General features: G+C 38.7%; 2 protein-coding genes across 2 annotated transcripts in view; one reads left to right on the forward strand and one right to left on the reverse strand.

Annotated features, from left to right (window-relative positions):
* The window catches only part of RECK (reversion inducing cysteine rich protein with kazal motifs), a 94,029-nt gene extending 82,285 nt beyond the window's left edge, over positions 1–11,744 (reverse strand). Inside the window, 6 exon segments of the mRNA XM_032235893.1 lie at positions 511–596; positions 2,499–2,535; positions 5,093–5,167; positions 5,503–5,561; positions 11,592–11,706; positions 11,709–11,744. Of these exon segments, the coding sequence (XP_032091784.1) occupies positions 511–596; positions 2,499–2,535; positions 5,093–5,167; positions 5,503–5,561; positions 11,592–11,706; positions 11,709–11,744 (408 nt within the window).
* An 18,139-nt stretch (positions 11,745–29,883) lies between these two features.
* TGFBR1 (transforming growth factor beta receptor 1) lies at positions 29,884–57,245 on the forward strand. Its single transcript, XM_032236720.1, has 9 exons — positions 29,884–30,163; positions 39,319–39,570; positions 39,737–39,979; positions 43,169–43,399; positions 45,612–45,779; positions 49,418–49,574; positions 52,889–53,013; positions 53,097–53,227; positions 53,462–57,245. The coding sequence occupies exons 1-9, from the start codon at positions 30,034–30,036 to the stop codon at positions 53,585–53,587; spliced, it is 1,563 nt and encodes a 520-aa protein (XP_032092611.1). The 5' UTR covers positions 29,884–30,033; the 3' UTR covers positions 53,588–57,245.
* The last annotated feature ends 3,703 nt before the right edge of the window (positions 57,246–60,948 follow it).

Here is a 60,948-nt window from a genome sequence, read left to right on the forward strand (position 1 = left end):
GGCCTCTGGAGGGCGTCCGGGGGGAGAGGGGGCAGGGAAGGCTGTTTTAGCCCTCCCCAGGCCCCTAGAAAACCTCTGGAGCCTGGGGAAGGTGAAAAAACCATAGCAAAGCGGAGAGGGTCGTTGATCGTATGCATTTGCGTGCGCTGGGGGGGTATCACATGCGTAGCATTATGGACGTGGCACGCCGGCACATGTCCCCTCGCTTTTGACACGGTGGCCAAAAAAGGTTTGCCATCACTGTATTATACAGTAAGAAGGTGGGACACACCTTCCTCTTAACCCCTTTTGATAGATTACTGCTTTTGTAAGAACATGTCCACTGAAAAGAGCCTTATTGTGAAAGACATTTACATATTCCAATGCTCCTTGCTCAAAACAATGTGTAGCAGAAAATATAGAGGAAAGACTTCAGAAAACAGGTCTGTACTGTTAAATTTTACTATTTCTTTCCCTTATATTAGCATTACATATACATCCCCAAAAAGAGAGAATCCAACAAACACTTACCTGTTTACATGCTTGTCGACATTCTACAGCAATGGCTAATTCACAGCACCCTAAGCCAACCCAGCCATCAGATTTTTTCAAAACACCTTTGAAGAAGAAAAAAATACATTATGAAATCATTCATATACTGTATATTTTGAAAGTATATCCTATATTTATCAAACAACTCCAAGGCAACACTTTGCAAAACATTGCACTACAAATCTAATATATTGCTGCCAAAACAAACCACGTTAAATTCAGGAGGTATATAATTTTGTCACCCTAACCTTATCATGACATATACAACATGCAGCAACACACATTTTATACAGTATTGTAGAGCTAATCCTGTTTTACATGGCTGGATTAGAATACTGTAATTTCCAATTATTCAGTTTGATTTTTAGATTTAAATGTTTTTAGGCATTTTTTAATCCTGCCATTATTTTCATAAATAACTCAAGACAGTGGTCATACTCCTTCCTACTCCTATTTTCCCAACAACAACTCTGTTGAGCTGAGAAAGAATGACTGATCCACAGTTACCTAGACAGCTTTCATGCCAAAGGAAGAATATAACAGTATATAGTTTATTTACTAATATATTTTAAGACAAAATTGATTACGTATCGTGAGACTGGAAGAATACCACCACCACCCCTAACCTTTAAAAAAGGGAAGGAGGAGGAATCTGGAAAATACAGATCTGTAAGTTTAATATTTAAGCTAATAACTGGCTGTATGACCAACCCACAAAATATCATAAATAGCTCTAGGTCAGATTGGAGAGTACTCAAACACCCAGACACAGCAGCTCTGTTCTGAGCTCTCCACATATTTTTAATGAGCCAAAAGAAGGCACTGAGAAGATGATCATCAAATTTGAAACTGAAATAAAATTATGAGTTGCTGACATTTTAGAAGTGAAAGAAAAAATTCAAAAGATCTATACAAACTTCAAAATGAAATAGAGAAAAACATTAATTCCTATACTTGGAAAGAAAATTGGCAATCTGTTGCCAATTGAGCAAAAATTCATTCCCTATGGCTTCTCATTTAGATATCTATGCCAACTAGTATATGGTTGTAAGAAACTAATGGAGATACCTTGTTCTCCCCAAAATAAGACCTAGCATGTTTTAAGCATGCACCTAATGAAGGAAGAAATCAGCACGGAAATATGAAAGAAAGAAGAAAGCAGATTGTTTCCATTCATTTTCTGAGCAGCGCATCCCATTCCTTCTCTAATATGGACACTCACTTCTAACTTTCAGAAATCCTCTGGTCTTCTCCAGGTCGCATGGAACAGGTATCCTATTTGCAAATGGCAGAAGCCTTGTTCTCATAATGTCTAATTCTTTAAAGTTACCATTCTTTCTCCAAATAGCAAGTTATTATCATTTAAACTAATTTCTTCTTAGAGAAAGAATACAGGTTGCAAAAGGAATACAATCCATAAAATAGAAAAGAAATGAGACATGTGACTTGGAGGAAGAATGAAGACTATAGCTTTGAGAATGGTGTGAAGAAACAAAGGTCCATGAAATGTGGCAGAGTCTAAGGGGGAGCAATTGGAGTTTTGCACAATGGTGCCGACATGACTGGTTGTGGTATAGGCTTGAGAGGGCGTTTCTTTGTGGCAGCAGCAGTACTGAAACTTAAGTAGTGACTTGGGGACCTTCCGCCCAAGACCTCTATATCAGCCCCATCCCTAGTACTGTCACCAGTTGTACAAGGCAGCCAAAAGAGCATAGAATGGGAGTTAGAGATAGCAGTCCCCTGCAGTTGTAAATGTGGGTGGGTTGTCAAAATACTGTCAATCATCTAACAATGGTGGTGCTACAATGGCTGTAACTTTGGGTATGGATCATGTCCACTTTTTTAGCACTGTCATAACTTTAAACAGTCACTGAATGAATGTTCATAAATCAAGAACTATTTATACCTTTTTCATGGAACAGAAAGGAAATATATCCTATTAAGTTTATACATAAAAATAATCTTACCTGGCAAAGAGGAATTTATACAGCCCCAAACCTCTCTCTGTAAAGAACAATTTTATCATTACTAAGTAATAAAGCAGAAATTTAAAGAAATATTTAATCAAGATAAATATTTGCATTGGAAACATTAGCATATTTAAAAGTATATGAATTAGTAGTGATTAAAGAATCAGGCTAGAAACTTGGAAACCGTGAATTTTAGTCCCACAAATTTATACTTGGTTTGGGAAAAGCTGTACAATTTTTTTCCATATACGGCATGTCAGAAATTTAGAGTATCAATTGATTATAACCTCCCTGAGACCTAATTAAGAAAGTTGTAAATACATAAAATAATAGAACACAGAATGCCAGAATTGGAAGCGACTTTGGAAGTGCAACCCACTGTCGAGCAGAATACCTTATACTACACCAGGTAAATGATTGCCCAACCTTTTCTTGAAAATGTCCAGTGAAGGAGCACCCAAATTTCTAGATTCCATTGGTTAACTGTTCTCTCTGTCAAGAAATTTCTTCTTAATTCTAGTTTGGATCTCTTTTTAATAAAATTCCACTCATTACTCGTATTGCCCTCAGGTGTTTTGGAGAGCAGCCAACCCCACTTTCCTCTATGACAGCCCCCCAAGTACTGGAATACCTGAGCTATATGACAGCTATAATATCACTCCTAAATTTCTTTTTTTCGTTAGACTAGAAATACCTAGTTTCTGCAACAATTCATCACACAGTTTAGCCTCCAGATCCCTTATCATCTTTCTTGCTCTGCTGTAGATCAATACTTCCCAAATTATCTCAATTGATAGCACCCTTAATGTTTCTATAATTTTTTCACTATACCCCTATGCTGAAAAAAAGTACCTAACACTTGTATTTCGTTTGGAAATTTAAAATATCCCTAGAGCACCTGTGATTTCACTGGGATGCCGCTGAACACAAGTTGGGAACCACAGGTCACAATAATTTGGATGGAAGGTTGAATAGGGGAGAGACTACCTACTCCTCTCCAGAATAGAGATCAGAATGTGGACAGCTACACTGAGGTTTTGTCCTAACTTGTGTTTCTTTTCTCTGCTATAAGACATTGAGTAGGAATATATGCATGGGATGGAAGCAACTGGACTGGTTCTATCTATCATCTGTCTGTCTGCCTGCCTGTCTATCCTGTCTTGTCCGTCTATCATCTGAATAGCTAATTTATATAGTTCAGCTGTACTTAAGGTACTTAATACTGAGCAGAACTATCAGGAGATTCAAACCTATTAGTTATTTGGAGGACTGAGTTATTGGATTACATAAATAGTATTCTTTAACCTGGAGAAGGAAAGACATGTGCTGGGGGTTTGCAATATTCTGGTGGGGGAAAGAGAAGGCAATAAATCAGGGTAATGATAGACACAAGATCACATGAGAAGAGACAAGAGGTCAACCAGTCTTCCAGAAGCTGACCTTACTGTTTGTTGCCAATCCTGCATTCCATTCCCTGTACTCAATCAAGGTCTGATCTTCATAATATCAGTGTCCCCTCCCCCATTTGCAGTAGTTGCTGCTAGATACAAGGTCAATCTATAATAAAATATGCCTTAACCTCAGATCACATTAGATATGATAAGTGAAAATTAAATTTATCTATATGAACCAAGGCCATAACTGTGACAAGTGCAGGGTAGCTATGGAGACCACAAAGCAAAAGCATCCACAAAGTGCAACAAACTGTTCCCCTAGGCCAGCGATGGTAAACTTTTTTTGGCTTGCGTGCCATTAGGGGGAGTGCAGGGGGGTCATGCGCAAGTGTGCCACATCCATATGCAATATGCGACACTCCCCCAGTGCGCATGCGTGCATGAGAGGCACTCCCTCCCCAGTTTCTGCATGCTTTTTTCACCATCCCCAGGATCCAAAAGCTTTATAGGAGCCTGGGGAGGACGAAAACAGCCTAACCCACCCGCTCAGAAGCCCTCCGGAGGCTTCAGGGTCCTTCAGGATGCTTCCCTGAAGCCTCCGGAGGGCAAAAAACAACCCTACGAGCAAACCAGAAATCTGTTCCTGAACTTCCGGTTTGCCCATAAGGCTGTTTTTTTGCCCTCCTGAAGCCTCCGGAGGGCCTCCGGGGTGGGGGGAGGCTCTTTTTGCCTTTCCAGGCTCCTATAAAGCCTCTGCATCCTGGGGAGGGTGAAAAATGGCTTTTAAAAAGGTTGAACGCCTCGAGTGCCCTGACAAATGGCTCTGCGTGCTCCAGGAGCTAAACTAGCAGATTTCAAGAAAGGGCTACATCCCATTAATTCCCAATCAGGCTTCAGTAATACACATCAATTTTGTATATTCATCCTTTACTAGGTTTTAAACACAAGTGGTTTTATTTCACACCAGCTGCATTTGTTGACTATGCAACACTGGAACCTAGTAACCAAAGGCACCCAATAGTTCAGTCATCTGAGCCAAGAGCTGAGGCAACCACAAGCTCTACCTGATATTAAAGCAGCAATGATACTAACAATGACTCTTCTTATCTTCTATGTCAACATTACTTCAATTCCTTGAATGTTCTACAGTATAATATAGAAGTTCATTATATACTAACCAAGAATAATTATACCTACCATTGATTCTGGACAATATTCAGGAGCACGTTGCAACAAGTGTTTCAAATGAGAATCGCTCTTAGATGCCAAAATCTATTAAAAGAATAGTTAAGAAAATATTGTATGGTAAAAATAGCATAGCATAGAATTTTAGGCTTATATACAACTTCACAATGCTTTACAGCACTCTTTGGGTGATTTACAATGTAGAAGCACTATTTGCATATTGCCTCCAGTAATCTGGATCCTCATTTTACCGATTGATGGCTGAGTCAGGTTTAAAATTTCACCATTAAAAGTGATAAACACATAGCAATATTGCTGGCCCTATCCAGGGGACTCATATTATGGTAGTATTTGAACTGGCATTCTAACATTAGAATGCCAGTTCAAATGTAAAGTTCAGCATAAATTGAGAACCAACTTACCAGTTCACAAACATCATGACACATTAAGTTATTCTTCGCAAGGTAACAGCATGATGCACCTGTAGGAAAACATACTTTTCAACCTCAATAAAACTTTGTAATGCTAATGGAACTTTTTTTGTTTTTATGCTTGCTGTTTTTCTAAAGTTCTACTTTAAAACTGAACACTGAAATGACAATCATTGCCAAGCTTTTACAACAGCACATGATCAAAGCAGTAAAAATTATATTTTTATAATTATATGTTTAATACAAAGATTAGGAGTAAAAGATAAAATATTGGATCCTACAACAGACCTCCATCCACCATTTATTATTGAATTCATTAAGGTAGAAATTCTTCCAACATTTTAATTTCCCCCCAAGCTTTTGGCAGCCAGGCTGACTTGTCTCTTATGAGGTAAACTACTAATGAACTCTCTTATCTATTGGTTGTTTATACATAGTAGAATCTTCCTAGTATTTTTCAATCTCACTACAATCTGTTGCAATAGTGTCACTGTCGGGAAGTTTCTCTTTAGGTCTAGGTTGCTTCTTATTAAATACTCTCCAGTGGCGAATAATGACTGAGGCAAATTCTGCAATGAACGGATTTGTTTAAACAGTAACAACTTCAGAACAACAGAATGGAACATCCCCAGTTTGACAGCTATTTATATGGTAGCTGTCAAACAGGCAACCAATTAGAACCTTGCTTTTCTCCCGCCGGATACGCCTGCGCGTCTTAGCCAATGGCGGGCAACTCTGGTCCTGATTGACACCTCGCAGTTGCCATGGCGCAGACACACTTCCTTCCCCCAAGATCGCGCAGGTGTAGTCAGAGAGGTAGGCGGGTCGGTGTCTGTTCCTCTCCAAGCATTGCAGTTCTTGAGCTGGCGCCGACGAAGGCACCATACCCTCCTCGGCTACTGGAGAATGACGTCCATCAGAACGCCTCGGAGACTCCGCATTGGACGGTGGCCATGGTTCTGCAGGTGGGTCAGCCAGCGAGGGGTTATGGGCGAGGGTTATGTGTTGGAAGATGATTTGGCCGGCAGGCAGCATGAGGCCTTTTGTTTCAGGCTGGAACTCATCAGTGTTCAGATCAATTGGTGACTTGTGGTGGCGAAGATGATCAATGTGTCACCGCCACTGCTAACTATCATTCAGTAGGACCCTGTAAGAACAGGGTCCTGTTATTTCAGTTATTTTACCCAGTACCCACTTGGGAGGCCCTGCGAAATTTGGGGCAAAACCTTCGTCACCTTTTGAGAAAAACTCTAGTATGGTAAGTCCCTGGTGTTAGGGAGATAGCATAGTGTGGGTGGAGCCTGTCCAGCATGGTTTGGAGCTTCCTGCCCATCAGGAGCTCGGCAGGGCTCCTGTTAGTTAACAGGCAAGAGGTTGAATGTTGGAATAGCAAATATCTTGTTATTTTGTCATGCAAGTTCCCTGAGTTCATCCTCCCCAAAGCCTTTTTTGCCAAGCAGACTGCCCTTTCCACTCGGCCATTGCTGGCTGGGTAAAAGGGGGCTGTCAGGGCCTGCCGGACGCCAATAGTAGTGAGGAATGCCTGAAAAACAGCGATGGTCCACTGTGGACCATTGTTAGAGACCACCACATGTGGCAACCCATGGCATGTGAATAATCACTGCAGAACCCTAATAGAGGCTTCTGTGGTGGTGGACACCATGGGCACGATTTCAACTCATTTAAAAAAGGCAACCACCACTACCATAATATGAGTCCCCTGGATATAACCAGCAAAATCGAGATGTAAACTCGACCACTGGCCCGGTGGTTTCTCCCATTCCCTGGGCACTGCTATGGGCAGGGCCGCTCATGAGGCTTGAAATGCCTTACACTATCCCACTCATCCTTTGATGGCTTCATCCATCCCAGGCACCACACACAGTTGCGGCCAAGGGCCTTCATGTGGATGATGCCCGGATGGCCCTCGTGCAGGCACTGTAGTACCTAGGAACTGAGCGTCATAGAGATAACGACTCGGCTGCCCCATAGTAAACACCCTTGAAGTGCTGATAACTCTAAGCGCCACCTACCATATGGCACGAACTCCTCAGTTAGGGACCTGGCAGGCCACCCCCTGCACACCCAATCCAAAACTAGATAAAGGACCTTGTCTTGATGCGTACACGCCACAATATTCGTAGCAGTGAGCAGTAAGTCAAGGTCCTCCACCACCATAACATGGGAAGTCGGAGCTGGGTCCTGGACATGCAGAGGCAAGGGCAGCAACTCAAAGCATCTATGTGCTCCACCTTTCCCCGGCCGATGCTCTAGATGGTACGAATAAGTTGCCAAAAATTCAGACCACCTAAGCATCCAGGGAGATAGTATAGGCGGAGTCTGGCGATCACCTGCCGGGACCCCCAAAGGGGTTTATGATCGGTTTAATCAGTAATAACTTCAGAACAACAGAATGGAACATCCCCGGTTTGACAGCTATTTATATGGTAGCTGTCAAACCGGAAACCAATTAGACTGGTGCCTTTCAGCCAATCTTTCTGCTGCCTTGGATGCCTTCTTGGGCTTGGGCTGCTTCCCTTTAGATGGGCACCCAGTCCCCACCCTTAGCAGCAGGGTTTAGTCTGCTGTGCTTACTGGTGGTGGGTCCTGCCTGGTTCATCTCTTCAGTCTCGCTGGTATAGGCCATGGTGAAATCTTGGCACAAAGACAGCTTAGGGTGTTGGAGAATGAGTCTCTAAATGAAGCAAAAGGGAGCTGATGGCCCTGAGAGGGCAAGCAATGTCCCAATAGGTGCGATGAAGGCAGGAGAAGTTTTGACGCCAAAATGGAAGTCGGGGCACCAGCAAATCCGCTCTAATTAAATACCAGGGAATGGCCTAGGCAATAGCCAAACTCCCTGCAGCCACCTTGATGGAAGTCCTGGGGAGAGGGAGGCCTGTCTGGAGACCTGGAGCAAGGCCAAGAGTTAAGGACCCCTCCCAGCAGCAATCTGTGGTGGAACAGGCAAGGCAAGACTTCAAATGGCTCAGAAATAAAGCCAATTTTTCTCCTTTCAAAATGACTGCCACAAGCCTGGAGCAGCACCAGGAAACTGTCGGCAAATCGGATAGCTCAGGAGAGCCTCCGGGCTATTCAAAGTCCTCCGACAGCTGTAAAAGGGGTCCTGACTGCCTACCTGCCCCAAAGGGCTCGCCAGCAGCCGCTAGTGAACCTCCCATGATGGTGCCTCAACCGCAGCAGTACGGAAGGCAGCTCGCTCCAGGCAGCCTGTTCCGTGCGTCAAGAGTCAAAGAAGACAATTTCCAACTGTTCTCAATGGAAGAGAAAACAAGAAAGGAGCTAAGGGATCTAAACTAAGACTCACAAAAATAATAAAGCCTACACTACAGTAAGAATGGAGAGCCCAGCTTGCTGCACAAGGACTGGAACTCCCCAAATGTGTCCTTTTAGGGAGACTGAGTTTTTTAAATTGGGCCTCTGAGGGAGCAAGAGGCGTGGCTACACGAACTTCGAACTCAGTCCTTGGGCAGCAAGCTGAAGTTAACCCATGCTTGGACACTCCAAGTAGTACCTAGAAGAGGGACGAAGGGATAAGAGTCTAAAACATAAAGAATGGTAGCCAGAATTTATTATGTCTAGTTTAATGAAGGACTAGGGGTGACATAGCAATGTTCCAATATTTCAGGATTGCCACAACGAAGAAAGAGTCACGCTATTCTCCAAAGCACCTGAGGGCAGAACAAGAAGCAATGGATGGAAACTAATCAAGGAGAGAAGCAATCTAGAACTAAGGAGAAATGTCCTGAGTTAGAACAATTAATCAGTGGAACAATGTTCCTCCAGAAGTTGTTAATGCTCCAACACAGGAAGTTTTTAAGAACAGATTGGATTACCATTTGTCTGAAATGATGTAGGGCAGAGATCGGCAACCTTAAACACTCAAAGAGCCATTTGGACCTGTTTCCCACAGAAAAGAAAACACCGGGAGCCACAAAATCCTTTTGACATCTAAAATGAAGATAACACTGCATATATCGGTTTTAATCTTTATGTTATGTATAAAAAACTATAGTGTGAAATCAATGAATTGCTACAGAGAACACACATTTTTATTTCTGCATGCAAAAAAACAAACATTTGGAACGCCCCAAAAAAAGATGGGTCGAAAAGCTTAATAAAGCTTGCGTGCTGACGGTTGTCGCACACTGGTGGTTGTGATGCATATTTTGAGCCAGAGTAGAAAGATGAAAGAGCCACATGTGGCTCCAGAACTGCAGGTTGCAGACCCTTGATGTAGGGTTTCCTTCCTGAGCAGTTGGACTAGAAGACTTGCAAGGTTCCTTCCAACTCTGTTATCCTGTTAACTATTCTGATTAAATGACAGGATTCTGAAGAAGCTGCCAGATGTGATCTCAGAACCACATCTTTCAAAGACCCTGGAGCACCAGAGAACTACCAAAAGACTGGGAAAAAGCTGATATGATTCCCATCCTCAAAAAAGGAAGAAAAAACCAAATCCAGGAACTACAAGTCAATCAACTTGACATCAATACCTGGGAAGGTCCTTGAAAAGATAATCAAGCAACACATTTGTAAAGCAAGATCCAGATGGATTTTGACAGACTTGAACATTGGGCCTTATCTTAAAAAATGAAATTCAATGTAGAAAAAAAGTAATGTTTTACACTTAGGCAAGAAAAACTAACCAGATACAGATTAGCTGAAATTTGGCTCAACAGCAGTAACTGGCAGAAAGCAATGGTTGGAAATTAACCAAGGAGGGAAGCAACCTAGAATTAAGAAGAAATTTCTTGACGATGAAAACAATAAACAGTGGAATGACTTGCCTTCAGAAAATCATTGGAGGCTTTTAAAGAGACTGGGTTAGCCATTTGTCTGAAATGGTACAGGGTCTCCTGCTTGAACAGGAGTTGGACTAGAGGATCTCCAGGGTACATTCAGTACCAGCAAAGGTTAAGGAAAAGTCATGGATTGCAATAATTCAGTAAGAATTGAATTATTTCAGAAAGTTAACAGAGGTTATATAGGCAGTCACAAGGAGTCAAAATTGACTCAAAGGCACAACCCTATTAAAAGAAGAAGAAAAAGGAGAAGGAGAAGAGGAGGAGGAGGAGGAGGTAAAGGTAGAGGAATAATAACAACGATACAAATTGCCCTTGAAGCTTTAATATAGAAGATGAGCAAAGTGCTAAAAGTTGATGTATCTGAGAAAAATTTACTTCAAAAAAACGTTTTGAGAGCATACAATAATACTTTTCAAATCTTTGCAGAACATATTTAAGTTATGGTGACTGAATCTTTTAATTCCTAACAATCATAGTTTTAACTGTAATAGTTTTACAGAGGAACTAATTAGCCAGAGTAGACTTCAAGAGGTTGGATTTAATGATTTAAATAGACTTTTGAAATTTCTCACTGAATTATGGCAGTTTTATGAGAATCCCCTTTGTCAGTTTTCTTATATGAATATTTGGGCCATAAAATGTTAAACATCAAAACAGAACCAACATAATTCCCGGATTATCCATGGTATACATTATGCTTTAAAATAATAAGAGAAAGCATAATAAAATATTTCTATTCCATTCCTGTTGGGAGGATCCACTGTTTGTGTTTGTGTTTGTGTGTGTGTGTGTGTGTGTGTGTGTGCTTGCAGCTTGTTTTGATTTGTACAGTAGTTATGTTAATAGCATTTCTGATTTCCCATTCCCTGATTCAGGCCTTCGGGTATCCAATCCAGCTCCAATCCATGTCCTTTATTTTAAGAATTTCACTGAAGATATGTACTGTAAATAAATAGACAGCACTTTGAGAAAAAACCAAAGTGAAAATATTCATATTCCAAGGAATTTTATGCTAAACTCCGTTTTAATTGGCGTCTGAGATAGCACACATAATTCGACCGACATCCTTGATTTTTTTTTCTTAATTTAAAAGCCATTATCAGCAAATTCCTTCAAACTTCAGCCAACCCCAACCCCCCCCCCCCCCGCTCCCATCCCTTGCAACCCCCTGTTAATTAGCGGGTTGGTTGAGAGATGGTTCTGAATGCATAGCTATCCAGCCTACCATTTAATTGTTCCCGGAGCCATTCTTACCCGTCATGCCTGGGAGGAACAAGAGTAACACGGGGATGATTAACAGGTCTGTCTGACTTCGTCCATTCTCCCGCTGTGGACGAACGCCTCGAGTCGCCATAGCTCGTTCTCTGCCGCCCGCCCCATCCGCCAGCCACCCGGGCGCCTTTTCATTGGCTGAAGGACCCCTCCAGTCCCGACCAATTGTTCAATCTGAGAGAGAAGATAGAAGTCTACGAGGGAGGGACCCCTTAAGAATCCGGAGGGGGGGACGACTTTCTCTACTGTTTCGCGAAATTCTTAGCGATCGGGACATTGGCAGGCTCCTTTTTTGCGAGTTTTATATAAAAGTTATAAAGTCTTTTATATCAAATACTTTAATTAATTTACCTAGTAGAGTATAACTTCTTGCCGGTATATAATTATAGGGATAAGTATAATTATCCTAAGAATTAGATGAAGAAAAGTGAAGGAGTGACCTAAAGACACAAATCATGTCTTTCCATTTAGAAAAATTAAAAGGATTTTAATTGTAGCATATATACATTTCAACATCTGACTCGGAAGAGGCCACCTAAACGATGACCAGTCCAGTGTAGTAAATCCATTAGTAAATTCAACACTACAAAAAAATGTCTGGCCTCTGAACACAACCAGTGAAGGGAGATCTATTAAATTTTATTTTTACTTCTTAAAATGAAAAACTTTGCATTTCTTTCTGTAAAATTTAATTATATTATTTTCACCCCATTTCTCCAAATCAGTAAAACATTTTTAAATTTCTATATTTTGGTTTTATTTATTCTGTGGAATTTTGTATCATATGCAAAATTTGAGAATACTATTTTACTTGTCTCTTTATTCAAGTACTTAATGAAATGTTAAAAGAACAGAAGGCTGACCTTAGTGACATCTAATTTGATAGTTCTCTCTAGTCTGATGGGGAATCATTGATGAGCATAATTTAATGCTATCTAGCCCACATTTCACTACTTCGCTAGTCAGCAAGTTATGTGGTACTGTATTTTGTCAAAAGAATTGTTGAAATCAGGACATATGGGGTGGGTGGGTTTGTAAACCAGTATCTATAGTTTAACATATATGATCATGTGATCAAAGTTCAGATGCTTGGCAACTGGTTTATACTTATGACTGTTGCTGTGTCCCAAGGTCATGTGATTCCCTTTTGCAACCTTCTGGCAAGCAAAATCAATGGGAAAGCCACATTGAATCACTTAACAATGGGGCATAGCTCACTTAACAAATGTTTTACTTAAAAACAGAAATGTTAGGCTCAATGGTGGTGGTAAGTCAAGGACTACCAATATTCATTTGTTTCTGTTTATGGATTCCAATATGCCCTGTGCCAATAAACAGTATATTTTCATTCTTTGTTTTACAAAGTACTGCATGTATGTATGCATTTGCATGAGGAGGCAGCCCTAGCAGCTTCCAAAGTGTAGAAAGAATCATCAGACACACACACCCATCTCCATCCCATGACCCCAGGAAAAGGAAACAAACAAACAAACAAAAATAAAACCATTTGTGAAGGCTGGGAGAAAAAAAGAACTCTGCCTATCAGCCAAGCAGAATAGCTTTAGGCAACCCAATAAGAACATTCTGCAAATGGATATACTCGGGGTGGGCTTCAAAAATTTTAGCAAGGTTCTCATTGTTGCTGAGTTGGTCGGCCTCCTGCACCATTGTGGGGGGGGAACATTTTTGTTCTCCCTGGGCTTCAGAAGTTTTCCTCGAGCCTTCAAGTGGGCAAAAATGGCCTCCCCAGGCTCCAGAGGCCCTTTTGAGCTTCCTGAACTTCCGGTAGGCCCATTTTTCGCCCTTCCCAAGCTTCCATGCACAACCTGCACTTACCTGCATCCAAAATGGGCTGCATGGGAACTCTGGAGAGGGGCGGGGCAGGGTGGGTGGGGCAGGGCCAGCCAGGAGTGGGATTTGGGGGTTCTCTGAACTGCACAGAATCTTAGCTAGAGGTTCTCCCAAACCCCTGCAAACCACCAGCAGCCCACCCCTGTAATTGCAAGAATGTAACAAGAAGTGGCTTCAGCACTTCAGACTGAGGCAAGCCGAATTGATAGGATTAAACTAGGTAAATACAAAAACCCACTAGATATACATTCTTCTCCCTTTTCCAAGTCTGGACTCGACCCCTTCCACCACTCAGAAAACCAGATGGGGCAATCAAAATACCAAAAGACATATTGTTAAACTAATCAAATGTTCCATCCTGTGTCTCAATCACAAAAGTTCAGAAAGGTATAAAAATAATCCTACTCACCTTTCCAATCTCCCAGCTGACCTGGAACCCGCCACTGTTGTCACTGCAGTTTTCTGGCTTCTGAAATAAAAACCACCTTTCCAGCAGTCTTATTTCATTCATCAGTGCCAATTGCATCGTCCTGACTGAATGAACTAGAGATTTTTTCTTCCAGCAAAAGCATTTCCATACTGTAATCAAACATAGAAAACGGTATGTATGTCTGAATAATTCAAAACATATACTTTTGACAGACTTTGTTCCCATATTTTTATTAGCTCACTAATTCTTCTGAATCATTTACTTCTTCATATCATTTTTATAATGAAGAACCCAAAACAATAAACTAGTTACCTAATTATCAATGAATCAGTGAGGAGAAAAAAGGAATTATTGTCCCCAGGTTATTCTATATTAATATAGTTCAAGAATACATTGGCATGTTTAGTCATTATAGTTCAGATTTTTAATTTCTGAAATTATATACACAGGAATATAAGAGTGGTAAAAGATCATTCCTACAGCTACATCACAGGCACCCATCTTAAAAAAGGAGGTAAAAAGTTGTAGATATTCCACTATTGAGCAAATCATAAATAGATGCTTGAGTTATTTAAAGTGATGTTGAGTCTACTTATTCTAATAGAACATTAACTTGATTTACAGTAAATGAATTAAAGCTGAGGCGATCTGGATAGTTATTGTGGATATAAAACATTATGACAGACACTTATGATATTCCAGATTGCTTGTCAGATAGGCTCAGACACTCAATATATCTATGAGAAAGAGATGCAGTTTGCATCTAACATCCCAAGCAATTCAATTTGGAGGGGATTAAAAATAAAGATCTGTCAGGTGGTACATTTGTAGAGGTACAATAAAGCTGGAGAAAAATATGCAGTCTGTCCAGAAATTGTCCTGTCTTACAAAATAAAGATACAAGCATTTATTCCTGGTGCTTGCTAGTTACTGTCAAAAATTTGTGCTCAAGTATAGCCAAATTTCAGGACCGCTGCTAGAGTTAATCCTGTAGAACAAACTGATTGTTCTGAGGAATGCCAGGATGAGTTTGAGAAACTGAAAGCAACTGACAATAATTATTTTGTGCTGCAAGCTTCAGAGTTTCACAAATGATTCATATTGGTTGTTTATGCCTCAAAAAGCAGGATCGAGGAATCACTATCTGGGGGTGGGGGGGGCAATTAAACTGAATACAGAACTGACCAGGCAGCACTAAAATAGCTGCAGGAATAACAGAATAACAGAGTTGAAAGGGATCTTGGAGGTCTTCAAGTCCAACCTTTGCTCAGGCAGGAAACACTACACCATTTCAAACAAATTCAAACATTTCTTTAAAAACCCCAGTGTTGGAGCACCCACAATTGGCGGCAAGTCATTTCAGTAATAACAGGCAGTCCTCGACTTACTACCGTAAGTTTCTTGTTGCTAAATGAGACATTTGTTAAGTACACTTTGCATCACTTTACAAACTTTCTTGCCACCGTTAAGTGAATCACAGCAGTTGTCATTGACTTTGCTTGTCAGAGAGTCGCAAGTGACCCACATGACCCTGGGACACTGCAGCCATCATAAATATGAATCAGCTATCAAGCATTTGAATTTTAAAAATGTTCATAAGTCACTTTTTCAGTGTTGCGTAACAAAGAATGATCACTAAATGAACAGTTGTAAGTCGAGGACTGCCTGTAATTGTTCTGTCAGGAAATTTCTCTTTAGTTCTAGGTTGCTTCTCTCCTTGATTAGTTTCTACCCATTGCTTTTTGTCTTCCCATCTGGTGCTAGAAAATAGGTTGAACCCCCTCTTCTTTGTGGCAGACCTTCAAATATTGGAACACTGCTATCATGTCACTCCTGGTCCTTCTTTTTATTAGACTAGACATACCCAATTCCTGCAACCATTCTTCAAATGTTTTAACATCTAGCCCTCTAATCATATTTGTTGCTGTTCTCTGCACTCGTTTCAGAATTTCAAAATCTGTTTTATATTGTGGTTTGTGATGAACTGGACCTTCATAGGAAAGGTCCTATGATGGAGATTGCAGAATAGTTTTATTATATACAACCAGATAACTGTTAAAAATGATATGTTTCAATTTGTGCCAAGTGCCAAAAAGGGAGCACTTTGCGCATGCACTCATCTGGGCCACAAACAGGAAGAGGAACATGCCCAGGGGGCATGCGTGTGCTGGAAATTGAACTTACAGTACGTCTTCTGGTTACTGCTGCAAATGTGCCAATCAGCTGGCCAGCATGTATGCTTACGCCAGAAAACAGAAGACCAGCTCTTCCAGTTTCCAGCATTTCCGCAGGTGCAAAGGCCACTGAACATGTGTGTCACAAATGCGGAAGAGAAATAGGTGATGCCACACATGCCAGGCAACATGGTTCTGTGTTTCATTTCAGGCACGCCTGCTATAGGTTCACCATCGCGTACCTATAGCATACATGCACATTTGGTTTTTCTTATCTAAATCCAGAACCTATTTTTTTTCAATATTGAATTTCATTTTGTTAGATAGGACCCCATGTTGAAAATCTTTCTGTATTTTAAGCCTATTTTATTGAATGTTGTCTATTTCTGCCAGCTTGTCGTCTGAAAATTTGCTGAGTTTCCCATCTATCCCCTCATCTAAATCATTGACCAACATATGGAAGAGTACTGAGCCTGTTTCCCATGTTTTCCCAATTGACTTTTAAATATCATAAATATAGGATAAATTCTCAGAGAGCCTTATCTTTCAAATTTACATGAATCAAATAGAAATGCTCATCTGCAAAATAGATAGTGTTAGAACAGAAAGAAACAGATGGCTTCTGGAAGAGGAAGTTTAACATCCTTCCACCTTCCATCTATGGGTTTAGCTCATTTATGCTACATTAGGCTACTTTAGAGTCACCAGATTCCTGCAAATGCCATGATTGCACTGCATCAGCTTGATAAGATTTCCTCCCATATTTGGCACAAATCAAATGCACACTGTTCTAATTTGTCATATCATTCTTTCTGCAACAATTGGGACATTGATGTTTCATGCTTTTCTGTTTCTTGGAGAATGGATTAATAAATAAATGTATCATCAAATATACATATGTCAACCAATCAACAAATCATGAAGTCTCTAAATACACTGCCATAAAAGAAATTACCAGAATTAAATGGTCAGAAATGCAGTTTCCTCTAGTTTCCCATCTTAATGCATATCATATTATTATCATAATTATACAGTACAGTATTTTCTACTGTGTGTTGTAGTATGGCAACATGTTTTCATTACACTTTGGAGTCCTAGTGGATGATCACTTGTATATGAGCCAGCAGTGTACAGCATCAGCCAAAAGAGCTAATACAATCCTGGGTTGTATAAATGGGCATAAAATCAAGATCATGTGAAGAATTAGTACCACTTTATAAAACCCTAGTAAGACTACACCTGGAATACTGCAACCAATTTTGGTCACCATATTACAAAAAAGATGTTGGGACTTTGGAAAAAGTTCAGAGAAGAAAAACAAAGAAGATCAAAAACCAGGAGACTAAAACATATGAAGAATGGCTGCAAGATTTGGGTTTGACTAATCTAAAGAAAAGACTTAGGAGTGACATGATAGCAGTACTTCAGTATTTGAGGGGCTGCCACAAAAAAGAATGGATAAAATTATTCTCCAAAGCAACAGAGGGCAGGACAAGAAACAGTGGATGGAAACTAATCAAGGAGAGAAGCAACCTTAAATTAAGGAGAAACTTCCTAACAGTGAGGACTATTAACCAATGGAAAAGCTTGCACCCAGAAATCGTGGGCGCTCCATCACTGGATGTTTTTAAGGTGTTTAGACAGAGACTTATCTGAAATGGTATAAGTCAGTGATGGCTAACCTTTTTGTTTTCGCATGCCGAAAGCATGCACGCACATGTCCAACCTATAATGCAATGTGTGTGCAACACCCCCCCCGTGCACCAAACCCCCTGTGCATATGACCCCCTTGCACCCTGTTTTGGGCCTAGCAGGCCACCCTAAAGCCTCCTGGGACCAAAAACAAGGCACATGGGGGCACCACCCTGCGCTATCCCTGCCACCCAGGCATGCACGTGTGACTACCCCACCCCACTGTGGCAGAAACCTTAAAATGAACTGGCCAGTGGGAGGCGAGTGCGCATGTATGGTGGAACGACATGCCCATAGAGAGGGCTCCACATGCCACTGGTGGCACGCATGCCATAGGTTCACCATCACAGGTATAGGTTCTCCTGCTTGAGCTGGGGGCTGGACTAGAAAACTTCCAAGTGCCTTCCAGCTATTCTATTCTAAATTAGAAGTGAAAAATAAGGAACCTGGACAATACTCAGAATGGAGCTGCATCTCAGAAGAAATGACTGTGTAAGAAAAGAAATTCTTGTGTAAGAATTTAATCTCAGAATACCTGGATTTAAAGACTTCTATTTCAGGGCCACTCAATTTATTGAACAATATTGATAATACTATTCTTCCATGTGGATAGTGGAATATCTTCAGGATAAGGTTAGAGGTTAAGAAGTGATAGGAAGAATTGGTTTGCTTCTGATTCTTAAGCATTTATTGGGTTTCCTCAAAAATAAGACAGGGTTTTATTTTCTTTTGAGCCCCAAAATAAGCACTTGCCCTTATTTTGGGGGAGCTCTTATTATTTTCGAGGTGCAGGAAGCAACAAGCATGGTCACTTCATGGCTGCTGCTGTGTTGCAATATTTTTGGGGAAGGCTTATTTTCAGAGGAGGGCTTATTTTAGAACAGGTGCTCAAAAGCCCAATTGGTAAGGTGACCAACTTTTTTACAATGAAAAGGAGGACAAATAAATTGGAAAAAAATATCGTAAATAAAAGAAATATTTTATTCATTGCAACAATAATGCACTATAATATGATATATGCATAATAAAAACATTTGTAACATTTTATATTGTAATTATGCTTACATGCCTGCTAATTATTATTTAAATGAGTACTTTTCCATTGAATTAATATTTTTTGTCAATGTATCATCTTCTAACAATATATTGGAAATATCTGAACAAGAAATATCCTTCATATTGAATTTTACAGCAAGTGCTGCAGCTAGAGTTCAATCTCGATTTCTCACTTGTCCAAAAATCATTGGCAATTGAAAAAACTCTTTCAACTGCTGCATTAGTTCCAGGGCAGCACAATGTAAATTGAACAAGTATAAATAAATTTTCACATGGAATATGTTCATTTTTGAAATGACTGAAAATATCCACCCATCTTTTATCAATTTCAATGTGTTGATTTTCCCACTATATTAATTTTTCAGAATTTAAATATACATTCAGTCTTCTAATTTCTTCAAAGAGACAATTGTCGTCTATTTTAATGTCTGGCATTTCTTTAGATAAAACTCAACAGATTCAATATATGTCCAATATACTTGCGATGAAGTCAACAAACACCATTGAAAACTGTTATTTCCTGTGATGTTTGTTTCAGACCATTCTTCGATATATTAAAAAGATGTTTGGTAAAAATTCTGCACTTCTTTGATAAACTTTTCCATTATGCCCGGATTTGATTCCTCTAAGTCTGACAATTTTCTTTTTATAATAAAAGGAATAAATTTATTTTCAAATCGAGATTTATATTGAAGGATAAAGTCATTCAAAATAAGACTAACTTCTGCAGCTGAAATGTGTTCATCTTCAATTTTTTGAATCATTTTGTGAAAAATAGATGCTTGATTATGTACAAAATACATTAATATCTCAGATATTTCATTACTGAAAAACAATTCCAGGATTTTAGGACATCTGTCTAAACTTAAAAAATATGAACGGAGACGCTCAAATAATTGTAGAACACGCTCTACAGCAGGTGTTAGAGCAAGCCATTTAACTTTTGAATATCCTAAAAGTTTTTTGTATTCAACATTCGCTTCTTCACAAAATTGTTTTAAAGTAGCCACACGAATGGTAAAAGGCCTAAAATACAAATAAATTGTAGTTATTATTAGTTCTACATTAATTGACATGGCACATAATGCTGTGTTGATTGCATTTGACAAAATATGTGTATTACAACCTATTCCTAGTATTTTCTTTTGGACTAAATCTTGTAATTTTATATACACATTATTCACCCCTTTGCGTCTTCGCCCACCAAAATTTGTGTTTGTGTTATCAGCTGTTAGTGCAACAAATTTGGATTTCAAATTGTTTTCATTTATTACTCTGTATAGATGGTTTGACAAAATTTCAGCAGTTTCACTCTCAATGGATTCTAAATTTAAAATTTTTACTTGAATCCCCTTGGTAACATTAAAATATTTTACTAGTATTGGATACAATTTGGTTTCATTATGATTTGATGCATTAGATAAAACCGTTACAAATGCTGCAATTTTCAAGTCTGCTGTAAGTATTTTATCACAGTAATTTTTAAATATTGATTTAATAATAGCCTCGTTGTCATGGCGGCCTCTCTTAGTAACCAAGAAAGAAACCTCTCAACTCCATTTTGCAGAATTAAGAGTACTTTTACTGGTTATGAGTAGATAGCAGCTAGGCAAAGCAAGATCTGAGGCAAAAGCGTGCGTAATCATAGATATCAATACGTGACCCAACCCCAGCCCCTTAGTAACCCCATCCCATAGTCCAATCCATACACCCCAGAGGTGCCATGTGGGAGACATCTTCAAAAAGCATGATCAGGCTGGTATGCTGGACAGTTGGCCTTGGCGGCAAATCCTCTATCTGCAACATGCGCGGTAGATGGTATGAATAACTCCCTTTTTACAGTCACTCCTGCACTAAATATTCCCCCACCCAAATACCATGCCCCCCCTCCCTGTTTCAATGGCAGCCGAAAGCAAACAGCAAAACAGAGGCTGACACTTGTATTTTGTCCTGGCGCATGAAAATTTAGCATTGTGAAACTTTTTCAATAATTTAGTTGTACAATCCATACTACGAAAACTTTGATTGTGAATTATGGTATGAAATGCAAATGTTCCCTCCATTGCAGCTGTTTTTCATCTTCAGAATAATTTGAAGTTTTAAAAAAACCTATTACTTTACGACTGGAAGCTGATGCATCTTATGATTGCTTATGTTTGTTGGTGGACAAGTGTTTCGTTATAGCTGCTCTGCCCGCAACTGCAATAAAAAATTCTCCTCTGCAAATATTGCAGGAAACAATGGCATCTTTCTTTGATATGAAGAATGGAAATTCCTTTTTCAATTGATCATTGAAATGGCATTTCCTCTTTTTTTAATTTTTCCATCCCTTAAATGAAATTTAAAATTTGAAATAAAATATAAAGCTACACGAACGAAACAAGCACATTATGAATAAATAAAATTAATTATTACAACTGAAACTTTAATAACATAAGCTAATAAACTTCACTAAAATTTAAATTTAAATTATTTTACACTTCTGTTGACAACAGGGTTGTATAAACTTGTAAATAAAATTATACATATTTGGAAATTATTAAATAGATAATGAATTAATAAAATGTGAATTGTACTCACCTCTATATTATTGAATATTCACTGAGAAAGAAATAATTACCGTGAGTCATTCAATTGCCGATGTGCCGTGAGTCTACTGCGTGCGTATGTGCCATGTCGTGTTTCGGTAAGAAGTAAACAAAGCCACTTGCGCGCAGCGCTCTCTCTCAAGCCTCCCATGCAGAGCGCATGCATCTCATAATCGCGTCTTATACTTATATATCGCACTATACCAAGCCTTGACGAATCATCATGTCAAATACAAATACGTCACATAACGCGCAACAGATTAGTCTTCAAATATCGAAAAGAAGGACATGTAGGAGGACACTTTTCGAGGGAGGGTAGAACTTACAAAAGAAGGACTGTCCTCCCTAAAGGAGGACAATTGGTCACCTTACAATTGGGCTTATTATCTGGAAAGATCTTATTTTCGGGGAAACAGGGTATTTCTCTTACTCATGTTCTTCTCCTCTCTCTTTTTCTGACTAGTATTTTGTTGTGGAGGATATTATGACATCAGCTAACTTATGTAAACATATATAGACAGACAGAAAAGTGCTTGTGATTTACTATGTCCATGCTAATTATGGTGCTTGGTATATTTTTTCATGTCTCCAGATATCCAAAATATCAGGAATCATTTTTCTGAATAAAGGCCTCCAAGAAATGTATAAAGTGGTAGTCTGTAACAAAATCTCAAATTGTTAGCAAATGCTGAAAAGACATGATTTTTGTTCAATAGATTACTTTCATACTCCTTGTAAAACAACACTGACATGACATGAATATAATGTGACAGATTGTAATTGGCAATGACAGAAAGTTGGAATAATTAAGATAATATTTTGCTCATTGACAAAGAGTACAGTATACTTGGAATTTGTAATTATTTTTGTGGTAACAAACTATGAAGCCTTCCTGTTCTATAGAATCACATTCGGGTGTTTGTTTGTGTTGGGAGAACCAAACACTCCAATAAATAAATAGTGCAACTGAAGATGTTATTTTAACTTATTATGTTTTATCATATGTAGCTGCATAGATCTGCAAAAACATTCACAGTTCTGACATCATAAATAGTCTGTAGAATGAATTTCATTCTGTGAATTAATTCAAAATTATTAGTCTTGATGATACAGGGAACACATTGAAAATAGTATCACAAATTGGATGCAAAATTTTAAAGAAATAGTCTCAATACAACAATGGGATGAATTGTGAAATAAATCTATAAAGTTTAGTCAAAACTATAATGTAAGAGAAAACTGGTATAAATGTTTTTCAGATCACATATAACTCCATCAAAAATTGTCAATAGTTCATATACTAATAAATGTTGGAGATAGAAGAAAGAAGGAATATCCTACCACATGTGTTAGATGTACAACAACCTTCCAAAGTATGTATGTGTGTTTGTGTGTGTGTGTATGTATGTGTGTATGTATGTATGTATGTATGTATGTATATATATGTGTGTGTGTGTGTGTGTATATGTACGTACGTATGTATACACACACACACACACATAAAACTAACCATATTTTGAGAATCAAATTACTAAATCATATTACTGTGTATTGTTTTAGAAGATATCAATAAAATATCATAATTTATTAAGATATAAGCTCATGGCTTTAATGACAAATTTTGCACCACATTGCAAAAAAGTGTCAAGATCCGACTGAGAACATAAATATGATAAACTCCTATTAAAATCCAAAAAATATTTTTAATTATGTATTGTTTTATCATAGAAAATAAAATACAAAACAGTGATGCAAACAAACAGCAACAAAACAAAACAAAAGCAAATATTCACCTCTAATAACAGCAAAAAAGAAAAAAATAGTACGTTAAAAAAAGGGAGAAATGGTCAATTAAATTTAACATATAGGATCAACCCTGCCTGGTCGCTAAAAGAAAAGAAAAAGTAGTTAAATCTCCTCCCCCTTTATATATAAAAGAAGAAAGAAGAAAAAGCAGTCAACAGGTTGAAATAAACATTACACTAATCTTCAAATCCATTTTAAGCTATCTGTTATTATATTTAGCATGTAGAAAGTCTACAAATGGATTCTGGTCTCTTATAAAGCTGTTCATTATCTCTAATCAAAGCAGTTTATTTTACCCCCTCTGCTAATTCAGCCAATTTCAAAATCCATTCTTCAATGGTTGGCATCTATTTTTCTTTTCAGTGTTTGGGAAGTACAATCCTTGAAGCCATCTTCATGTGCAAGGAATAGCATCCTAAATTGTTTTTCATATGGCTCATCTTCAGGTTTCTTTAATATTTATATCTTCAATATTTTTTGCCTCGCCAGTTATTTTTTTACAGTATGTTTTCATCAGGGATGGGTTCCTGCCAGTTCTAACCTCTTCTATAGAAGAGGTCCCACAAATCTACAGTCTCGTTTAGAACCAGTTCCAGCTCCTTCCCCCTGCCTGTCCGCACATCATCAAGATGAAGAGCAAGAGGAGGAATTATGGGAGTTGAAGTCCACAAGTCTTAAAGCTGTCAAGTTTGAACACCCCTGGGTTTTTTTTTCTAAAGGGTTAGGGGTGCAAGGGTCTTGTAACTTGACAGCTTTAAGACTTGCACACTTCAATGCCAGAGTTTCTGAGCCAACATGACTGGAGGAGGAATTCTGGGAGTTGAAGTCCAAAAGTCTTAAAGCTGTCAAGTTTAACATCCCTGGGTTTTTTTCCCCAAAGGGTTAGGGGTGCAAGGGTCTTGTAACTTGACAGCTTTAAGATTTGTGTGCTTCAAATGCCAGAATTTCTGAGCCAACATTTTGGTTGCTAAGCAAGAACGTTGTTAAGTGAGTTTCACCACATTTTACAAGTTGGCCATGCCCACCCAGTGGCATGACTGCCAAGCCACTCCCACTTGGTCACATGGCTGACAGCCACTCCCAACCAGTCACATGGCTGCCAAGCCACTCCCACAAAGCAGGCCACACCTACAGAAGAGGTTCTAAAAAATTTTGAAACCCACCATTGGCTTTCATGATATATGATAAAACCCATTTCAGGGAAACTCGAATAATAAGAACACATACCACTAAAAAAGAAAAGCAAAAAATCCAAGAAGAAATCAGCCTGGTTGCTCAAAGTTTCCTCTAATAAACTAAAAAACAAAAGGGACAAGTGCAAAAAAAAAAAAAAACGGAAAGAGGGACATATAATTAAGGCAAAATATAAGGCATCTAAATTTGCAAAGATAAAATCAGGAAAGCAAAGGCTCAGAAAAAACAAAGACTTGCAACAAAAGTAAAAGAGAATTTAAAAAAAGTTTCTTTCAATATATGAAAGAAAATTACAAGAAAAAGGTCAAGGAAACAGTAAGTTCACTAAAGAGACAAGATGGCAAAGAAGTAACAGGCAGCAGAGAGAAAGCAGACCTGCTTAATTCATTCATTGCATTCTTTGACGGAATACATCCTAGAGCAGTGTTTTTCAACCACTGTGCCGTGGCACACTAGTGTGCCGTGACATAGTGTAAGGTGTGCCGTGGGAAAATTACTTTATATATAGTCAATATAGGCACAGAGTTAAATTTTGTTAACATTTTCTAATGGTGGTGTGCCTCGTGATTTTTTTCATGAAAAAAGTGTGCCTTTGCACAAAAAAGGTTGAAAAACACTGTCCTAGAGTTCTGAAGGAACTGGCAGAGGTTGTCTCAGAACCATTGTTCCATATCTTTCAACAATTCTGGAATACTGAGGCATTACCTGTGAATTGGAAAACAGCTGATGTGGTTCCCATCTTCAAAAAGAAAAGAAAACAGATTTAGGAAAATTACAAACCAAGTAGCCTAATTTCAAGGAAAGTTACTGAAACAGATAATCAAAAAACAGATTTGTGAACATCTGGAAACAAATAAAGTTATAACTAAAAGCCAACATGAATTTGTTAAAAACAGATCATGCCATATCAATCTTATTTCATTCTTTGATAAAGTTCCTAAATTAATAGACCAGCAAAATGTTAGGGACATAGTATAGTTAGACCACTGCAAGGCATTCGACAAAGTAGACCAGAATCTCTTTCTTGGTAAACTAAACAAATGTAGGATAGACAACATCAGCAGCAGATGGATTTGTAACTGGCTGAAAAATAATAATCAATTATAGTGCTTAATTAAGGTGACCAGACATCCCAATTTTGGCAGGACAGTCATGATTTCTAACAATTTGTTCCGTGACCCGGGGCGTTTGTAAAAAGTCCCGATTTTCTGGCTTCATATTGAAAGCGCAGTGGATTTGCTTAAGAAATCCTAACCGGGGCAAGACAAAAGACTGTCTAAACCCTCTTTATGTCTCAGTACTTTCATTGAAGATATTAAAACGTTAAAGCAAGAAAATGGAACCCCCCTGCCCCTTTTACTTACTTTTATAAGAAAAGATGACCCAGTACCATAGAGCTCCAGGAAATACTTTGGCTAGAGAAGTAGCGACTGTTCCTTCCTAGATTTCCCAGAGGGGAGGGGCACGGAGGTTGGAGGTCGGCTTGTGTGGGAAAAATAGTGGCAAGGTCTCTTTGAAAAATATTTCCCTGGGACTAATTTCACCATTTTAATTTGTTCAGTTCTTTGTATTAACATCTACATCATTCTGGATTGACTTGGAATGCCTGCCTGCTGGTAAGTGAGCCGGGTTTTTTCTATTATTTTTTAAATGTATCTTAAAATAATATTTTATTTATTGTGCATAGGATTTTTTAAAATAGTTTTATTCTGTGTGGATTCTTTTTTTAAATTGTCTTAGACTATTTAAAAAAATATTCTATACAAAATACCAGCTGCGGTTATTCACTTAAGAACTGTGGCAAGAAAGGTGGTATAATGGGCTTAGTGACCAAAGTTACAATGGCATAGAAAAAAGTGACTGATGACCATTTTTCACACTTAGCAACCATTTTTCACACTTAGCACACATTGCAGCATCCTCATGGTCACATGATCAAAATTTTGATGTTTGGCAACAGATTCGTATTTATGATGGTTTCAGTGTCCTGGGGTCATGTAATTTTTGTTGCTGCATATAAAATTTTTATTAAACCCCCCCCCCCCCCCCCAGTCAATGGTGCCCCTCTTTACCAATCTGAAAATCTGGTCACCTTATCCTTAATGGTTCTATATCTATATGGAGAGAAATAAGCAGTGGGGTACCACAAGGTTCTACCTTAGTAGTCTTCAATATCTTCATAAATGACTTAGATGAGGGAATAGGAGGGGGAATTTGCAATCCCACTAAGCTGACAGGAATAGTTAATACCCCAGAAAACAAGCTTGGGATCAGGGGTGGGTTTCAACCGGTTCGCGACGGTCCCCGCGAACCGGTTGGTCGGCAAACCCGGAAGTAAGTAACTTCCGGGAACGGCGAAGGGCCCACCCGCGCACCCGCGCTCCTTACCTGGTTTTGACGAGTTCTGCGCTTCCACACATGTGCAGGACGCATACAGCACCTGCGCGATCCTCCAGAAGCAGCTGGAGCATCGCACAGACGCTAGTATGCATGCGTGCACTGCGCGCGTGCACGAGGACGCCGCCGGCCCCGTTCCAACCGAACCGGTTGGAACGGGGCGAGAAACCCACCCCTGCTTGGGATCCAAAAAGATCTTCACAGACTTGAATAATGGACCCTATTCAACAAAATGAAATTTAATTTAGAGAAAAGCAAAGCTTTACACATAGGCAGGAAAAAACAACGAATTAGGCAAAACGTGGCTCAAAAACAATAACTGTAAGAGGAACCTTGGAATCCTAGTAACAATCACTTAAACATGAGTCAACAGTATGGGGCAGCAGCTAAAAAAGTTAATACAATTCTTGTATAAACAGAGGCATAGAATCACATGAAATACCCTTCATAAAGCCTTTTTAAGGCCACACTTGGAATACTGCATCCAATTCTGGTCAACGCATTACAAAAAAAATGTTGAGACTTTGGAAAAAGTGCCGAATAGAGTAACTAAAATGAATAAAAGCCTGGATTCTAAAATATATGAAGAATGGTTGCAGAATTTGAGTTTGGCTAGTCTAGAGAAAGGAAGGACTATGGGTGACATGATAGCACTATTCCAATATTTGAGAGGCTGCCACAAAGAGGAGGGAATCAACACTTTCCAAAGCATCAGAGAGCAAGACAAGAAACAATGGAAGGAAACTAATCATGGAGAGAAGCAACCTGGAATTAAGGAGAAACTTCCTAACAAAGAGAACAAATTAATCAGTGGAGCAGTTTCCCCTCAAAAATTGTGGGTGCTTCGTTACTGGAGGTTTTTAAGAAGAAACTGACAGTCACTTGTTTAAAATGGTATAGGGTCTCCTGCTTGAGCCGGGGGTTGGACTTGGGGTGGAATCCCGGCAGTCGCTACTGCTAGTTCGCTTGTGTGTGTGTGCATACGCAGAAGCCAAAAACAAGATGGTGGCACATATGGTGCCACCCGGAGAACCGGTTCAGGGACATGGCAGGCATGGGTCACTGCCAGTTCCAGCGATCCAGGCGACTAAACCACTATTGATTTGGCCGAACCAGTCTGAACCGGTAGGAACCCACCACTGTTTGGACTTGAAGACCTCCATGTTCCCTTCTAGTTCTATTCTGATTGATTGGCATCTTCATTCAATCTTTAGACTAGTCAATTTTTCAAGGGAAGTGTGTTGTCTCCCAGGTGCAATGATTAAAGATGTGACAAAGGGGCTTGCTAAAATAATCAAGTCCACTAATTATTATCTGTTTTTCCTCTTTCATATTGGCATGAATGGTAAAACTAACAGCCTGAAATCTATTTCAAAAGTCCATGAACAACTGACCTTGTTCTTCAGACTGTTTTCTCATACATACTCCAGATGATAGATACTGAGAAAACAGAAGATTTTAGAAGTAAAGTGCTGGATCAAAGCATGGTGCTGTCCTTAGAACTTTGGTTTTCTGGATCATAGATTATACTACCCACATGAAGGGTTATTAGCACCTCATCAAGACTGGCAAGATTTTGTTTGGGAAACACTCACTTAGCTTATCTGAAAAGATATAAACTAAAACTGGAGGAGGAAAGATAAGACTAATCACAAAGCGAAAGCGTCAACCGCAAATTTGAAGATATAGGAAGCAAAACTAGAGTCAATTATAATTGCCTGTACAACAATGCTGATAGCATGGGGGAACAAGCAGGGAGAGCTTGAAATCCTAATAACTGAGGGAATGTACGATATTGTAGCTATTTTAAAACTTGGTGGGATGGAACCCATGATTGGAACACAGAAACATAAGGATATAAAATATTTTTCTTGTTCCAAAAAATCATGCCCTATTGCTTGGGCAAGTTCTTCTTTTGACAAGAATTTTCAGTTTCTAACCTGAAACCTTGATCCCGTGATGGTGAACCTATGGCATGTGTGCCACAGATGGCATACAGAGCCCTCTATGTGGGCACACGAGCTGTCCCCCAGGTCAATCCACCGCACATGCCTCCTGCCGACCAGCTGATTTTTGGGTCTCTGCCGTGTATGCAGGAGGTGCATGTGCATGCATGGGGGGCCCGCATAGATGTGCAGGGTGGGGGAAGTGCAGGGAGGTGCTGCACCCCCTCCCTGCACCACATTTCTGGTCTTCAGAAAGGCCTGCTAGGCCCAAAATGGGGTGGTGTGTGTGTCATGCGCATGTGTAGGGGGTGTGCAGGCACATTTCTTTATGGGTGTGGGCATATGCACGCTGTTGCGCACGTGATTTCGGCACAAAAGGAGAAAAAGGTTAGCCATCATTGCCTTAAACACTACACTAAATAATCACTAAATTGTTTAGCTGTTATACAGATTTATAAACTGGTGATTCAGTTAACTTGCTTTACATATACAGTACTTACAGCTTTAATTTTTATTGCTGTCTTATACAGTGTTGCTGTTGCAATTGTGTTTTATTCCTGTTTTTCTTAAGTTTTTATTTAATTTCTATAGCCACCCATCTCAATCAATGACTCTTGGCAGCTTAGAATACAAAAATTGTTACCGAGTTCTTTTCCTTTTTGTTCCCTAGATTATTTATACCTTTTAGATATTTTTAATTTAATCTTCCTTTTACTAGTCCTATATTTTTTGTATAACTTTAATAATATATTTTTGTCCTGCTTTGTTGAAAAATATGGTATTTGGCCTCCTTATAGTTTAATGGGTCCCTGACCACGTAATAAAATTGTTATTTTTATAAACTGCTTATGACTTTAATGGAATAACGAAAACAGAAGAGAGCTATTATAGAGCACTTTACAAACTTTCCTTAATGTAATGTTCTCTTTTCTGGGGAAAGAACGCCCACACTGCAATTAAGTATTTCATTCAGGCCTTATTCTCTGACGTCGAACTAGATGCTCGTTCTGTACTTTTTTCCTGCTATAAGCAAGAAAAGGAGAAGGTGGGAGGAATGCGGTTGGAGCCTCGTGACGGAATCGCCCAATCATGAAATGACCTTGCTTTCTAGCTAAATTATTTTGTATTAATCAGTGTCTGGCAAGAAAGAAGGATTACTATCCTGTCTGTCGCGCAGGAGGGAGGTTCTGAAAAAGTGGGAGGGTTTTGGATGCGGCGCCAGAGGATTGTGTTTGTTTCTACGAACTGCTTGCGAGTGGGAGGAGAAGGTTGTGGTATTTGGACGGGACAATGGCGGCGCTAGCAGTCTCTTTTCGGAGATTGTTACAGGCCTTCCTTGCAAGTTTTTGCTGTTCGGTTGCTTTGACGATGACAACTGTAACTGGATTGCTTCTTTTCCTTCTTCCTGAAGCAGCAACGGGTGAGTCGCGTATGATACTTAAAATGAGTCAGGTTGGGAGCAACTGGGCCGGTCCTGTCTGTTCCCTTTAAGGAACATGGCGCTTCTGCAGCCGCCCAGGACTAAGAGCGTCGGGTAACAGACTGTTATGAGATGGTCGATGGAGTGAGAGTGCGGGTTTCATTGACAAGGAACCGCTACGGCGACAGACTGGACAATAGCTGCTCAAAACAATTTAGCGGCATAATCGTAGCGGATGGAGTCTTCGTTCTATCAGGCCAGCCAAAGCAGAACAGCAAACAAAAGGTCATCGACAAGAGCTCGCCCTGTTAAATGAACCCCATAAAATAAAAATGTAGAATGCTCCTTTTCTAGAGAATGGACGCAATGCATCATATCAATGTTTTGTGTTTGCGCAATTCAGCATGGAACGTTGCTGTTATATTCGTAGAAACTACCATCTGCAATAAATCTTGTGTAAGCAAGGAGAGCCCCAAATTCCTCCCTGTATCTTCTCCTTCTCTTAGTCTTGCAGGATAGGGCAGATGGTATTTGTTTATTAATATAGACGTACTTCCTATCTGAGGATAGACGGTGGGAATTATAGAGTCTGAATTTGATTTTATTATCAACTCACTGTCAAAGTTGTTAGATATCTGGCTTCAATAGTTGCCTTTAGCTTCTCCTTGCAATGTTTAATACATTTCCTCAAAGTATTACAAACATTAGTGGTGCCTATAATCTGTATCACATTTTTTTTATTGAATTCATACACCACCCCTCTCACTCATAAGACAAATTTCAATATTTATATTCATTCCTCCAAAGTTTTGATATTTGGCAATTTAACAATTTACCAGTTGTTCATACATTGTTGTTAATGCAAGAAGCTTCTAAGATAACACTTGGTATGTTATTTTATTAGTCAATGATAAGTTTATATTTTAGTTAAGTTTAGTTTAGTTTTTACATTAAATGAAATTTTTAACCATTCAGTCTGGTCTGACGACTTTACAGGCTAGTGCTCTCCATGCTATCTTGTCAAACACGGTTTCTTTCAATTTTGGATGTTCAACTTTGAATCAGATATGATGCTATCAAACCATCACTTTGTTTGCTTGCCTTTTCCACTTGTTCCACTAACCATTGCCTTCTCCAATGAATTTGCAGACATGATACGGCCAAAGTAAATGATGAAATCTTATGATTTTAACTTCTAATGATTATTCTGGCTTTCTAATGTAGACATGATAGCTTATGATCAGCATCGCAGTTCAAAGGTGTCACTTCTCTTTTGATCAGCCTTTTATTAGTATCCAGTTCTCATACACATACATCATTATAGACTATTGCTGTAATTAACCTGCTTTTTGTATTTATATCAACATTTCTGTTTTTCCAGATTTTATTCATGTTAACCATTATAGTGCGACCTAAGATTATCCTGCATTTGATTTCAGGAAAACTGCCATTGTGAAGGATTTTGGATCCAAGGAAGATAAATTCTGAAATTAATTCAATTTCCTCCTTGTTGATTTTAAACATCTCATGTCCATCAGCAGCTGTTGCCATTATCATGATATTGACTAATTATTCCAATTATTCTGCATTCTAATTTTATGGAATTTTCTTAAAGAATACTAAGCATCATTACTAAAGATTGAGTTCATTTTCAATCTTTTTATACATTATTTGAAGGAGGATGAGTACTAGTCCAAGTATTGGATTTGTTGACATTGTTCTTCAATCCCCCCCTTTTTTTGACAGCAATAGTAATAACACTTAGACTTATATATCACTTTACAGCCTTTTCTAAGCAGTTTGCAGAGTCAGCATATTGCCCCCAACAGTTTGGATCTTCCTTTTATTCACCTCAGAAGGATGGAAAGCTGAGTCATTCTAAAAATTTTGAGCCTGGTGAAATTTGAACTGCCAAATTGCAGGCAGCCGGCAGTCAGCAGAAGTAGCCTGCAGTACTGTGCCACCGTGGTTCATGATTATATAAACCTAATATAAAATCACTGTTCCTATACATCTATATAATACATCGTCAAATTAATTTCAGCAGTCTATAGTATGAAAACTAACTTTTACAATTAACATTATAAATCTACTTGGATGCCACAATTTGATAAGGAAAAAATAAAAATTGTAATTCATTTCAAAATGCCATCACTTATAAAAAATTAAATTTGAAAAATAGTTTTTAGATTTGCATGATCTTAATGTCACAAATATCTGCCTGATATCATAGTTTATAACCACATCTTAAACTTTTATTGGAATGGTAACAAAATTTTAGGCTTTAATAATGGATTTAATGTTGTCAAGAAAATTGATCCTTGATTTTAATTAATATAGAAAAGAAAAATTAAAAGAAAAAGGAGAGAGCAGGGAAAAGCAAAATTGGAAATGCAAAAAAAAAAAAAAGGTACAGAAAAGAGTAACTTTCATTTTCTTTGGTACAGATAAAGTATAAAATACAATGAATCTTTGAAGAATCATGGCTTTTACCATATAGTAATTCTATAATTATTAAATCCCAATATTAAAGTTTTGATTTTTTTTGTTTCAAGCAAACAAATCAAAAAGTGGCTTTATGTAGAAACTGTTAGATAAAGTCTCTTAATCAATGCAGTCAATTTTGCAATTTCCACCAACCCCATTAATTTCATGATCCATTCTTCCATTGTACACATTACTGCATATAAAGAAGCATTCCTGCTGTTGTCATATATAAGAAAATACCATGTTTTTTCCCCAAATTTTCCCACAAACCAAAAAGAAAACCCTTGGCTTGGAGAATTGTCTAGATTAAAATACATATCTGATTCCAAAATTTTACAGAAAAAAATGCTATTTTAGTGAGATTTACAATTGTTGGGAGAAACAGTAAAAGAGAGACCTTAAAAGTTTCAGAAAATATTACAAAGGGAAAGTTGGTGAGAAATTAAGTTTTATTACTGGCGATTTAATTTTAATTTGTGTCCAACATATACAGGTGGACAAGCAATAAATAAAAAGGAACAATAATTACAATTGTAACTTAAGCTAAAGGAACAGGTCCTTATTGTAAAGACAAAGGTTTATAAAGGATAATAAGATACTGTAACATTTTTGAACAATGAATTTTCTGTGTTTCTTTGGATAAATCTTTGAGCTTTTGATGATCATGATAGATCCCTTCAAACTGAAAACAAATATAATTTCAGAATGACTATCATCCCAGTCAAATGGTTATCCAGCTTACTCTTGAAAACCTCCAGTAATGTAGCTCCTACAACTGGAAGATAAGCTATTCCATTGATTAATAATTCTTGCTATCAGTAATTTTTCTCATTAATTCTAGGTTGAATCTCTCTTTAACAAGCTTCCACTTATTGCTTTTGTCTTGTCCTTTGATGCTTTGGAGAATAAGCTGATCCTATTTTCTCTATGATAGCCCTTTAAGTACTGGAAGACAGGTATCATGCCACCCTAATTTTTCTCTTGGATAGCTAGACATAATTAGTTCTTTCAACTATACTATACTAAAGATATAACTATATTAAAGAAATTCTGTGATGTGGACTTAGAGACATTAATTATCACTTGCAAACCATTCTATTCTCGAGAGTTCTCATTTCTCCTAATTGCTGTCTATGTTTCTCCACAAGCTTGTGTAAACAATGCATTACAAACTCTAGCTGAGCAGATGTTGTGGGCTGAAGTTAAATACCCACTTCCCATTATTTTACGAGATTTTAACAAAGCCAACTTAAGGAAAGAGCTACCAAAATATTTTCAGCATGTCAATTGTCTCACAGCCTCCGCACAGCCTGTTTTTGGTTGGCAAAGTGTTGCTGGAGACCATGGAGGGTGAAAATGAAGAGGGGGACATCCCCCATTTTGGCCAGTAAAGTGCTGCAGGAGGCCTTTCAGGCTGAAAATGGGGCCTGTTTTGGCTGGCAGGAGGCGTCTGTCCCATCTCCCCCCCCCCACTGCCCCGCCCCATAGAGAAGAACTACAATGCTGATCTGGCCTTCAAAGAAATCCAGTTTGACATCCCTGTTCTAGAGTATTTTGTAATATAATAGTAGTTTGCCATGCTCCTTATACTCATTACTGCTTCTAACCCTCCTTTTAGTTGCTTGTTTTTATATTTTTTAGCTTTTTATGTATAATTTTTTGATTTGAGGAATTTTTTGCTTTTCAAAATTTTATGCCCTATCTTTCTTATGCTAGTCTTTGACTGTAATAAAGATTTGATTTGATTTTGTTCCCCTCAAATTCAAATTCTGCATATGCTATTAGAAAATTAGCTTCTTGAGAATTCCACCTCAGCAGAGGTTTGTAAAGCTGTTAAAAAACACAAAAATAAGGAAAATGCCTGGACAAGATGGTTTATTCACTCTCATACATACATACATACACACCCAGAGAGACATGTGTATATCGTGTTTTTTGGAGTATAAAATGCACAGAAGACGAACAAAGATTTTGAAGAGGCAAATTTAAAAAAAGTTTTTGCACTCTGCAGACCTCCCAAAAGTGACTCTTTCTTTCAAAAAAGGGCATGAATAGCCTTTGGGAGGCTTATAGAGTGCTCCTGGGGGCGGGGGGGGGGCAAAATTGAGCAAAAAGCAGCCCATTTTTCGCTCATCCTGCCCACCCCAGGAGCACTCTGCAAGGCTCCTAAATGCTGTGCACAACCTTCTCCTGTGTGCTGCTTGGGGAATCCAAGCATGGGTTAACTTTGTCCATTAGCCTAGAGACTGAGTTATGTAAATTGGTGACCACGCCTCCTCTGACTGGATGGGTCAGTTTTTTAACTCAGTCCAGCCAGAAGAGATGTATTCCAATTTTCTCCAGACTAATGAGACAAATTTAGGATTCATCTTGGATTCTACAAGGGTTTGTTCTGCCTTTTAACTTATTATTGCTTTCTAAGGGAGTGGCAGCAGTTCGCTGCCTGCCCAGTCCTTTGTGCCTTGCTCCTTCAGAAAGGTTTCTTACTGCCGTTGCATTGGTTGCATCGGAGGCTTAGTTCCTGGCTCCGGGAGCCGTTGGAATGGGGGCTTTTGTGGCAGGCGCCTGAGGCGTTTGAGCTTGGTGTCTTGCAACCGCGCGGGGTTTATTGCCACCGGCCTGCTAACCGCGCCTTGCGCTTCTCCGCCGCTTCGGAGACACCCGCCGTTCGCAGCGTGGTTTAGCCGGAGATATCTGGGAGGCTTTCCTGCCGTTTGCGGCGCGGTCCGCCCTGCCTCTTCACTGCCGCTCGCGCTGGGAGAGCGCTGCCGCCGAAGCGCTCCACGTTGTGGGAGCCTCAGAGCGATTTGCCGGCTGGAGCAGCAATTTAAATTTGGCGCTTGAAGTTGCGGTCGCCATTTTGGGGCCGTTTTTCGGCGCATGCGCATTAGGCAGCCTAGCTACAAGCGTTGCTGCTCTTGGCGCCTGGAAGGCTGCTGACTGGTCCACCCATTTCCCTCACTTCGGCCCTGGTAATTCGAGTGAGAGGATCGTTCTATTGCAGCTCCTGCTGACCACGCAGCCTGTGCTCATCGTATAGTAAAGCCTGTGCTTTGTGCCCTTTGAGTGTTTTCACCTCTAATCTTACAATGGCTGACCAATCCACCTCAGGAGGTATAGTAGAGTCCTCGGCCGATAGCCAGCATTCTACCCAAGCGGGGGTTAGCTCGAGGCCTGACAGGGCCACCTCTAGGGCCACCAGTCAGAGACCCAGGGAGGCATCCGGGGCTCCGGATAAGGCCCATTAGAAGAAAGACAAATCTAAGGCAGCAACCAAGACCTCTGGGGAGGGTAGAACTCCCCCCCCCAACGCTATTGCCTCAATGTGTTTCCCCAGCCTCATTTCCTCAGCCAGCAGGGAGCCAGGCCTGGTCTCCTGATCGCCCTTTGTCTGTTATTCCGGAGGTGGGGGTGGGGGGGTTGGGGATCCAACTTCCCCCAGTCATTCCTGAGGCACACACACTCTCGGCCTATTCTCTGCCATGTGCTGGGCCTTCTGCAACCTTTACCCCACTGCTGCAGGCCTGAGGCCTATTGAGGGCCATGATCAGGGCCTTTCTCCAGATCTCTACCAGATGATCTCTGCAGCTATTTCAAGGGGGGTGGATGCGGAACTACTCCGTAGGACTCAAGCCCCAATAGTGGCCAGTGCCCTGGGCCTACTCTCCAGGCTCCTCAAGTGGATCTTCCAGATTTACCAGCGGAGCCTTCTTCTTCCCCTCTTCCCTCACATTATAGCGAGGATTCAGCCTTGGTGGAGGAAGGGGAGTTGATAGATAGAGATTTCTCTGATGATGAGGGTCTGATTTTTGATCAGCCTAATTCCTCTGGCCTATTTAAGCATACTCTATTTAAGTCCTTATTATATAAAGCTAAGGCTACTATTCATATGGGAGAGGTGGCTCCCAAAGACAGCTCTGCAGTAGACCTGGACACTACTGAGCGTCTCTTTGCTGAACCGGTCTCACTACAGAAAGTGATCCCTTCCCCAAAGTTATTCATGGACCTTATTCAGAAACAATGGGACCAACCGACTGTGGTTGCTCCGCCCAGCAATGGAGACAGGAAATTATACACTTCCACTCCTGACTTGGAGAACATTCTGCAGTTTCTGACTGTGGATCAGCCAGTAGCTGCCCTAGGTTCCCCTGCGCTGATTCCGTCAGAGATTTCTGAGGACCTGAAGGCCGAGGATCGCAAGGCCGAGATGGTCATTCGTAAGACCCACCAGGCTGCGGCCTGGGCCTTGCGTGGTGCTACTGCGGCATCGTTCTTTAATAGAACCTCTGTGCTTTGGCTCAAACAGTTGCAGGAGAGACTGACCCCTGATGAGGTGCGTCTTTATCAAGATGTCACCAAGATTATGGCTGCACTAGAGTTCTCGGCGGATGCCACTCTCAATGCCACCAAGTTCGCTTCTCGGGCTGTGGTGTCCAATGTGGCGTCACGTTGCCTGTTGCGGCTCTGCCATTGGCAGGCTGATGTTAAGTCTAAATGGCGCCTGGCGTCCACCCCCTTCAAGGGTGGTGCCTTATTTGGTTCCGTACTTGACCCCATACTCATAGAGACCAGGGAGAAATGCAAGGTTCTCCCCTCCACCGGGGGGCGCAATACCAGAAGGGAGCAGCCATTGAACAGGTGGCGGTCCTTTCGGGGAGGTTACTCAGGATACTCTGCAGCTCTCTTTGTTCCCCATTACAACAGGGGCTTTCACCAGCCACAGAACCACGGCCAGGACTGTGCGGGGGCCAGGGATAGGGAGCGCCAACAACATCAGGCGCAATCCCACAACCGGAGGTCCTTTCGTGGATCTGGGAACCTGTCCTTTCGGAGGTACCGGTGACTCCGAAGGGGAGGAGCAGGTGGGTGGGCGTCTTCTGGCCTTCGCTCATCAGTGGGCAGAGACCAACGTCCGACGCCTGGGCCCTTCAGGTGGTGTGGCTGGGCCTCACCCTAGAGTTTCTCTCCATTCCCCCAAGACGGTTCATCAGGTGCCCCGTCCCCAGGTGCTCAGTGAAGCGGCGCCTCATGGAAGCCGAAATACATCATCTCATCTCCATCAACGCCATAGAACAAGTTCCCAAAGGGCAGGAAGGCCTAGGGTTTTACTCCATCCTATTTCTGGTACCCAAAAATTCAGGGGGATGGCGGGCCATTCTAGACCTGAAAAGACTCAATTGGTACATCAAGTATCAGAAGTTCAGGATGCAGTCCTTAAAGAGCATCCTGGCATCCACCTGCCAGGGCGACATGATGACATCAATCAACATCAAAGGGGCGTATCTCCATGTGCCCATCCATCTGGCGCATCGGAGGTTTCTTCGCTTCCACTTCGCGGGCCGTCATTTCCAATACCGGGCCTTGCCTTTCGGTCTCTCGTCGCCCCCCTCGCACCTTTACCAAGCTTCTAGCAGTGGTGGTGGCCTCGCTTCGCTCAGTTCCGGTGAGAGTGAATTGTTACTTAGACGACATCTTGGTCCTGTCGCCGTCTCGAGAACAGGCCCTTTGGGATTTGCAAGTAACAGTGGACTCCCTGCAGAGGCACGGCTTTGTCTTGAACCTCCCCAAGAGTCATCTGCAGCCAACTACATCGTTGCTTCACTTAGGGAAGAAATCTGTAAAGCGACTACCTGGTCTTCGCCATTGCCGTTCATCAGACATTACAAGGTTGACGTGTATGCCTCAGCTGAGGCTTCCTTTGGCCGGCGTGTGTTGCAACAGGTGCTCCCCTCCCGCGGGGGACCTTGGCCAGCCTAGCTCCCGCCCTGGATCTTAATTGCTTTGGCATGTCCCATGCTTGGATTCCCCAAGCAGCACACAGGAGAACGACTGTTGACTTACCTGAACGGTCCTTCTATGTGTGCTGCGAGGGGAATCCAAACCCAGCTTCGGCTGACCAGGGTTGTCGTGACTTTTGACTTGACTGACTCTCCACTGACTTGTGACTTTGACTATGACCAACTTTACCTAGTTTGTGACTTGTGTTTCTGACATGTTTGTATACCTTTTGGGCTACGGCCATCGTTTGTTATTGTTATACATCATTAAATGGCTGACTTCGTACAAAACTGACCCATCCAGTCAGAGGAGGCGTGGTCACCAATTTATATAACTCAGTCTCTAGGCTAATGGACAAAGTTAACCCATGCTTGGATTCCCCTCGCAGCACACATAGAAGGACCATTCAGGTAAGTCAACGGTCGATTTTGGTGAAGGGGCGGGATTTCAGGAGGCAAAAAATGTATTCAGTGTATAAGACTCAGATTTTCAGCCTCTATTTTGAGGGAGAAAGGTGCGTCCTATACTCTGAAAAATACGGTATGTACACATATAGGTATAGGAATCTATTCCCAAATCTAGATTTCAATTTACTATTCTTTGAATGTTAATGTAGTTTATACTAACGAAAAATGTGGAATGTTGTTTTTTTTCCTATTAAATTATTTTTTCCCTATTAAATGACTAGAACTGTGATAGAAATTTTCATGTGAAAATTTGTTCAGCCATTTTGTCTCTTAAGTCTAGAGACTTTCAATAGAATACAGCTATTTACAAGGTAAATTTGAGTTTAGTGCCTTTTTGGAGTTTAATGCCATTATTTTAATTTGATACTACCATATTTAACTATTTAAAATATCACTATTATTAAACATTTTTCTTTTAAACAGCCTTGCAGTGTTTTTGTCTTCACTGTACAAAAGAGAACTTCACATGTACAACAGATGGGCTCTGTTTTACTTCAGTGACACGGAATAGAAACAAAATTCAACGCAACAGTATGTGTCTTGCAAAAACCGATCTGTTTCCCAAAGACAGGCCATTTGTTTGTGCTACTTCAACAAGTGAAGGAGGAATTACAGTATCTCATTGCTGTGATAAAGACTTCTGCAATAAAATAGATCTTCCAATTCCAACATTAGGTAATCTTTTGTTTTTACTAGCCGAAAATGGATAGCTGAGAGAATTTTCTATAATCAAACGTATCTATAAACCACAATTTTATTGTCTTTCATTTCATACAGTACCAAGTTCTCAATATACTATTTAACTAATGAGTTCCTTGTTTTATCTTTTGTGCTTCCTTAGGTCCTATAACAGGGAAGTTTTCTTCTACCCTAGGACCTGTGGAATTGGCTGCCGCCATTGCTGGGCCAGTTTGTTTTCTTTGTATTTCACTTATGTTGATTCTTTATATCTGCCATAACCGTACATTCATACACCATCGAGTTCCAAGTGAAGAAGATCCTTCAATGGAGCGACCGTTTATATCTGAGGGAACTACTTTAAAAGATTTAATTTATGATATGACCACTTCGGGATCAGGATCAGGTAATTTGATTTGATTGATTTTAATTTGATTTTATTGTATTTATATGCCGCCCTTTTCCCCCGAAGGGGACTCAGGGCGGCTCACAATTCAAATCAGGGAAGGGGGTACAGACAAAAAATAAAAACGAAACATAACAATGCATAATTTAAAAACACACAACAGTCATACCATTCGAGACGGGGGCAACAACTCTTTAGCCCCAGGCCTATCGGAACAGCCAGGTTTTAAGGGCTTTGCGGAAGGCCTGGAGGGTGGTGAGGGTTCGAATCTCCACGGGGAGTTCGTTCCAGAGGGTTGGAGCAGCCACAGAGAAGGCTCTCCTCCGGGTAGTCGCCAGTCGACACTGGCCGGCAGATGGAATTCAGAGGAGGCCTAATCTGTGGGATCTAATCGGTCTAGTGGAGGTGATTGGCAGCTCTCATATTCCAGTAAATGATTTTTAAAAAGTTATACTGTTAATAGTACTATGGACTCATAGAAACTTGCTTTATATTATGAGGGGAATTATTAAAAAAAATATTTTAAAATGTAGGTGTGGGCTTTTTTTTATTGAGAGTTTCATCTGTTATGCCAATAAGAAAATATTATTTGTTCATAGAGACTTTGCATCTTGTCAAATGGAAAAGGAAATCCCTTTCTTGATTAACTTTCATATCAGAATAAAAAAATATTTGAAGCTTAAGTTTTATGTTATTTCCAAGTGTAATGCCCTGTTGTAGATAAAACCCTAACCTAACAATGCTTTATACATGTAAAAATGCAAGTAGAAAAATAGGAACCACCTTTGGTGGGAAGGTAACTGCATTCCATACCCCTTCAGCGTTTAGTCATGCTGGCCACATGACTACGGAAACGTCTTCGGATAGCGCTGGCTCTTTGGCTTTGAAACGGAGATGAGCACCACCCCCTTGAGTCAGAAACTACTAGCAGATATGTGAGAGGGGAACTTTTACCTTTTTAACTATACTTTATCCTTAAGATTTATAACGCATGGGTAGTCCTCACTTGACAATAATTGGGACTGCAATTCTATTGCTAAGCAATGTGGTTGTTAAGCACAAAATTATGTGATCACATCACTTAGTTACCACAATACAGGAAGTCCCTGTTGCTGGCATTCATCAGAAAGCATGGATCATTAACAAGAACCACCTTGCAACTTCCTGCTGATTTTCACAAACCAATATCATTTGAGAATATGGCAGGATGCTGTAAGTCCCAGGTAGCTCATAAGCAGGCCAGCAGAAAGGTAAATGGTTGTTTCCATATGCGGGAGAGTATATATGCTTGCAATAGGGTGCACAAGCTTGTTTGATCTGAAGGTGGCTGTTATTGGATGAGGCAGGATGTAGATCGTTGCAGGGATGTGTGCGATTTTGGGCTGGATGTTGCACCTTTCCCATTGAGTTGGTTGTGGGAAGTGGCAAGGAAGTTGGCAAATAACTATCACATAACTCATAATGGTGTTGCAACCAATGTGTGAGCTAGTTGCCAAGCCCACAGATCACAGTCAATTATGGGGGCTATATTACAGCCAGAATTCAAGAACCAATTGTAAATAATACTCATTCAGTACCACTGCAATTTCAAACAGTTGCTGAACAAGTGATTACTAAACAAGGACTACTTATTAATATATTTATCTTTACATTGCAATTTTGTTTCTGGAATTCAGAACAATATACATAGAGCTCCTTCCTCCTATTTTGCCCCATAACAATACTCTTTGGGCTAGTGGGAATGATTAGCCCACCGTCACTTGTCAAGGTTCTATGGCTAAAGGTAGAACCTCTAGCCAAACTTTTAACTACCATGTTGCTTTGGTTGCCATGTATTTTGAATACTGTAGAGAAGCCAAGCAGGTGTCCTTGGAGAAATGAGGCATTGATAATAGTTGCAAAAGCATGCTCAAAAGAGACAGTAAAACCATACAAAAGAGCTAAACTGACATAATTCACTACATGTGTTCCCTAGTTTATATCCACCCATTCAGCAACCATTCAATGGACTTATAACTGAACCTAGAAATTCCAGCCATTATTACATCCGTACAATTATCATAGTGAGGGTGTTTAGCTTGCTATTGCAATGTTGCAGCTAGCCAATCACAAGACTGTCATTTGCAGCTTTTGCAAAATCACTGGAAAAACTGTTAGAAAAGGTCACAAGTTTCTCCCACCATTTTGTCTTCCAAGGAGCTTGCTGTGGAATACAAGATAGTGTACTCTGTAGCACTTTCTGCTCACCCTGATTCCGTCATATAGCCTGCCAGCAGCAACACATTTCCTCACTTTGTGGCCTCCGCTGGCCTTTCCATGGCTTCCACCAGCCTGTCTGCATCCATAGCACTTGCCCATGGCATCTGCTGGCCCACTTGTATATATAGTGTCCACATTTGGCCCTCATTGAGCCAACCACAATCTCCTTCCTGCAGCTTCTCCACATTTCTTCCCTGCTTAATGATCTGTGTGGTCCTGGAGTTATGACAGCAATCATGACTGTGAAATATGACACATCATATTTCACTTTACAAACCCATGTGACAGCATTCCCAGTACCAACAGCTGTTGAAATCTGAGAATCTGTAGAATATAAGAGAAGAGGAGTAAAAAAAAATCAGTTCAAGCTAATATCAATAAAATGTAGTTCCACCCAGACTTGTGGAGTATATTTCCTGACCTGGTTTATTTCAAAGGACAAACAGGTCTGTACAAACCAGGTTTGGTTGAACACCAATTGGAAAATTATTTCAGCTTTAAACAGATTTTGTGACCCACTTAATTGATTTAGATTACACATTCAAATATTAGTGGAAATGTGATAAGATTCTTTAGCTATAACAACTCCTTAGATATGGGAGTAGAAAGTTGCTGTGATTCAAAGATTATTGAAGTATTTGTGTATTTATAGTAAATGCAATAGCATAATATGGGAGATTAATGCACCCAGACAGCTGCCCAAAATAATTTATTATTGTTGCTGGAAATTAAACTCTTACTTGAAGTTTCCTTTTTTTAACAAAGCAGAATTGGTCTCCTTTATTTATGACCAAAGAAAAAGTATGACCAACTAGAATTAGTAATAGCTAGATGCTTTAATAGTCTTTTGATAGGAGGAAAAAGCCTTGTAGATCAAAACCTGGATTGATTAATTGGCTCTTTATCACTGATCAGAAAACTTTTTTTTAGGTTTGCCATTACTTGTTCAGAGAACAATTGCAAGAACAATTGTATTACAAGAAAGTATTGGAAAAGGTCGCTTTGGAGAAGTCTGGCGAGGTAAATGGAGAGGAGAAGAAGTTGCAGTAAAAATATTCTCTTCAAGAGAAGAACGCTCATGGTTTCGTGAAGCTGAAATCTATCAAACAGTTATGCTCCGTCATGAGAATATTCTTGGATTTATAGCTGCAGACAATAAAGGTTGTCACAATCCAGAAATACTTTTACTTATGATATACATGTTGTTATACTTGTTATTATATACAGGAAGTCATCAAATTATAACCACAATTGGTTGCCCAACATTTTGATTGTTAAGCAAATCAGTTGTTAAGTGAGCTGTACCCCATTTTTATAAACTTTTTGCCATTGTTGTTAAGCAAATCATTGTAGTAGTTAGATTGTATTCGTTAAGCGAATCTGGTTTCCTCATTGACTTTTTGTGTCAGAAGCCAGATGGGAGGGTCCTAAATGGTGATCACATGACCTCAGGATGCGGCAATCACGATAAATACATGCCATTAGCCAAGCACCTGAAGTTTGATTATGTGACCATGGGAATACTGCATTTGGTCATAAGTGAGAGTCGGACATAAGTCACTTTTTCGGTTCCATTATAACTGAAAGGTCACTAAATAAATGGTTATAATTTGAGGATTTCTCATTTCTCAATAAGAAATGTTAAAGACATAATAACTAAACATTAAAAAATCTGGAAAAGTATAATTTTTTGAAAAAAAATGTGTTCATTGAAAAACAGTATTGTAATGGCTTTGAATTTTAAGAGTTGAAACTCAATGACAATCGCCAAGGCTGGAAAATCTTTATCTGCAATAAATTGCCCTAGATTTATTTGCAAGGCTAACAGAATAATAACACTTGCCAATCAATTATTTGAGTACTAATGACCACAAGGAGATACTAAGAATATAAACTAGACGGGAAAAAAATAAAAAATTCTGGAAGACATACCAAGTTATTTCCAGATTGTTTCCAATGGCTATGTCCATCAAGTTACAAGACGTTAGCCTCAATTTGAAGAAACTACCTTTCAAGTGTAAGTCATTTTATAGATTGATATTAAAAGAATTAAAACATATTGTTTGCAATGTGGATGTTGGCTTAATATTGTAATGATTTAATAAATATTTGTATCTGGAAATGTTTTTCATCTTGGATTTTTTTTAAAAAGCATATTTATTACAAATTCAATGCAGTGAGACTTAAATTTCCATGATTCATTAGGATTTAAACGATTGTGTTTAATTTTACAATCACTATTATTGATACAAGCAGACTGCAATAACATAGTTAATATTCTGATTACAGTAAAATAGTTAATATTCTTCATAAGAATAGAATAGAGAAGAGAATACTTTATTTGACCAAATGTGATTAGATATACAATGCATTTGTCTCAAACTCAGAAGCTCTTGTGCATGCAAAACCACAGAGTAGTAATAATTATTAATTAATAATAACATTACCCAATAAGAGGAGTTAGTAAAGAAAGATGGTAATAATAATAATAATAATAATAATAATATAATGCCAAATAAGATGAATAAATAGACATAAGTCAGTATTGTGAGAATTAGGTGTTCAGCAGAGTGATAGCGTGAGGGGGAAAACCTTATCCTTGTGTCTAGCTGTTTTGGCAACTTGCGTTGTTGTGGTGTTTGGCAACTTGTAGTTGCAGTGCCCTATTGCGACGTCTCAAGGGAAGGAACTGAAAGCCTGTTGATGTCCAAGATGTGAAGGGTCTTGTAGGTATTTTCTCAGCTCTCCTGACCTGCATAATATTCTATGGAAGGCAGGCTGACTGCTACTGTTTCTTCTGCAGTCCTTACTTTCTATTGGAGTTTGTACTATCCTGTTTGGTTGCTCTACCAAACTAGACAATTATAGAAATACTAATGACAAACTCAATAATTCCTCTGTAAAACTTTATCAACAGCTCTTGGAGCAATCTGAACTTCTTGAATTGACACAGTAAAAACATTTTTTGTTGTGCCATTTTAATGATGATTCTAATGTTAGTGTCCATTTCAAATCCTGGAAAATTATAGAACTTAATAGAACCCAAAAATTTGAAGGATCTACTCTTATACTGTGCTATTAAATATAGTAAGAGATGGTAGATTAGAAGGGCTTCTCCTAAAATCCAGTCTCATCTCTACAGTTTTAAGCATGTTCAGCTCCAGATTGTTCCAGATGCACAACAGGGCCAGTTGTTCAACGTTCTGTCTATTGACAGACTCATCGCCAACTTTTATGAGACCGATGACTATTGTATCATTTGAAGATTTCAATACTTTAACAGAGAGATCTCTGGATATGCAGTCATTTTTCTAATGTGTTTTGTTTACTTTGTTCCCTTAATTTTAATTGTTCCTTTTATTTTTATTTGCAGATAATGGTACATGGACACAACTCTGGCTAGTGTCAGATTATCATGAGCATGGTTCTCTTTTTGATTATTTGAATAGGTACACTGTTACTGTAGAGGGAATGATAAAGCTAGCATTGTCAACTGCCAGTGGACTTGCACATCTTCACATGGAGATTGTTGGCACGCAAGGTAACTTCATCCCAATGTTTGTTTCAGTTGTTAATGTACATCTTCTCACAGAGGTATACATTTTGAAATCATTTTAATCATCTCCGTTGCAATTTAATTTGATTTAACATTTAATTTATGTGATTTGTGTTTAGATTAAAACAATGATTACATGGATAATACTTTTGGAATATCTACTCATTAAAGCTTTTAGTGGGAAACACCCTCCTCACTATTTCCCTCTTACTATAGTTTTTCTTCCTGAACCCATAGGAGCACCATTTTAATGAATATTCCTTCTGAAAGTTCTTATTCTTTTTCTATCTTTTAATTACCTATTCTAAAATAGGTTTTTCTATATTCTACTGGAGACACATAGTAAAAATAGTGAGAGGGAAACCAGATTTTTTTAAAAATCTAATAAGTCTAGTAAAAGAATAGTGAATCTACATTAGTCTAATATATTTATTTTAGCTGAAATTAAGATTTTCCAAACTAAGATAAGATTCTCAGATTCTTTATGGCTCATAAATTTACTCTTTTTGGAGATTAACATTCTTGGAACCATTAATTTGAGATATATGGATAGTTCCAAAATGCCATCTTTCATGTAGAAACAGGCATGGTCTTGTGTGCTAGAGCATGGTTTCTTCTAATTATCCTTTGACTCATGTTAATTCTATTTCCTGAAGGTTTGGCTCATTAGTATGTAGAGATCATTTTTTAAAACCCTAGAAAAAATTCCTATATGGGATTCTGAGATTCTATATAGAAAGTTTGTGCTTATTAGATTTTTATAATGTTAGAACTGCCCTCAAAACAATGAATTTGGTATATAGATCTCCAAACAAATTTAAGCCAAGTGCCATACCACAATATTGATCATATTCTTCTGAAAAGGAGATCTTCATTAATCCTATGTTGAACAAACATCTCTCCAGGGAATGTTCTTGCTATTTAATGTTTCTTCTTTTCGAAAAAGACTCAAAATATCTTCCCATTCATTCAATTTTACCATTGACCAATAAGCTGCATCATTAAGTTTTATTTTTTTTAATAATGCTGTATTTATTCTGCTCTATTTTATCTCTTAATTATTTTTATTATACTTAATATTTTTCTTTTATGTAGAAGTATTTTATTCTATCTAGCCTTTGGTCTGCAATAAACTGATTTTATTTGAAATTCACAATAACTTTGTTTAAAAAATCACAACTTCAAATGATTGGGCATAGTTTTTTTTTATAATGTTCATACTGATTCTTCCTTATTTATTTGTTTATTAAATTTATTTGGTGCCTATTTTCCCATGGGGCTATTCTAGGCAGCTTACAACAATATAAAGGAAGAAATGAAAATAGTGTGAACAGATTAGAAATAAGATAATAAAGCAAAAAAAGGAACAATGAAAAGAACATAATGAGAAATACAACTATATGATTACCAAAAAAAGAAGCATGGATGGGTAGAGAAGAGAAAACAAGGGAGGGGAGGGTCTGTCATCAATCCAGCAGTCACCTCCAGTATGCAATTTCCCCATTTGGACTCCAGGCCAACTGGCAGAATTTTTTAGGCTCTTTGAGAAGGATAGGAGGGTGGAGGCAGATATTACTTTAGAGATTAAGATGTTTTTAAGGGCAATGCTCTTAGGAAAAAGCTCTTCTTTTGGATCCCAACAAACCTATGCACTTAAGGACTCTAGAAGTCATAAACAGCATGTTGAACTGCATTTAGAAGCAGACTGATTACCAGTGAAGTTTTCAGAGCAGAGGTGTTATATGGGGCATCCTAGAGTACCAAAGACTGCTCTTGTTGCTGCACTTTGCACCAATTGAACCTTGTGAATGGATTTCAAGGGTTGCCCATACAGAGCACATTTAAATAGTCCAGACAAGAGATGTGTAGGGCTTGAATAACTGAGCACAGGGAATCATAATTCAGGAAAGGTTGCAGCTGATGCAGAAACTGGAACTGTGCAAAAGTTTTGTCTTCTACTTGGTATTTGATCAGGTGATGTAAGTCCTAGGAAAATTCCAAAGTTGCAAACTGGATCTGATCAGGGTAGTGTAATTCTGTCCAGATCTAAGGATGACAAACATTTGGCTCTTGAGGCTCCATGCACCCAAAGCCACTTGGCTCTGCCAGAGTTCAGTTGAAACCTTGTTGTTCCTCCACCCAGAGCCTTACTACCTTGAGGCATAGCAAGAGAGCAGCAACAGTATCACTCAGGTCACCATGTGTAAAGAAAAATTCTCCTCGCACATATGTGCTAGTCATTCCAGACTCTAGGGGGTAGTACTCATCTCCATTTCAAAGCCAAAGAGCCAGTGCTGCCTGAAGACATCTCCGTGGTCATGTGACCAGCATGATTAAATGCCAAAGGTGCACGGAACACTGCTACCTTCCCACCAAAGGGGGTTCCTATTTTTCTACTTGCATTTTTTACGTGCCTTCAAATTGCTAGGTTGACAGAAGCTGGGACAAGTAACGGGAGCTCACTCTGTTATGCAGCACTAGGGATTCGAATCGCTGAATTGCTGACCTTTCTGATCGACAAGCTCAGCTTCTTAGCCACAGAACCACCGGATCCCACTACCTTGTGTAGCGATATACTATATTTTTAGAAATTATAGGAACCATTATTGTGAATTTTATGTTATAAAATATTGGTTTATTTCAATTAGATTCAAAAATATTTGTTCATCTCAAGTGACCATTTATATTTTGTTCCATCAATTTTAGACATTTTATTAGAACTACTGGATAATTTTGAGAATATGAACTTACTGCTTAAATAATTTTCTTTTGTGTGTGTGTGTAGTGTTTAAATGTGTAGAAGCTCCTACCTTTTTTTCAGATACTAACATTCTGATCAAATTGTAATTCTTTTAAAGCAGGAATTCCTAAATTCCTATAATCAACTTCCTTTCAGTGTAACCCTCCCTAAAAACCCAAACACCAAAATGAACAATGAAATAATAATGAAACTTTGGAGAATAAATTTATTTTAACAATGTAACTAAAATATTCTTATATCTCTCCTCGACTCCATCTGCATCTCAAGAGAGGTGATACCTTATAGTTTGGAAACCTTATTTTAAAGCTTATTCATCTTTATTTAGTAATTCTTGCTATATTGTCAGAATTTAACAAATCTGAATTTCAATTTATAATAATAAATTTAGTTTAATTGCCATCAAGTCATTATCATGACTTTTATTGAGGTTTTAGATAGATTTTTCTCCATTATGATCTGTCTCTAGCATGGTTTTTAGGTCTTCCAGTGGTGCACCATAGTGTTCTTCTATCTTACTGCTGATTGTTTTGTCCTCTTCTTTTTCCTCAGTCTTTCCCAGCATTAGAGTGTTATGTGGAGAATTAGTTTTTATGAAACTAATTAGTATGACAATTAGTATGAAATAGTATGTTCAGAGTGGAATAATTTGAACTCCATTAACAGAAATAATAATTTGTTGCTGAAGGTTATCTTATATTGGACAAACATTTATCTGGGATGGAGTGATGATCCATAGGCAGAAGACCTCTAGGGTCCCTTCCAGCCCTTTTACTCTATGAGCCGCAACTTTTGGGCCTTGAGTTAAGATTCAGGTTGACTTAGTTGATGGTATTAATAGTGCTTCTATGTGTTTTAATTTCAGGTAAACCAGCTATAGCTCATAGAGACTTGAAATCAAAAAACATATTAGTAAAGAAAAATGGAACATGTTGCATTGCGGATTTAGGTCTGGCAGTAAGACACGATTCAGCTACAGATACAATAGATATTGCACCAAATCACAGAGTTGGAACCAAGAGGTAAACTGATGCTTTTTTAATGGAATATTTTACATAGCATATTTTTCGGAGTATAAGACGCACTGGAGTATAAGATGCACCAAAGTTTTGAAGAGGCGAAAAAGTAGATAGGTAGGTAGAGGGAGAGAAAGATAGAGAACTACAATAGGTAGGTAGGGAGAGAGAGAGAGAGAGAGTAATTAGGTAGGTAGATAAAGAAATAGAGAGAGATAGAGAAATACAGTAGGTAGGTAGGGAGAGAGAGAGTAGGTAGGTAGGTGGATAGGTAGGTAGGTAGGTAGGTAGGTAGATGTTTCCAGGTGTATTTATCCATGGAGAAGGAAATTGCAGACAATAAGCAGCACCTTAGACTTTGTTTCTTCTGGCACAGCACTTGATCAATGTAATTCTCATCAATCAGAGAACTTCCCAAAAGGAGGGAAAAAAACTTTGCACTCTGCAAACCTCCCAAAAACGGCTTGTTTTTCGCAAAAATGGGCTCATTTTTTTTTTTAAAAAAAAGGCATGAATAGTTTTGGGGGGGGTTGCAGAATGCTCCTGGGGAGGGGGGGGCAAAAATGAGCAAAACTTGGCCTGTTTTTGTGAAAAAACAGGCCTAGTTTTTGTGAGTGCTGCTGGGAGCTGGGGGGGACAAAAACCGGCCCATTGTTTGCTCGTTTCTCCACCCCCCAGCCCCCAGGAGCTCTCTGAAAGCCTCCATAAGGGTATGCAGAGCCATTTTGGTGAAGGGGCAAGGCTTTGGGAGGCAAAAAATGCCGTATTTGATGTATGAGACGCACCCAGATTTTCAGCCTCTTTTTTTGAGGAAAAAAGGTGCGTCTTATATTCCGAGAAATACGGTAATCCAAACTGAAGATAAGCTAAACAGTAGATTTTAAAGACAGTTATTCCTACAACAATAGGAGAAAGTCTGTTGAACCCTTTGGAATCTTGCAGTAATGTGACCTATAGTGTGGTGAGAACTTCTAAGTCGTTTTAAAAGATAAAAAGATCCTGGTTGTATATTTCACAAATTTTCTCTATGAAAACCAGTATAATAAAATGTCCTCATATTGAACGTGGAAATGAGTATGAACTCATTTGAAAGTTATTGCTTATCATCCTAACTTATTGAATATAAGTCATTAAAAGGATACATATTGCTGCATGCTCACAAATGAGAGGAAATAATATATTTTGCCTTATTCTTTCCTTCTTTATTCTTCTACAGTAAGTGTCCCAGAACTGCTGAGTAGTGCCTTCTCTTTAATTAAGAGTGAAAGCATAAGTGATTGAAAGGTGACCCTCTTCTCCACAAAGCAATAAATAAAATGGAGAAGAAAGATATTTTTGGACTTGTACTTTTCTATCATTCTTGGTAGCCTATTAACATGTAATCTTTTAATCTTGGAAATTCATGTAAATATTAATGAGGAATCAAGTTTCTATTTAAATGTATGAGCCTTGTTTTAACCAATATCAGATAAACTTTTGTCTGAAATATATTGTATTACTTCAGTTTCCAGATAAAATCGTATGTCAACAATACAATTCCAGTGTAGTTCTCTGACAAATGAGTTTTCTACATGGAAGAGTTTTATGTCAGAAAAAGACCTTCATTTGCAGCCTGATACTGTGAAAATCAATTATTTTCTCTAATTTATTAGTTATCAATCTCGTTCAATGCTTTATTTTTCCAGAAAACTTATAGCAAATTCTATTCAGTCACAGAAATAATTAAAACTTAATATTATATGTAAAGTACCCCTGCTATGTGGCAGCAGATAGCCAAACCTGACTGATCTCAACTCAAATGGTGCAACAATAGCTACTGTTCAAAATAATGTATAGACATCTGTCTCCTTTGTGGATGAGTAGGAATTATTTGCAATAACTAATAAATAGTCAACAATTCTAAATAGCTATTATTTATTTAACGTATTTATATGCTGATCATCTCACTGGCACAGTGACTGAACAGCTTACATAATGATTATAATATAAAATAATTAAAATTAGGAAAGATTAAATAAAGACTAAAAACCAAGATAACAGGCCACTTTTCTTGGACCCCGCCAACCAAAATCCTTTGGTAGATGGAATCTGAAGTAGACATCTTCTATTGGAGCAAGTGGGACAGGCCAATGCATCTCCTCATATAATCTTGGATTCATTCCCTAAAGGACTTTAGAGGTGTTAACCAACAACTCAAATTGGACTCAGACTAGCACCAAGTGCAGCTCACACAACAGCATTGTTATATATTCCACCCGGGGGGCCTCTAGAACTATTCGCACTATTGCATTCTACACTAGTTGTAGCTTCTGAATACTCCTCAAGAATAGCCCCGCATAGAATGCATTACAGTAATCCAACTGAGAGATGACTAGGGCATAAGTTACTCTGTACAGGACCTCATGATCCAGGAAAGGGTGCAATTAGAGCACAACGTGAAATTGAACAAAGGCAATCCCAGACTCTATTTCCACCTATTCTTTGAACAGGAGATGTGAGCCCAGGAGAACCCACAGATTGTGCCTAAAATCTGTGGTAGCAAAACCCCATTCATAACTAAAGATGATAAACTCCCAGGTCCCATGGCCCTTTGAACCCATCTTAGCTCCTTTCAACTGAAGCCTTTTGTCCCACATCCAAACCCCCAGTCCCCAGGCACTGCAAGTTGGTAGCTGCAGTATCACTTGAGTCACCTGAGATGGAGCTATAAAATATTAGGGTCGTTCTTGAGATGAACAGGAATGAGGCAGTTTGAAATTTTTAACCCAGTTAGGGAAAGGCAGATTATAATTTCATAGCCAAAGTACATTTCTTCCCAAATAAGAAAGGAAAGTGAATGTTTGATCCCAGATCCCAAGCAATGAATGCACATCCCCGAATCAGAAATGCTGCTTTGTTTGTGATTTCTTAGATATTTGGGAATGGCCATATACTATTGAGTGAGTAGAGTAAAACTCTCAAAACAGTCCTGAATAGATATATACGATTCTGATTTTATAAATCAAAGTTTTCAAACGTTATGATGTGGACTTAGTAGTAATTACGACTTCAAAATCAGTAATATATTATTGTGAATTACTGTGTTTAACTTAGCCTGCAATAACTGGTTTAGTTTCCCAATTTAAAGCTTTTTTAAAAGGTAAACTTTGTGGATTTCATTGGAATAGCTAGTAATAAATAGTATACAATATAAAGTTCAGATGATTACTTTGTAGAATTGAAAAAGTGCTTACAGCTGCTTATGATGGTTTAAAAAAAATAAAATAATGTTCAAGCAGCATTGCTTTATACATAATACATATTGGTCTTTATATTCATAGGTACATGGCTCCTGAGGTACTTGATGATTCGATAAACATGAAGCATTTTGAATCCTTCAAAAGAGCAGATATTTATGCAATGGGACTAGTGTTTTGGGAAATAGCTCGTCGATGTTCAATTGGTGGTAGGTTAAAAAAAAACCCAACAATTAACTTCAATCAGTGTCATAAATGAACCTTAAATTATATATTGGTTTATATATCTCAGGAATCCATGAAGATTATCAGTTACCATATTACGACCTTGTCCCTTCTGATCCTTCAGTTGAAGAAATGAGGAGAATTGTTTGTGAACAGAAGCTACGACCCAATACTCCAAATAGATGGCAAAGTTGTGAGGTAGATTCTTTTCTTTAGATAAGTTTTAGAATACTTTTAAAAATAAACCAATATTTTTTTTAAAAAAATTAATATTTTGATTTTAGAATTGAATTAAAAGAAATATGACAATTCTGTTTAAGATTATGGTCTCATATTTTGTATTTGTATTTACGGATAAATGTATTTAAATTTTTTTGTTATGTGATATAAAATAATGACTCACAAAATATTTTCTGTTTTATTTATTTGCAGGCATTACGAGTAATGGCCAAGATTATGCGAGAATGCTGGTATGCCAATGGTGCAGCTAGACTAACAGCTTTGCGTATAAAGAAAACTCTGTCACAACTCAGTCAGCAAGAAGGAATAAAAATGTGATTTAGAAAATAGTGTTCAAGAAAACATTTGAACACCAAAATGTGCACCTGGCTTGTACATTAAACAGTGTTCTACCTCACTGAGGGAACAGAAGAATATTGCTGCCTTTTATACAATATACAATATACATTATACAAGATAATCCGTTATTAGTCCAGAATTTCTCTAGATGCATTAAACTGTTGTACAGAATCTTAATTATTTTTTTGAAAGTCACATTGCTATCTATTATGCTCAAAACAAAAAAAATAAACTTGAGTGGAACGTGTGTCCAACGTATGGCGCTCAAAGACAAAAGGAAAGATATGATGGTACGCTGTATATTGTCATATTGTTTTGTTCTGATATTAAGATGCTATTATTGAATGCCTTTCATTGGAACTTACCTACATGACCTTATTTCATCTGGAGCACACATGCAATTTATGCAATACTTTGTATTATATGTCTGTCGTTTACATCAGATCATAATTTGCCTTTAAAACCATTGTGTATAAGTGCCACTTTAAAATTTTCTTGATGCAGTTCATTAGAATATACAAAGTCTTTGGTCCTTGTGAAATGACAGTAAATCTGTATTTAATCTGCTGGCTTTTACATACTTTGATATTACCAAATTTTTGGATTTCCAAGGCAGCATTGCCAAGTTCCTGCTAATTGGAGATCCTAACTTAGAGGATGGTACCAGATTGATTGGCTACAGGATGATTAAACATTCATGCATGCATTTTTTTATGAAATGTTTTTTCTCTAGAGCATAGGAGCTGAAGAATGCAGATTAATTCTGTGCTATTCCTATGCTTTATATATTACAGTGAACAGGGTTATCAAATATAGAACTCTGAAAAAGAGCTTTACCTATAAAAAATAACTTTGATGAGGGTTTTTTTTACATTCAGTATGAACACTAACCTCTTCAGTATGAACACTAACCTCTTAAAATAAATCCTCTTAAATATTGTGTTCTTTATGTGCAATGAAAACTGCTTTGCTAAAATTTGATCATTGCTAAATGCTTTTCTGAGAATGATCCACATAGAAAAATGTGGTCTGTTAATAATCTTATGGATTCATTCTGTATGCCCCAAATAGGAATTTCCTAGTATCTAGTTGTTTATGTGGATTTGGTCAATACATAATTCTTAATGTTGGCTTTTGTTGTCTGATAATGAACTTTGGAGAAATGAAGAAGCTGAGTAGACATTCTCTTTCTGTCATGCCCACCCCACTCGTGCCAGTAGAGGCCTACTGCAGATCCCATTAGTCAAATAACTCCAGCTGACAGGATCCAAAAGAACTTTTTCTGCTCTATCATTTGCCCTTCAGAACATTCTGCTCTTGGGTAAGATCTGCCCTCAGCCTCCTATTATTCCATAAGAGTCTAAAGATCTGGGTCTAAAAGTTGGCTTGAGGACCCAATGGGGGAGAACCATACTGGAGATGGCTACTCCACCTTGGCAAGAAGAAAACATCTACCCTAAGGAAATCTATTGGAAAAGAAATACATAATACACTGGGTTGAACAGAAGATGGAGGAACCTTTTCTGTCCCCATCCTGGTCAAAATTAAAAAGCAGATGGCAGTGAAAGCTCTTAAAAGGGTTGTTTCTTTTCATCAATATTTTAAGAATCCTAAAAGCTGTTTAACTTCAGCTTAGATAAACATATTTTCTAATAAAGTTCTCTAAACAACTAGCTTGATAAGATTCTTTTCAAAGATGATAATCTTTTGTTGTTTAATAGACCAAAGTTGTCCAATATTCAACTACTTTATATGGCAAAGATAATACTGAAATAGGTTTCTTGCCATAGTAATTGGAGGGTAATATGCAGATTTGATCATCTTTTTAGATTCTAATTAATTTTAAGTTAAAAATAGTGACTCTTAAAGAGATTTTAAGGATCTCATACCCCTACTAATACTCCACAAGTATTGGGTTTTTATAATTTATTTCATTTATATACAGATATAAAATACATTCTTTTGCCTCCCACTGTTGTTGCATTATCAGCCTAAATGTTTACACAGTAGATATTTGATAGTTATAATTTTGCTGTTCAGTAATATTTAAAATTATATAGATATTGATCATATCAGATTACCTATAAAATGATTTTAAGGAACACAACCCCATAATTAAAAAAAATCTTAAATTTAGGTTTAGGCTCATAAGGATCAAGTTCAACTCCTTATTCTTTATTTAATTTATTCAATTAATTTCCAACAACTCCCTAACACTGCCTATCCAAATTCTCATTTTCACTGAAGAAGTTACATGGATAATAACAAACATTTCAGTTTTAACAAGCTTTGGTCCAGTTGCCATGATTTTTGGCCTGGATGATCAAATACTTAAAAGTTAAGACTTTTACTAAACACTTAAAGTGCTGCCCAACTTTTAATTTTTCACAAACCTATATTAAAAGGGTTCTAAATGAATTGCAAGCCAAGCTCCATGAATTCACATTTAGCCTATTTGTATTGTACTATTAAAACAGCTTCAGAAGTATCTTTATATTTTTAAAATACTGCTTTAATCTTAAATTACCTCATGACAAAATATACATTTACCTCTATATATATTTAATGTTTCTCAAAATATAAAGCTTTTGAGTATTTTGTTTCTCTTAATGTGTCTTAATGTATGATATTGTTCTGATCAATCTGCAACATTGCTGGTATTTAGCTAGCCCTAATTCAAAATGCTCTTCTACTTGGAATTCTTGCTAAAATAGGCTTTTTTGTTAAATTTCCTATTGGAAATCCACCTAATATATTCTGGACAAAAGGATCCACATAATGGCCTAATGCAAGGTTTTATGGGCATATGCAGAGAGTATCTGCATAATTAGTAAATTAGTTGGTTGATGGGGTTTTTTTTGTCCAAATTGCTCATTTTTTATTTTTGGTAAATATATTTATTTTGCTTTTCAATAGCCTTTCAAGGTAAAGACATTCTTAACAGATTGATGCATTTTGAGAATCTGTATAAATGTCAATTTTAAGTGCTCATTTCTCTATATATTCTTGATTATGTATACAGTTGGGAAATGTAAATTGTTGATTATTATTAAGTGCTAACATTAAGTAGAAAATAACAAAGCAGTGACATTTTTCTTTTTCCGTCCTTCATTTTAGACAGTTTTGAAAAAAACCTATTGTTTAAATATTAGTAAATGGATTAACATTGCACGTTGTCCCATTATATTTTCTGGTTCTGAAAAATGAAAAAATGTTGAATTAATAGTTCGTTGAAGAATTTTGCAGTTACCTAGTTTTTGAAGCAATTTTATGGTTCAAAGTATTTTAAATGTTATGTGCTTTTTTAAAATGAAACTTGCAATGGACATAATGTACCAAGGACACCTGCTTTTAAACTATAAAATAAAGTATAGCTGAAGTAGATGTCATTCCAATTTGAGTTATATTTTACACGAACTTTTCTGCAAAATATAGATTGGATTCATTCAAGATTAATAGATTTATGTGGAATGAAAATATTGAGCACAATTCTGTTCCTTGATTAATCAGCTTTGCACGTTTGCAGCATCTTTTGCATCTTTGTTTTACTTTTAAGACATATAAAACACACTATTATATGAATTTTTCAGTGTAACCAATGCTGAAATATTTTGAAATAAATTTAGACATCAATCAATTCCGATGACAATTTCTCATATTTATATCTAATGATTCTATTTCATGCAGAATTTATTAACTTTTGCAACTTCCCTTTGGGGAAAAGCCACAGAAAGCTTGAAGCATAAAAGATTAGACCTCTTTAGGTTCTTTAGATTAAGCTCACAGTGTAAAGTTTCCATCCAACTTCTCCATTATTTATCCTTTTGCTAATGTTTTTCCATTGTTCTCACCAAAAATACACCCACCCACGCCGTTTGTATAAACTTCAAGCAATCTCTCTTAAATTCCTTCCAGAATTTAATATGGTAATCCTATGTATACACATTTTGGAAGTAATCATTGATCTTATCACAGGGATTTCTTGTAGATTTATAGGATTTGATGAATGACAATGCAACTATAACTTTATTGGATAAAGGGTATTAAAAAGCATATCCTAGCTAGAGACATCAGTAAGTTTCATTTCTGCTGGTCTCATTCAAGAAAATACAAGTAGCTAATTCTGTATCGATCTTTTCTTCAACTTTATCTTCCAACAGTATTGCCTTACAGAACTTTTTTTTTCTGTATTACTAAATATAAACTACCATAAATATAACCTAGGTGATTCCAAAATATGAAAAATAGTTTTCTTTAACTGCACATATATTCACATGCAATAATTTTGCTGTAAGTTATGTGCACATGGCTCTATTTAAATTCTATTTTAGAAAGTTCTGGGTATAGAACATCTTGTCTGTTTAACTTCTCAGGAATCATTTGAATTGAGAGAAAACATCTCTGGTGCATTTCTTTTTGGGAGGGTTTCAGTGAATTTTCTAAAGTCAATGGATATCCAATATCCTCCGAATTGCAGAGAAGTTGGGCCTATTCAGTCAATCCTCCAGAAGAGACTGATGGATCCAATAGATTTCAGAAGGAGCTTAGTGTTATTCCTGAGTCTCCGGCACATGGTTTAGACAAAATTTAGCCATGAATCAAAATGTACATATGACAAGTGTGTTGGAACTGATAGTGTCTCTGTGGTCATGAATAGAACCTCCTGGTTCACAAAGGAGCTCCATGAGATTCAGAAATATAAGAGATACACAGAATGCCATTGAAGGAAAACTAAAGAACAATGGATGAAACTTGACTTGGAACAGGTAAAAGTGTTTATTAGACTTTTGTGGTAAATAAGAGTTGCACAATGTGTTTACTTCTGTGCTCTTAACTGAATCCAGAGCTGGTTAACAGCTCTGTTTCAGGGTGAACATTTGCAAGATTAATGAGAGAATCATTTTAGTCATACTTGGACAAAGTTGTTTGAATTTGGACAATGTCCTTATTGCTGTGTGGTCAAAGCGTCTCAGGAAGATAAATGCAGCTGAGTCCAAATTCTAGTTAATGCCTCTTAGCAGAAGATAGCCCTGCCTCCCTTGAAAGAGCCATGGTATGATCTATCCTCAAGATGCCACTCTTGGACCCAATAGTTTTAGATAATCTCTGTTCAGTCTCCAATCTTCCTTAAAAATATGTCCTGGGTGAGCAGGTTAGGCAGATATTTTGCAATCAGAATTCAGGCTGGGCTATAAAAAAGTGTAGAAATGTGGTGCTTTCGGAAATTTTATAAAAAAACGAAGTCCAACATGCCAAAACATAAATCTGAATCCACAGAAACATGACAGAAACATTTGAGAAATAGCAACGGTATTAGGTTGTTGAATTATAAAATACATTTCTTCCAGTAGGTGGGGACATCATCCAGACATGGGTATTCCAGCCAGTATCCAATAGGACTGGGTCTACCAAATTCACAAGTCCCGCCCTTCGTGCTAGCCTCCCCAGCTTAGATTCAGTTGGTTTCCATTGGACTGGCTGTGTCTGGTGATCTTTCCGACGGATTTATTAGCTAAAAGTAGGATTAATTGGTGATAAATTGTGATTCGATTTATTGACTATTTTAAATCCAAAATTGGTGCTTGGTGCAAAGATTTCGTGATTTATTCCTGGGTCCTAATGGCGTCTGAGGGAATTGGGCCCACGGGTTCTTCTCTCGGCCTGTTTGCTGCCTTTTCTCTACTTGGCTGTTACATGGAGGCTTCCTAGCTCCGTTTGCCATTCGGATTCTTGCGGCTTCTGGGCTGCTGCCGCAGACTTGATGGTCAGCAGCCTCCCTTTCTCAAACTGTCAGCCGCCACCGCAACCACCCTGACGTGTCGCTCCAGATTGTCGTTGTGAAGCAGCGGATTTCCTTATCAGGGCTACGGCTGTTGTTGATCATGATAGAAATTGCAGCCTCAGACGACCAGGAGGTCATGATGACATAACTGGTGTTGTCGTTTTACCTTTACAGTCCCTCAGAGGACTAAAAGATTCTAGGTGGCCATCTTGGAAGAGGTTTCAGCGGGAAAAGGGGCAGGCGGTCATTTTGAACCATCAAAGGTCCCATCCGCCATTTTGACAGCTCCGTACAAGGTCATAAGTAGAATGATGTCCAAGGTCTCGGATAATTTGAATGCAGATGCCCCTCAGGGCTCTCCTCCTACCTCTATACCACCTATGGGGGTTGGGGAGTCAGCAACCAGGAAAAGGACGGGTCCTGTAAGGGAGGTCCCCCCCAAGTCTGCCAGGTTTCCAGCGCAAAATAAGGCCCAGGATGGTACCTCTGCCTCAGGACCCCGCAAGGCCAGGGCCAAGTCTTGCCACTGCAAGGAGCCTATTCAGACCACAGTGACTCCTTCTCCAAGGGCCCAGAGTCCTTCTGAAGAACTGTCCACTGACACAGATGGTGAACATTCTCCCCCCGCATCCCCCTTGCAGCCTGAGGATGGGGTGATTGTCCCTGATGAGTATGATTCTGAAGGGGAAAGGAATCTCACTCCTGACCTGAATGTTGGTTCCCCTCCTCCAAGAGGGATTCCCTGTTATCCGGCTGACAAGGCTGATATTATAGTAGCTGCCATAGAAAGAGGCATTGCTGCTGGTCTGCAACATCGTGCTGCTGTGCCTTCTACCTCCCAAGCAGCTCATTTTTCTAAGAAGGCTAAACAGGGTACCTAATGATTCTTTATCTCAGGTTTCTGTTTCAGAGGTGGAGGAACAAGTCTCCAGGGATTCTGACCTTTCTGATGATGAGGATCTTTGCCTGCTCCTTTCTCCTTGGTAGGTCTGTTTAAACCTGTGTTATTTCACTCCCTTCTCTTTTAAGGTGAAGAAGGTATCTGGCATTCCTGCAGCCAAGCCATCTGCCAAAACGGAGCAGGACAAGATTGACATGACTGATCCTGTTTTCCAGGCCTATGGTGGAAAAGGATGTGGTCTCTTTGCCTAAGATTTTTCTGGAGGTAGTCCAGAATCAATGGACTGCACCAGGGTCTGGTCTTCTCCCTTCCGCTTTAGATAAGCAACTTTATAACGTGAGTCAGGAGTTAACTAAGTTGCTGGAGGTACCTTCCATCGACCCTGCGATAGTGGCGCTGCCTTCTCCTAATGCTGCCCTGCTGCATCTGAGGATGCCCTCTGCCCAGAGGACAAAAGCTTTGATCAGACTTTGGTCAAGGGGCATCAGGCCTCTGCATGGGCAGTGCGGGCTTCTTCTGCCTTTTTCTTTAACAGGGCAGCTTCGTGTTGGCTGAAGCAACTTCAAGAGAGGCTTCCTCCTTCTGACAGGAGAACCCACAAGGACTTAAAACAAACTTAAGGCTGCAATGGAGTATTCCGTGGATGGCTCTTTGGAT

Source organism: Thamnophis elegans, chromosome Z, assembly GCF_009769535.1.
Source record: "Thamnophis elegans isolate rThaEle1 chromosome Z, rThaEle1.pri, whole genome shotgun sequence".
Taxonomy (NCBI): Eukaryota; Metazoa; Chordata; class Lepidosauria; order Squamata; family Colubridae; genus Thamnophis; species Thamnophis elegans.

What these genes read in the sequence shown, in the direction of transcription:
- TGFBR1 (XM_032236720.1), top strand. Translation starts at nt 30,034, where the DNA reads ATGGCGGCGCTAGCAGTCTCTTTTCGGAGATTGTTACAGGCCTTCCTT. An exon ending in TATAGCTGCAGACAATAAAG is followed by an intron (nt 43,400 to 45,611) that starts GTTGTCACAATC and finishes TTTTATTTGCAG; the next exon opens with ATAATGGTACATGGACACAA. An exon ending in GGAGATTGTTGGCACGCAAG is followed by an intron (nt 45,780 to 49,417) that starts GTAACTTCATCC and finishes TTTTAATTTCAG; the next exon opens with GTAAACCAGCTATAGCTCAT.